Source organism: Cupressus sempervirens, chromosome 7, assembly GCF_028749045.1.
Source record: "Cupressus sempervirens isolate cs-2001-9-10 chromosome 7, ASM2874904v1, whole genome shotgun sequence".
Classification (NCBI taxonomy): domain Eukaryota; kingdom Viridiplantae; phylum Streptophyta; class Pinopsida; order Cupressales; family Cupressaceae; genus Cupressus; species Cupressus sempervirens.
In genome coordinates this window covers 355,481,818-355,553,906 of record NC_143124.1, presented here as the reverse complement: position 1 = coordinate 355,553,906, position 72,089 = coordinate 355,481,818, and the positions used below count along the sequence as shown (strand labels likewise).

The following is a 72,089-nucleotide window of genomic DNA, read 5'->3' as shown; positions in this document are numbered from 1 at the left end:
AAAATAATAATTTAAAATTAGGAAGATCTAATCATACTCTATTACCATAAACGTTAACCTTATCAAACCCTATCACAAATATTGAATCGTAATGGTAAACAAGGTACAAAATCTAAATACTAATCATGACATAGACCTAAACCATTATCCAAAGCCTAACCCTGTTAAAAATCGTAACTTCAACCATAAAACTAACTATATTCCTAAGTCTAACCTTAACCTAGCCATAATTGTACAATAAAAATCTAAACCCTAAACATAAAACTAAGTATAATGTTCTCCCTTACCTTAAAACCAAAATTTTAACTCTAAACCCTAGATTCATGTAACTCTAATCCTAAGCCCAACTCTAATCCTAACATTAACTAAAACCCTAATCCTAAACAATCATAACCAAATCCTTAACACAACCTTAGCCCTAATTATGACATAAATCTAGACTCTCTTAAATTCTATTTATGATTTTCAATAAGCCATGTTTCCCTTCCAAATCAAATGTATTACAATCCAAAAGTATAATGAAACAACAAATATATTTTTTTAAATATTTTATTACTATCTAAAATTAAATATAAATTTGATATTTATATTGTAAAAAAGTGATATTGCAATATATATAATTTTAAATATAATTAATTTAATTTTCAAAAATTAAATATAATTTTGATATAAATATCTACTAAATCAAAATCAAAATTTAAAACCTTTATCATAAATACAAGTTCATTTAAATTTAAAATTCAATATATTTGATATAAATATTAATTAATAAAAAAAAAATTCAATACAATTGAAATTGTAAAATATTGACTAGAGTTCTAAATATGTTGAACTCTCAAATATCTAATTATTCATTTCAATTAATAAAATACCTTCAACATAAATATTACCCACACATAATTATAGTTATAAAAAAAATATCATATTACTATAAATATTTCTCTATTCAAAATGTCGACCATTTTCCATAATTCCAAAAGTGAAATTATTTCCACTCTTCCTTGGAATAAATATTTAGAAATTTATAGTTCTCATATATTTTGACTAGAAATTTCTACAAATTTGATATAACTATTGCAACTATTATTAAAAGTTTATTGCTTGAATTGAGTCCATCAAGCTCTACCCTATTTATCTCATATTACATGTCCTTGGCCCAATAAATGATGAATGACAAAAATTTAGTGCACTAAATTGTAACCTTAATTATAAACGGAAAAATTTTAATCAAAAATGGTAAGTCCTAAATCTTAACCAACATATTTAATGCTCAATCTGGTAAAACCTAATTTTGTAAATGTTAAAACTTTAGAACACTTTTGTAAAGTCTATGCACAATCATAACACTAACCTTTTTTAAAAACACTTCTAATCCTTAGCCTAATCTAGACCATAATCCAAATATATTTTGAATCTTAATCCATACCCTAACCCTAACCTATACTTTATAATTATGTATGTTTATGATGTCCACAATGTTTCTTTAATCTAAATATACTCTCTCATTTTTTTGTTATATTCAAGTAGTTAAAGATGTATTAGATGTAAATTTATATGGTTTTAAAGATATATTTATATTAATATTTTAGATTTATTTTATTAAATAGTAATTTTATGAATTTTTATTTTGTTTACATATATGCAGATTAAATTTGATGGACCCACCCCCACCCCCTCCATCTCCACCTCCATGACCACCGAGTCCTCCTCCACCACCTACCCCTTAAGATCTACAAAAGAGCATGAGGCGCAACCTTTGCGACCTCATGCAAGATATTCAAACTATTAGGTGCAAGGCCCATTCCCCCATGCCTACTTTTCCTTGTAGATAACATCCAAGACATTATATAGTCTATTGAGAATTTAGATGGTGATATAGATAGCTTCAGACTATGGAGGAAAAACATGCGTGCCTTCTATTTTGACGGCCTATCTTATAGAGAGGTCAATCAGTTGAAATTTTAAAAAGATCATTTTTAAAGATATTTTGTAAATCTTAAGACAAGTCTTGAGATAAGTGCGAAGAAGCCTTGTATATCTATTAGATGGTGCATGCATCCTCATATATCACAACACTTCTAGGAGTGCTGGTGGATGGTATTTGACCATCCACCATACGCAAATCATGAGGTGCCCATGTAATTTCTTAGGAAACTATGAGCTGATTTTGAATTGGGTTTGAAACCCAATTATTTTGATATTAGATCATTTCAGGGGGTTGGTGGAGGGATGCCTCAGGATAGGCTTGGGGAAAAGTTTAGTGATGATAGAAGGAATTGTAGATGTCCTCAACCTCTTGTTCATCTTCCTACACCAATTGTCCTAGTGCCTCTCCATCATCAAGCAATGTCATCTTCTCTTACTTCAATGAGTGCCATTTCGGGCAATTTAGTAGACTAGTGGATGCAGGTGACAAATACTCATCCACTCAGACTCGTGTGTATAGGTTGTGGAGGTATATGTAGAGGACCCCAAAGTAATGCTAATGCAGCACATGATGGTCATGATATTGAGGGTACTGATTTTGATGATGACGTGCATGCTCCTCATGGTGGTGGTAGTGATGAGATTGATGTTGAGTCATTTGTTAACCTTCTTTGTGGAGAGGGAGAGAGTCAAGAGAAGAAGGTAAAAATTTAATTAAATTTTATAAAGTGCATTATTATTTACTTTCTACATATATGCATAATTGTATTAACCATATTAATATATGTTGATTTTATTGGATGATATTGTTCCTCCTAGGAGACAATATAGTCTTTTTCTGAGACCTTCAGACGTTGGCATCCCTCATACGATATGCACTTTGAATTACACTGTAATGCCCTGCCAAGGGATCCAAAGAATTAACTTAGAATTTTACTAAGTTTGGTAACATTTTTTTTTTTTTTTTTTATAACATGAAAGTAAATACCACATATAACTTGTACATAATAACAGAAGCAATAGCAATGTCCATCTAAAAGTAAACATAACATACATAACCGATTTCATTCTTTAAGAATCCCTTAACGTTGAGTTACATTTAAACTAACATACATGAATCCATCTAGTACAACATCCACATGAATAATAATGATAAGTCCAATGTTCATACATTACATTTCCAAATGCTCAATCATCCATTGTACATGTCACAGGGTATGAAGGCTTAAAAGAATATACATATGTGAAATAAGGTACATCATCCTATTCCAATCCACGATACATCAAAGTAGAGATAATCACATGATACATCATCATAGAAGACATATACATCCATCATAAAGATCAAACAAAATAAACTAAGTGCACGATTCCTCCCAACCATTAATAGCATCATTAGACCATCGTGGGCCCTAGCCATCCCTCCGTGTGTAACATCCCAAATCATCGAAGATATCATCGGTATTAACATAGTAGGAATGTCACTCCTAACATATACAACATCATATGTAGAAAGTAATCTAACATGCAAATATAAGCATAAGATAACATCATCTAACATATGCTAATCATCAATGAAAGGATACATATCCACCATCACGAAGGACGCATCAGCCACGATGTTTCAATGAATCTCAAATGATAAGAGTAGAAAATACACTACCACCCGACCGCGTGGTACCTAAGTGGTCCACTCCCACCGTGCTGAGGAGATAATCTCAAGTCCCAAACAGGCTATCCATAACACATAGCACAAATCTCTATAGTCCAGGAATCCTAAAAGTATACTAACTCAAAGGTTCCAATCACGAAACTGACATCTACTTCCTAGAGGCACACAATGACATGTAGGAACCTACTATGCAAGTGAGAAAGTGTCATCGCATTTATCACGTACAAGTTACCCTGGTAGTTAGCTAAACTCCACGGGTCCATACTGATCTCATGCGGCCACTAGTATCCTCTCATACTAACGAGGCATACTACGGAATGCAAGGTCACAACCATGCGTTCTCACTACTCTCATCCTAGCCTATACAAACACTCAAGGCATGGGCGAGAACATCAAAACAATTATCTTTTTAGGTTCATTTAATCCCCATTTAGTGTGTAAATGTTATCACTTATTAACCAAACTTACAATGAGTTACCCTGGCAGCCACTTAGGGCCCCGGCCCCCATTACAAGCCACTTCCCGACACTACAAGTAGATTACCTACCCTAAGCTCATGGAATCATAAATTTCAAAATCACAAAAGATAATCCATAATAAAATCATCAAATATGCATAAAAGCATCAAATATCCATAATAAAAATCATCAAACCTCCAAGATAAGAATCATCAAATCTCCATGAGCATCCGAAAAGCATCCATAGAAAATCATGACCACAACAATTCTCTATTGGCAACTGAAGGCATCACTGATAATCATAAGTATCCATTGGTTCTCAATAATCAAAATATATCTCAAAATAAATCACAATATCCATTGGTTCTCAATAAGCAACCAAGAATATCTCAAAATCATACTGATTGAAGACTCCAAAATGGTTGAGTCAAACATGTCACAACATGACATCATCAAGAAATAAATCCACATTTCAGTCCCATCATGGCGACTAGAAAATAATCCAAGGATAACTGATTAATGACTCAAAAATGATTAGCTCAAGTGTCTCATATGCATACATCCCAGCTTCACACATGAAGACTGATGAACAATAACAATCAGTAAATACAAACATTTCATAGAGCATACAATCACATTACAATGGTTGAGCTTATAAAGATCGAGACCAAATAAAATCAACATGCCATCACATCTCATAATCCCCGAGCCTTTGGTAACAACTTAGGATTGGTCAACACTAGTCAACCCAAAAACTCAAAACAAGAAGCATATAGAATACACAATGCAAACACATGTTTTGGTTTTAATATCTTACATAGTTGAATCAAGTGTAGAGGTTTCTAGTTTTCTGTTTGCAAGTATATTTTCAAGTGTCTTAAGTTTCATCATTTGACCTACAAGTCAACTCATTTGTTCCCTGATAGCATTATCCTTCTATTATTTAAAATAATATTTTAAGAATAGCTTAAGGGTATATATTAAATCATTTGACACTTAGTAAAATCATTCACTCAATGTTACAAATTGAATGACTCTTCTTAATGTTACTTCAACTTTTAACATAAATCAAGGATCATTAATCATCTAAATTATAAGAGAGCCAATTACTAATCTTCGAATAAAAAGATTATAACTTTATTAAAATAATCAATTAAATCCACCAATTAACTTAGGTACACAATTCTATGACCTAATATTTAATTATATGTTACTAAGTCTTCACAATTAAAATATCTAAAGTCATTATTCAAGTCATAAGACATATCAACTTCAATATAGATACTCTACAATCTCATTAAAAGAACTATATTAAATAAATCTCTATTACATAACTTAATTATTAATTAAATCTAATTAACTCTCATTAATTGATTTAGTTAATAATTGCATAACCATAGCAACGTTCCACTTAATATCAGTTGACTAATAACTAAAAATGGTTCAAAGTTGACTATGATCCAATTCTCTTAATATTCATATTAATAGTTCAATAATGACTTGTTATTGTTTAATAACAAGTTACATTTGGAAATCTATAATGATCACATTCGTCATTCTTATATGAATACTGATGTTTTCTTAATTAATCTGTATTATCAGTAATCATTTAGATCATTATACTATTATTTATTAATAATTTGCTAGACCCAACAAACATTAATAAATAATAAACTCATCCAAAACTATTATCACTCGATCTATAAAAACTTCGATAACTATTTTTCGATGTATTCCAACTGATATAAAGTTAACTATCTCTCAATCTCATTACCTAATACCTATTTTAACCTTACGTCATATATCTCCTGAAATTTTGTCTAAACCAATTATTGATCTATAACTTATTGCTATACTTCAATTATTAACTATTCTCAATTTGAATTTAACTAAATTAATTAATAGTTATACTAACTATACTTATCATTCATTAATAATTGCTAACCTTAACAATTATTCATTGATAATTTCAATATTCAATTATAATGATTGATATTCGAACCAATCAACTAAATCATTAATATCTCTTCTCTTCTAATTTTTCCTCACTTAAAAAAATCCATTTACTTAAATTGACTAATAATTAATTACACTTCTTCTACTATTAACTAATCTTAATTAAATTTGATTTAATTAGATTAGATAATAAATCATATAAAACTAATGCATATTAATAAGATTCTAATAAGGAAAGATTAAAATAATATCTTTAATTCATTTCATGCTTTGATATATATTATTTTTGTGAAGTTTAAGCATAAAGAACTCTTAGTTATGAGAAATGGAAAAATATTTGTCTTTGAATAAAATAGTCCTAGTACGACGGTCATATCTCCCTAATGAACCGTTGGATCGGGCTAAAATTAAAATATGTTGGAGAGGGCCAAGTTGCGCCCATTTTGACCGGAGCGATCAAATAAATTCGATCATGAGAAAAAGTTATGAATGACTGAGTTCGGGTCTATCCAAGGGGTAGCGATAGGACAATTTTATGATTACAATTTCAATTTTTCAGAATTCCTCCATAGATATTTGATCTCCAAAATTTTCAATAATTAATCTAATGGGTTTGGCTATGAATCTCAACCTTAGCCCCGTTTTCCCTTTTTTTTAAAAAAAATCCATGCATATAAAATTCTCAAATAAATTTAATTGCCCAAATTGAAAATGCATACAATAAAAATATGAAATTCTTCAGAAGACATATGGAAGACACAAAGAAGACAAGAATGCATGATGCGGAAATAGCATAAGTAAAATCACAAGAATCTACCCAAATTCTGATGCTAATTCGCTCTTCCTCAAAAAACCCGCAGAGCAAGCTCCCTTCTTTAGAGTTCTTGGGTCTTCCCATGCTCCAATTGCTCTCCACGCTATATCTAAGCTTCTATGAATGCCTGAATATAAAAAGCTCTCAAGAAACTTTTGGAATGCTTCTTGAAACAGCTGGAAGGTGTCACCAACTAAGCATGGGTCTTTTTCAACCTTTTTGATGAGTCATAGAGTTGTAGACACCTTGTGCTTAATTGATGGACTAACCCCCGTGTTGTTGACACATGTTAATTCCCATACAAGCTTATAACTCCAATTTACTTTTTAAATAATTTCTATTTAAATTTTATAACTTTCATTTTAATTTTTATAACTTTTATTATTATTATTTTATTTATTACTTTATTATTATTTTATTTTATAATTATTATTAATTTTAATTTTTAGTTTTCTTTTATTTAATTCCTTTTTCCCAATAATTCACATTTAATTAATTACAATCAAAATATCAAAGATCATGATATTTTATTAAGTGTCTCAAATAAATAATTTATTAATCAAATCTATTTATTAAGACTTAATTAATGAAAAATTCACCATAGACCTCCAAGATAAAATATGAAAACCCATCATAGAACAAATCATACAAAATAAATCTAAAGGGTTAAAAATCACGAAATATGTCATCCGACACATTCGGTGGGTATTCAAGTTTGATACTTGTCCTAACTCACTAGGACAAATGGTTTTTAGGTTTGGGATTTGGACTTGAGAATTTATCTCCTTTCTCTTATCATTGAGATAATGTGATAGGGTACGCTCATCTTGGCAATTCAAGAAAGTTGATACCCAGTACCTGCAACCTGCATAAAAACCATGCATATACAAGCACAATATATACTAAACTAAACAGGCAATGGTAGGAAGTGGTGCGTCGTGTAGATCCCGACTAGCAGGTGACTACGACTCTCTTCCTTAACCACATCAGACACACCATACAAAAGCAAACACACAAAACAAACATGCACACCATACACATGCAAGTATGGGGTAAGTATCCATAAGAAAACACATATGATAATAAATCATCTTACTAATCATCATTAATAACTGCAAACACTGAAAATAATCATCATACATACATGAAATATAGAGTCTAAGTAATCTCATCACATATCAACTGAATCCATAGCACAATATCTGATAATCTCATAATAATGTTACTAGCCATCAATATGAAACTAGCTCTAAAAGAGTTCAGCAATGATAACAAAATTCGAACCAGGGGCAGGCACTACATACACTATAAATAATATACATTGAAACTCAAAGTTAATAACATGTGCTCATATATTATTTTTATTTAATTTTGCAGGGATTGTCATCTATTACATAGTTTGATCCTTGTATGGGTCTTGATCCATCGACCATTGAGGCATAGCCTCAAATACCTATTGTATAAAATTTTGAAGACAAATAATTTGTACTATTTTTATGTGCACATTGTTATTAACTTATCCTAAACTTTGATTCTTGTATAATAATGTATTTTAGTTTTACGAACATGAGATGGATCGTACTTTTTCATATAGGCGTCACTATAGTCTATTTTCAACTCCTTAATCTTTTGACCATTTCAGACATGTCAATGATCTTCATAGTAGCATATCTCTAGACACATCTGTGACACTGGCTACTACTTAGGTATGATATATATGTTTTTATTTCAAAAAAATGTAGTGTAAATTATGTACTTTTTAATTCTTGTATATATAATTTTGGCTCAAGGTTTATGTGTCCATGATTTTTAGACTATGTCGCCATGAGTGTTGTTGGGACTACAAGACTAAGCCAGATGGAGATACATACATCATCCTTTCATGTTAGTATTGTGATTTATACATATTTCATTATGATCTTTATCAAATTTTTAAAATTTATCTATTCTATTAGAGGACCTCACTACTGCCACATTTGGTAGCTTTAATAGTGCACTTCCTCCTATTATAGAGGGACACCTATCTCACATGGTATTATTTTAAATAAGTACTAAATATTTTAATTTATTTCCAAGCTAGATTTTGAAACTCATTTCAATTAAGCTTGTACATATTGTCTTCTCAGGATGTGACACACGATGCCCCATGGGATGTCCCACATGATGAGACACATCATATTACATAGGATGATCCATATAAGTCCTCTTTGCATAGAGTAAAGAGGACTAAAGATCAGATATATTAGGTCTTTTGGCACCTTTAAATTGTGTTTTTATGACACATATTGTTTATTTTGATACACTTTATATTAGGACAGTTAACTGTATTATTATTATTATTTTTACTTCATAGATCATGTTATGACATGTTAGAACATGTTATATATTTTTACGACTTCTTATTATGCTAGTGTATCTAGTGTAGATTATTATGTTATCATGTTGTAAGCATGAACTATTTTCTTTATTGTAACATATTTTATTCATGTTATGACACATTTTGTGTACATGAACAATAATTTTAATAATTTTAATTAAATATAGGAACATTAATTTAAACATGTTTGAATGTAAAAGTAATGGAAAAATATAGGAGGTTGTTACTTCAATTGACAAAGAAATTAATAACAAGGGCACAACTTTAACTTTCAAATAGAAGTGAACTCCTATATTTTACACAATTGAACTCATATATTATTAAAAGAAGTGAAGTCATATAAATTTAAAATAGGTGAAGTCATATATATATGTAACACAATTTGAAGGATATAAATAGAAGTGAACTCCTATTTTTAAATGTTTACAACAATAAAAAATGGTTCAAAACATTTCTTCAAATGAGGTCCTGCAAAATAAAATTTTAAACGAAAAACACAATTTGAAATGTTAATAAAAGCATAAATTAATAAGAGCTATCTGTATTATGTAAATATGTGTAATGTATGTACTCACTATGTGTAATTGCACAAGATGTTGATGTTGGATCCACCTTAAACATTTAAATTTGCATAAGTTGTACTTGAGACCTGAATAAGATGTATATATAAATTCTCTAATTTTCTATTGAAAATGAATGCATACATTTAAATTATATAAGTACATATATAAAAAGAGAACAATAAAGAAAAAACTTACATGTGGATATTTTGTAGTCATCCCATTGTACCATCTTCATCCTCTCACTTTTACAATGCATCTATGATTGTCTCATGCTCATCCATTGAAATTGTCCATAATACCTTATTGGTAGGTCTCCCTTTGTATCTTTCTAATTTTATACTCATTGCCACAACCAAATGAGAATAGTGTAAAATTTTATTTTCTGATGGGTAGTCTTCAAATGTTCGTAAACCATTTCTTCTTGTTAGGTATGTATGTAGCTAGGTTCCAGCTACAATGATAGTCCCAATTAGATACTCAAAACCATCATCATCTACTTGATGACATATCAATTTTTTCTTAGGTTCAACACATCTAGCTTGCAAATACTTAGTGTATTCATCGTTATCATTATGTGCAAGAACAACATAAACATGTCATACAAGATAAGATAAAGTACATGTAAACAATTTAATCACAAGTGTACATAAATAAATAATATATTAATGACATGTACTTGAATTATATTAGTTTCATGTACATAAATAAATAATATAAATTAAAGCATGATCATAACAATATTAATTTAAATTTTGCATACCAGGTTGTATGAGGTTTGAAATATGACCGTAGTCTTCTAATGCAAATGTAACATTTGGGCCTTCATTTACTATATCATCTTGAAAATGTGTGTTAGTACATGCTAATGATTTATGTTTCCAATCTTCAACCCATTATGTATTCTCACATTCTTCCCATTCACCTGCAAGACAAAACTAACTCCTAAATGAATGTCATTTAGTTGACCCACTAATTGTGTCATAGTCATATCTTGAAAGGATATTCTTCTCTTCAACTAGGAAGAAGAAATGTCTAATCATAGGGTTTTGATTTGATCCTATGTATAAATATTTGTGACACCATTCCACAATCTCATGTGCATTTTTGAATTTGGCTTTTTCCTCAAGTTGTAATTTCTCTCTGCAAAGGTCTCTCTTCATGCATGCACCAGCACCATCATGTTCTCCTTTACCATTTCTACCCTAAAAAAACTCCACACATGGTTATGTGCAAGATCATGGTCGACCAAACTATGGTCTTAAATGGCAATAAAAAATTAGTAAATCAGGGTTATGTTAACTTGATGTGCAATTTTTTACTTGTTATAAACTTTATATCAAAAAATTGAGAGAAAATAATCTTTAGGAAATTTAATCTAGTTTCTAAACTACTAGGCCTTATCTTTAAAAAAATTCATTGGTAAAAAATTTGAATTTCAATGCAATAGTATAAAACTTTCAGGACAAAAATAAGAAGTAGACATATGTCTAACCACCTTAATCAAAATCAAATGATAATTTTTTTAAATAATATTCAAGATAGAAGAAGTAGACTCATGCCTAGATGTGACACATATTTTTGTGTATTTTTATTCTAAATAAATAATTAATCATTAACTGTCTACTTTATTATTTTTAGAATAAAAAAAAAATCTCATGTCTAACCACCTTAACTAATTCAAAACTCTGCAAAATTAAATTCTTATTTCTTTTTCCTTATAGTGGAAGAAGCATAGAATGAGATGCATCTTTTTAATTTAAAAAATGTTGTACCATTTGAAAGTTATAGTTGTTTTTCAAGCAATGTGTCTATCAAAACTTTATATGTAACTCCATTAGAAAATAAGTAATAATTACTTATTTAACTCATAATTTGACAAACCTTACATTTATGAAAAGCTAAGAACATTCTTAAGAAATACTTGTCATTTCATCAAATTTTGGTGAAAAAAAAGTCTTCAGCTACATGTTTGAAGTAAAAAATGCACAAAAATAAGCCAAAAATATATTTTCGGGACATTTTTTAAGTTAACCATCTAGGGTTGGTATCAAAAGATATAGTAGGCATTATAAAGGTAATAAATATTTTTGTTTACTATTAGGATGGGTGTGAAAAAAGTTGGAATATATTTTGAAATGCTTTCAGGCATTTCAGGACTACATATTTTCTAGATCACCACTTTTTGGCACACCATGATCCTGCACATACCCACATGTTGGATATTAGTTTGCCTATGTGTCCCACTCAACTAATAGAACATTCTAGCATTCTTGAATTGTCCTATACAATTATCTGACCTTATCCAATGTTGTGTCATTTGAATTTGTCTCTCTTTTAAATTATCATAAAAGACCTTGAAACAATATTGGACAAACTCAGACGAATGAAGTTTATTATCACTCATATAGAAATGGTACTCTCTCAATATTTTTTGATCCTCCTCTATACTATTAGGTGCATGCCTATAAAATATATGAACAAAAATCGATACTTGCATTGAATTAAAATAGTGTTCTTGTACCTCGTCTTGCGATACAAGTGTGTAGTTCTCTGCAAAGTCAATAATTGAAAGTATAGTACCAATTGGAAACATCTTCTTACATATGCAAAATTTTACATCAATCCATCTAGAATATTGAGAGTGTTTAACATATTTTGGTATGATCACACTCTTAAACTCATCCATAAATGCATGACAACTAACTTTATCTGTAATTAGATCACTCCTTCCAATCTTCCCATCCTTCAATGGATATTGAATAGTTTTGAATCTTTTTACATCAACTAATTATTGTCCAATAGTAGTCAAATAATTTTCATGCAAACATTCATCTAACAAAGAAATATTTCCACACATATCACATGTACTAGAAAGACATGCATTGAAAATAAAATATTGGTCATTAGGTGGCTTACAAAACAAATTTGATATGAAATCCTTTATGGTTTGAGGTGGTATTTGTATGCCACATTCCTGCAACATTTCTTTACTATCCATGGTACCATGTATAAATAGAAATAGATCATAATGGTAACAAAATTGTACATGAGTTTTACAACAACATGTGATTCTTTCATTGTTAATCCATACATACCATGGTTTACACTTTTCAAAATATCTTTGACTAATGGTAATAGTTAACACCTTATCATCTCAAAATTTTCTGAACAATTCTATTTGAGTCATGTCCAAAAGGTGTTTAGGATGTGGATCACATATTTTAGAGCCAACTCTAAATTTAAGAACATCTCTTGAATTAGGTGATACTCTTGTATTATCATTCCAAAAAAATTCAACCAAACTTTTGACTTCACTAGTAAGTTTCATATCAGATCTCGAGAGTCTACCACTAGAATTCCACAAACTATTTGTTGATCATATTCAAAGTTAACCCTTCTCTTTACAACTCTTTCTAAAGTCTTATGATTCGCATTAAGATGTCCACTTATGTTACCAATCAATCTTTTGTTGGTAATTGATTTGATAACTAAAGTTGTTGTTATTGTTTTTCATGCTGCATTATTATCTTTTGAGTGACTTCTCTTTCCGATAACATCAAAGGCACTAGCAACAATGGATACATCTTATTTTAAAGACTCATTTTTATTCTTGATTTTTGCATACATTCCTAACCTTTTCATTACTTTTTGCATTTTAGACATTTTAAATAGTTGCAACATCAATTGACATTGAAACCCAAATTTTTTATTATAAAAAAATGTCTATATAATCTATTAGCATGTCCTTATCTATCTCCATGAAACCAATCCACGAAGATTATCTAGCACATCATTGGAAAAATGAAAATTATGTTCATGCACTTCAGTATCATTCAAACATATTTTTTTAGTACTTGGTGTTTCCATGTCTACATTCATATCATTATTATTTTCAATTGGAATTTCATTTTCAATGTTATTTGGAATTTGAATCTTGTTTTTATTTTTTCTTTGTGTTTATTTTGGGGCTTGCATATTCATTGGAGTTTATTGTTCATGATCATTTGACAATCTATTCTCATGAAGAAAACCTAAATCGTTTAAATCATAACCTTCTTCTACAAAATCACCAATTTCATCATGAGCAAAAACTCGAGGTTTTGGAGACACACCTGTATTGAATGTTTGATTAGAATGTGCACCTGAATCTCCTTGTATTGGGTTCTCTTTTTTAGCTTCTTCATCCATTGTGGTATCCTCAATGTCTTTCTCTTCTATAACTTTTCTCAACTCTCTAATTATTTTTCTTCTCTCTCATTGACATTGTGCTTCATTCTCTTTGTTTGTTGCAATCTCCTCATTTGTCAGAACTTTTAGTTTCTTCTTTCTTCATTGTTTTGATGCCATGTTTGCACTAGTTTTGAATTCAAATCAATATCTTGCAAATTGTAGAAGATGACAAGAAAATAGAATAATTTTGATAGAAATCCATTGTTGCAGCTCAAAATTGTAAATCAATAATTGCAATGATTGGTAAGTTCTTTGTGGGGCATCCTTTAGGGCCCAACGAGTACTTTAAAACTTAGGTACCTAATTATTTAAAAATCAAGTGCTTGATTCTAATGCCATGGGTGAGAATTTCCCTTTGGCATTGGATTTTGCCTTAGGGAAAGGCATGGTATAGGCTTGGTGGGACCAAGCCTATGCCTTTATCAAATTTTGACTAAGGCAATTAATTGACAATTTCAGAGATTGTTGAAATTTTTATATGGTCTTCCCCATTGAATTTTTTGACAAATGAAAACCCATTATAGGTCTTACTATTCTGATTTCAAAAATGTAAATTTTATAATGTTATGAGTTCATTTTTCATTTTTTCATTATTTATTAATCAAAAGTGTCTCTTAAACATAAAATAGTGAGATTCACTAATTTAACTTTAATAACTTTTTTAAATTTTCATTTTTCTTAAATTAATTTACATTTCATCAATCTTCACACAATTATTTTGATGTTTTAAAAAAAAAAATTGATTAAATTATGATGTTCGTACACAAGAGGTTTTAGAAATTAGCTTAATCATTAATTAATAATTAATAATAATAAAATATTCATTAAATAATTTTTAAAAATTATTCTCATCAATATTTGGTGTGTCAAGTAACTTCATTTAAAAGGACACACAAAAATTCATTAGTTGTGTCAAATTATGGTGTTCGTACATGAGTGTGGTATGGTCTTGAAACACACATTTTGAAAAAAGTGGTTTTTAAATATCCATACCAAAAAAAAATCTATAATATGGGTATACAAATAAATTAAATATTCATAAAGGAGATTCTAGGCACTGCAATTTTTGTTGCAGAAGTTTTTTTATATTTAATTTCTAAATGCCTCAAATTTTGGCATCAATTGACAATATATTTCAAAAATAGGAAAAAATCTTCCACTTTTTGGCCAAAAGTGAGACCCAACTTCTTGCACTGGCCTTTGAATTGGTAAAAATGGGCCAAAGGGTAAGCTATGACTACTTTTGACCCATTTAAACTATTGTATGTTTGTTAAGGCGTCCCCCATCCTCTCAAGACACATATTTTGCAATTGAATGGCTCAAAAAGGGTCATACAGTACCCTATAACAAATTTTGACCCATCTTAACATGTATACATGTGTTAAGGGGTCCTTAGACCCTTTTGAACACACATTATGTGATAAAATGAGTCAAAAAGGGTCATAGGGTACCCTATCACCCCTTTTGACATGTTTGAACCATTATATATGTGTTAAAGGGTCCTTAGACTTCTTAAGACAATTATTATATGATTGAATGGATCAAAAAGGGTGATAGAGTACCCTAAGACCCATTTTGACTAGTTTAGATCATTATATGTGTGCTAACGCATCCTTATACCCCTTAAGATACACATTATGCAATTGACTGGGTCATAAGGGACCTTATGACTCCTTTTGACCCTTTTTATCATATTATGTGTGCTAAGGGTCTTTAGACCCCATAAGACACACATTATGTGATTGAATGAGTCAAAAAGAGTCATATGACCCCTTTTGAACCATTCGATCATGTATTATATGTGCTAATGAGTCCTTGAACCCTTCTAGACACACATTATCTGATCCAATGGGTCAAAAGGGGTCATAAGTTACCCTATGACCCCTTTTAAGTTATTTGAAATGTTATATGACTATTAAGGGCTCTAATGACCCCTCAAGACAAACATTATGTGATTGAATGAGTCAAAATGAATCATAGGGTGTTCAATAACTGCTTTTGACCTATTCAAACTATTACATGTATTATAAGGGGATCCTTAAACCCCTTAAGAAACACACAATGAAATCAAATGGGTCAAAAGGGATCATAGGGTACCCTATAACCCTTTTTGACCCATTTGAGTCATTATATATGTATTTATGGGTTCTTAGGCCCTTAAGACACACATTATGCAATTGAATGTGTCAAAAGGGGTCATAGAGTACCCTATAACATCTTTTGATCCATTTGAATCATTGTATGTGTGCTAAGGAGTCCTTAAATCCCTTAAGACACATATTATGTGATGAACTAAGCCAAAAGGGGCCAGAGGGTGGCCTATGAGACCTTTTGACCCATCTGAACTATTATATGTGTCTTAAGGGGTCCTCAAACCACTTAAGATACATATTGTATGATTTAATGGATCAAAAGGGGTAATAGGGTACCCAAAGACACCATTTCACCCATTCAAACCATTATGTATGCACTAAGGGAACCTTGGATCCCTTAAGAAACAAATTATGTGATTTAATGGTTCATAGGGTACCCTATGACCCTTTTTAAACCTTTTGATCATATAATGTGTACTAAGGGGTCCTTAGACCCCTTAAGACACATATAATGAGATAGAATGGGTTAAAATGGGTCATAGAAAATACTATGATCACTTGAAAGACACATTATGTGATCTAATGGGTCAAAATGGGTCATAAGACCTACCTTATGACATCTTTGGACCCATTAAAATGATTATATATGTGTTAAGGGGTCTAAAGATGCATATTAATGTCTCAATTTTGATATAAGTTTTATATAGTTTGAACTCACTCTTTGGGCTTTGTGAAAACATTTCCAAAATACTTGTTTTAAATGTCTTATGAACTTATGATGAATGCAGCTAGAACCTATTAAACCTATGGATAGTGGATATGACTACCTTGCTTAATATTATATATAAATCGCAATATTTCATATAAATGTTTTAAGCTATGTTTTAATATTTGAATAAGGGTAGAAATGTTGTTATATGTGTTTGAATGTTTCTAATTTGTAAGAAATGAGGAAGTGGTCCAAAGAGTGGCAAGCACCGCATTAAAGGAGTAATGAAGATCGGTCATAGCATGAGAAGTGAAGGTCAGTTCTGAGTAATAAGTCGTGTCCATGAAAGGAGTTGTTTTAGAAAGCTAACTTGTTACATTATCTACGAACCATTATTCTGTTACTCAATCAATGTTCTAAAAGTCATGGTTGACATCCTGCCTTTTTCTACTGATGATGTTTGCTCACAAATTTTATGTTATTTGTAATAAGTACCCAATCCTCTATATAATGGATTTGGGGAAGGATCATTAGTTAGTTTTTTGGAGATAGAAGTATATGGATATAGAATGATACAATTTTAGTTTGAGATTAGAGTTATCTTCTTGTTGTTTTTGTTCATGAATTATTCAATCATGTAATCAAAGAAAAAATTCAATGAGAAAGTAATTTTGGAATATTTGTTGTGTTCTTAGTTAGCTGAAGCCAACCAAGGGGGCCCACTTGGGAGGTGGAATAGATTTAGGTAGAGTAGATTTATTTCTTACAATTTACTATATTAGTTCTTACAGCATTGTCACTGTGAAAGTTCTTGCAGCTCTTGTAGAAAACAATCATAGTGGATGTTTGAATTGTTAGCTAGCTTAGAATTCCTCTTTTGAAGATTTCTATAGTTATCTATTGTTAATCCTAGCATGCTTACTATTATGGATCAATAGCATAGATTCCTTTTGTGCATTTTACTTTCCTGCAGCATAGGTGTTGAGACTCTTTAAGGAACCTAGTGCACATATTGTGCTGACCCATTTCAAGTCCTACGTCCCTGGGTTGACAATTCAAATGTATTTTATGATAGAGTAGATAATTTTTAGAATAGATATAGTTTCCTCAAGAGGAATAATGTTGTGATTATCTTCATCTATTGTGGAACCACTACAATTTTTGGCACCGTTGTCAGGGATGGTGTCAAACTAGAAACCTTCATGAGTCTTTTGTTTTTTGGCTATTATGTTAGTTAGAAACCATAAGATTGAGAGCTTGATTTGCAAGTCATCAATTCAATTGCATGCATCGAAGAGGAAGACCTTGAGATGAATACGGAAGATTTCTTCCATGGGAACCTGTTAATCTGAATGATGAAATTGAAGAAGAAGTTGAGTCACCTTTTGAAGATGCAAGCCCTATTTTCCTACAGAATCATCCTCAAGGGGAAAACCTTTGGATATGAGTGGCCTTCAACCTTTTGCTAAAATTTTGGCCAGTTTCCTTGATAGTACTGCCCCAAATCCACCAATTGTTAACAATCTAGTGCCCAATATCCCTTTTCAGCAGCAACCTCATCATCAAATACCTTTAGTAATGGCACAACCTACTTTTCCATTTCCACTCCCAAGCTTTGTAACCAATGCTAATCTCAAAAATATACCCGCAAATGCTCTTGCAAAGTTTTATGGCCTCACAACTGAAGACCCTAATACTTTCTTTTTTGAGTTTGACATACTCTATCATAGCTTTGACTATAACACCGATGGCCATAAGCTCAAATTATTTCCAGCAATGCTAAAAGAGTCAACTTTACGATGGTTCATGGGCTTAGGAGCCAATGCAGCAACTAGTTGGGATCAAATGCAAACTCTTTTTCCAGGACAAATAAAAAGAGTATTGCAAAGCACATGATTCAAGAGGAGATGATATCTTTAGAATATAACAAAAGGAGAAAGAAACATTAGAAGACTATGTTTCATGTTTCTTGTATACACTGGAAGAACCCTTAGCATGTGTTGTCTAAGGATTGACAAAAGCTAGTCTTTTTGAGAGGTGTGCATGATAATTGTCTAGAAGCACTAGATATAATGGATAGTGGTGATGTATATCAATCTTCCTAGGATGACCTCAAGAAAATCTATCAAAACTATTCATGGTCAACTATGAAGAAAGGAAAAGGACCTCATTCCACAGTCACTAAAGGAATGAGTCGGGGTATTTCAAAGCTTGAGATATCTAATCTGCTCTTAGATTTCAAGGACATTATAAATGATGTCACTGCACATCTTGAAACAATGACTACAAAGAAGAAACATGCAGATGCTAAGTTACAACTAGCTGAAAATTGTCCACACTGTCAGAAGAAAAAGAAAGATTGCTAGTGCAAACTAGTTGCTAGTGTGGAAAACCAAAATCTTCCAACTAAGTACATCAAAATAGATGGAGAGGATGAGCAAGTATTCTTCATTGCTCAACATCATCCATGGGCTCAATTTCAAGGTATCCCTTAGGACCTGTTGCAAATTGCAAAATTCAAATTCATATGGTAATCAATGGAAAAAATGTAATACACAAGATCCTCCATCATAGTCAACCTAATTGGAATAATGCTTGGAAAAATAATCCACAATAGCCCCAATGGCCTTAGAATTCCCAACCTTCCTAGTCAAACCAATAGAAGAATCAATGGAAAAACCAGTAAAACCAATGGCAACCACCACAGGGGAATTGGCAGTCTACAAATCAATGGAGAGGACCTCAGCAATGGCCTAACCAAAAAATTGGTACTCCATAATTACCACCCCTAGTCCAACAACTTGCACTAATGCCACCACTTGGGAATCCTAGACCTCAAAAGAAAACCCAATTACCTGCACAACCCCAGCCAAATCTAAATAACCAACAGTCACAACAACCCATGTACTTTTTTGATGCTCAGCAATATCCTACTTATGCTCTAAATGTTGCAAATATATATTTGAGATTTGGTACAACCATACTAGCCTCTAAACCTCTTCTTATAACTAAAATAATAGATACTCCTACAACATTTTAACCCCTAGTTTCTAAAGCGGTTGACCCAACTAATGTCACTAGTTTAGCTCAAACCCAGTCAACGATTGAACCTCCTTTTGTAAAGAAGCTCGTAGAAAGTAAAACTGTCCAAACAGAGGAACAATCTTTTGATATTATTTATTAGTCAAAGAACATGCATGTCCAAATACCCCTATTCAAAGCTATTAAAGATGTTCCCATCTATGGAAAATCCATTATAGAAGCCTTCCTAAAGAAGCCTCGGAGGAAGAAAAAGGACCCAACTACAGTCCATGTTGTAGGACAATTGGCTGACATTATGTTAGGAAAATTGATGACTCCTAAATATTCTGATCCAGGTAGTCCAGTTGTGAATGTGATTATAAATGGTCAGTCTATTAAAAATTATTTAATTGATCTTGGTGCTGCTATAAATGTCATGACCAAGGATACTATGAAGAAGTTGAACATAAAAGGATTAAGGGCTACTCCAACAATTTTGTAACTTGTAGATAGTTCTACTATCACTCCTGATGGGATGATAGAAATCATAATTGTAACCCTAGACTCTTTAGAGTACCCTGTAGACTTCATGATCTAGTCTCCTAAAGTCAATTTATCTAGTTATCCTGTCATTCTAGGATGACCATGGTTAGCTACAACTAATGCAAATGTAAGATGTAGGTCAAAGAATATGACCATATCCAATGGTCAAGCAACAAAGAGATTTGATTTATATCCTCTAGCACAACCACAACCAAATTTAAGCACATCTGTCTGGCCAGATTTAGGGGATGAAGAAGAAGAGCTAAACTCTATAGCATAGCTTATGATGTTACATAAACAATCTTTCCTAAAGTTGTAGGAAGAGGATTTAGTAATTGAGAGTATTCTTAGTAACACTTGTGTGATATAAAAGGATGTATTTGACAGCTCTGTGTTAGAGCTAACCACATATGAGGAATGTAATGTGGATTGTATTCTATGCAAAGAACCAAACATTATTCATCAACTCTTACCATGTGAATTAGATACACACCCAATCTCTGAAGCTACCATGATTGAGTCTACCACTACTATTGAGTTGTTAAAAGGTCATAATCTTCACTTCAATCCCACATTATCTTCCACCCAGATGAAATAGTTAACAAAACTACTTCAAAAATATGAAAAGGCTTTTGCATGGGACTATGGAGATATGAAAGGGTTGAGTCCTACATTATGCACTCATAGAATATACATCAATGAAGGATGTCTACCACTCTATCAACCCTAGAGGATGATTAATCTAGCCCTCGGAGAAATAGTTAAAACTAAATTGCAAAAGTTGCTTGACGTTGGTTTCATCTACCCTATATCTGATAGTAAATGGGTCTCACCTCTAGTCATAGTGCCTAAAAAGGGAGGAAAATGGTAGATTTGTGTAGATTACAGAGAATTAAATAAAGCAACCAAAAAGGATCACTTTCCTTTACCTTTCATTGATCAAGTTCTAGACACTCTAGCTAGTAAGAAGTATTTCTCATTTCTAGATGGGTATAGTGGTTATAATCAGATAAGTATAGCTCCTAAAGATCAAGATAAAACCACATTTACATGTCCATGGGGTACCTTTTCATATTATGTCTTACCATTTGGCCTATGTAATTCCACTGTAACCTTTCAAAGGGCTATCATTAGCATTTTTGTTGATATATCACATGATTGCATGGAAATATATATGGATGATTTCACAAAATTTGGAGTCACCTTTGAGGAAGCCTTGAAGAATCTTGAAAAGATCCTTGTCCGATGCAAAGAACATAATTTATCCCTCAATAGTGAGAAATGTTTCATGCTCATGTAGGAAGGAGTAGTGCTTGGTCATTTTATATCAGCTGTAGGAATACAAGTGGACCCAGCTGAGATAGAGGTAATCCTAACATTTCCCATACCTACAAAATCAAAAGATGTCAGATCTTTTTTAGGTCATGCTAGCTATTATAGGCATTTCATAAAAGATTTCAGTAAAATAGCTAGTCCTTTGTATACACTATTTACTAAAGACGCTAAATTCATTTGGACACCCAAATGTAATGAAGCCTTCCTGCAACTTAGGAAACTTCTTACTATAGCCCCAGTTTTGTAGGGACCTAATTGGTCAATGCCATTTCATATACATACTGATGCATCAGACCATGCCATAGGTGTTGTATTAAGAAAAAAGCCTGTTAATCTTGAAAATTCCATCTACTATATTAGTAAAAGTTGTCATGGACCTATATTGAATTACATAGTGGCTGAAAAAGAACTTTTAGTTGTAGTCTATGCATTGAAAAAAAATATGCATTATGTAACTGAATATCCTATTTTTGTTCATAGTGATCATTTGGCCATAAGGTACTTAATGAACAAACCTGCTATAACCGATAGATTGGTAAGATGGATCTTGTTGTTACAAGAGTTTGATCTTACCATTATTGATAAACCAGGAAAATCCAATGTAGTTGTTGACCATTTGTCTAGACTACACATTCCAAATGAGGATCCAACTCCAATTGAAGATACTTTTTTTGAATGAGTACTTGTTCCACATAGCAACTCATATGCCATGGTATGCAGACATAGATAATTATCTTGCTGCAAATTAGATGCCCCCACACTTCTCTTACAAAGACACAAGGAAACTAGCAAAGAAAAGTTTTCATTATTCCTGGATAGATAATAATCTCTTCTATGTTGGACTAGACTAGGTCATGAGGAGATGTGTCAAGGAGGATGAGATATATGACATATTACATGCTTGTCATGATGAACCATGTGGAGGCCATTTTGCAAGAAAAAGAACAATGCTCATGGTACTTACAACTAGATATTATTGGCCAACATTACATAAAGATGTGGTATCTTATACAACCAACTGTGACAAATGCCAAAGGATGGGCAGACCTACCAAAATTGATGACATGCCACTCACTCCACAAATTGTAGTAAAACCTTTTGACATGTGGGTTACGGACTTCATAGGTCCAATTGACCCTCTATCAAATGGAAAATTCTACATCTTAGTATGTATGGATTATGTCACCAAATGGGTGGAAGTTAGAGCAATGAAAAATGCCAGAGATGAGAAAGTAGCTAAGTTCCTATATGAAGAAATATTCACCCATTATGGAGTGCCCAAAGAAATTGTCAGGGATCAAGGAGCTCAGTTTACATCAAATTTAATCACTAAGGTTATGAAGGAATACATCATAAGGCACCGTAAATCTAATCCTTATCATCCTCAAGAAAATGGGCAAGCAAAGGTCACCAATAGAGAAATTGAAGCTATTCTGACCAAGACAATGCACATACACAAGAAGGATTGGACCAGTAGATTGACTGAAGCTATTTGGGCATATCAAACCACATGGAAAAGAACCACTGGATTCAATCCATTTGAACTTGTCTATGGTAAAGTAGCAATGTTACCTATTGAATTTGAGCATAAAACATTGTGCATTGCTTTGGAGTTGAATAGCACTCTTCTTGTAGCACAACAAGAGAAACTTCTCTACTTTAATTCCCTAGATGAAATCAAGAAACTAGCTTTGCAAAGAACAAAAATCATTCAACAACAGTGGAAGAAGTGGCATGATGCACATATCCATAATAGATAGTCAAAGCAAGAGATTGGGCTCTCTTATATGATTCTCACTTCAAAGAAAATCCAAGGAAGTTGCACACTCGATGGTTAGGACCTTATGAAATCTAACATGTATTTGATAATGGAGCCATACAACTCATGACAATTCATCTTGTTCAGTTCAAGTTACTTGTAAATGGTCATCGGCTACATCTCTACCATAAGCCACAAACTAAAGTAGAGTTCCTATAGCAATTTCAACCAACCAGTGCACTAGCTTTTCTGAACATAGTTCCTATAACAGAAGATGAAAATCTTCTTCTTGTAGCCATGCAATGAAAGAATTTTAGGAACCTTCATAATAAAACCTCATTTAAATATGAGGCCCCATTCTTCCATTCACTTTTCCCATTATTCATATCAACCCATCTCATTTGTCTATCTACCATCGACCCACATTCCACATTCCATGTCACCAGCACTCTATTTTTCTTTCTTTCAATAAAAAAAACTATCAGCACTTCCTGCGATCATCAACCTTCACCACCTCATCAACTTGCATTCAAATGTACAATCACAAATTTTTAGGTACAATAATTTATTATCCTCTTTATTCATTTTTAAAATATAGGTTTTGATATTTATATCTAATACTGCATTATATATATCATATAAGACTTAAGCCAGTTTCCCCTTCCCATGCCAAAATTTTAAAGTGAGGACACTTGTCAAATTTTAGTGGGAGGCTGGAAAAGTGTAGTAATTTCCAAATGTCACCTCCACATTATCCTAGTCATGTCTGAATTAAAGAATGTACTTTGGCGGCAGTCTGATAGTTTTCATTTCATTAATTTTTAAAATATTTTTGTATCTGTCATAACTTTTATTATAATTTTTGGGAAAAGATCTCTTGTACTTGGCATGATTGAAAGGACTAAGGGCTATTATGGGAACATTTGAAGTTAAAGCCTCAATGTATTCCATCATTAATGTATTATTATTCTACATGTTAGAAATAAAGGGGTCTTGATTATGAGAAGTGGTAACAACATACAACATTTTTAATGAGTTTTGAGAAACAAAGTAGAGGAAAATTTGTAGAGGTAAGAAAAAAATTGTCCCAGTAGCAAGAGTGGAAACCAGATATTTTGAAGATGGGAGGATAGCTAAAGTGGTATGAGCCAGTTGCTCATAATATTTTACTTGCAGATATTGAAGCAATTCGGTGGTTTCATGCTTGTGGATGGCTAAGTTATTTCTCATGATTAACAGAATTTAATGAAGAAGTGGCAATGGAGTTGAAGGAGAAGCCTCAATTTGGGGATTGAGAGTGGTTGCTACCAAGGAAAGGATAGCAGAGGTCACCGAGATACCAGCAATTAGGGAACATTATCCAAATGAGCATGATGCTAGATCTTCAAGGGCATAGTTCACTTAGCAAGGTGACCCTCAACTGGACATTACAAAACAAGGATGTAAGAGACTTTCTCTTCCACCTCCATATCCAAAGTTAGCAACCCACATTATCAAATATTTAACCTATAAAGGTAGGTTTTCAAACTTACATGCTTATCATTTCAAATTTCTTAGTTGCATAAGGCATAACATGCAAGTTAATATTCCCAACTTTCTTTACAATATGTTATGTATCAGTGCTGAGGAAACCCAAAAAGGAAAGTCAAATTATGTTTCCCATCATGTCCTTATTAAACTTCTAGTTTAATGATCTCTTAGGGATTCTTCTCCTATTTCATGGGCAGAATTTGTTGAATCCAAAACTTTACAGCCGCAAGTTAACCCTGCACCTCAAAACTTAGAAAATGAGGAAGAAACCACAGAGCCAATTCAAAATCTAGTTGATAAGGAAAAAGAACCCTCTCCTAATAATTTTGCTAGGCCTAATTTAGAGGATGATGTGCCAAGTTCTTCTACCCATAAGGGCAAGTGTAAGGTTAGTGAAGAAAGACCTAACCTAGAAAAGGAAGCCAGAAATCCCTCTGTTAAGGTAACAAAAAGAAAGAGGTATGTTCTTGTAGTAACTAATCCTATAGAATCTACTCCAATCACCCCTAAGCCAAAAAAAACCCATAAAATGGTTGAAACTAAAGAAGTTCCTGTATGTAGAAGCCCTCTCCTACGAGGTCAAGTACCTCTAGCTTCTATTGAAAAACCAAATACCCCAGTTTCAAAATTCCAAATAGAGTCAGTAGTTGAAGATGTCCTGGAAGTCAGTAGTTGAAGATGTCCTAGATAATTCTCCTATGCAAGAAGAGCCCCAAAACATAGAAACACATGAAATTGAGTCTTTCAAGAAGATACCACAAGAGAATCCAATAATATGCAAATCAAATCCTACCATTGTTCCAGAAAAAGCAACCAACAATGAGCAAACTGTCATTCCATCAATCTCTAAATATTCCAATGTCTCCCTTATACCTTATAAATCTTCTTGGTACACCTAGAATTTTCAACAAGTTTCTAGAGAACAAAAGATGAAATCTGAAAATCAAGAATGTTCATCATCAACAATTCAATCAATATTGTTTGGTCTATACAGCTATTGTATTTTTCAGAAAGTCTTGTGGAAGCAAGAGAGAGATTAGATGCAAAAGGTAATATTTTATAGAGATGGAGAAATTGAATTACTAAAGGAGAAACTAGAAAAGAAAAATCAACAGATCAATAAAGCTTTGAAGCTAGCTGATCAAGCTATAGCCTGTAGACCACCCCCAAGGGTGTATGCTATGTGTTTAAAAGAATAGTTCATGTTGTTCCAATTAATGATGAAAATGAGAAATATTGATTATGAATTTAAGAGTGCTCAAGATTTTTATAATGTGTATCAAACAGTGCACTCATGCCAAAAGAACTTATTGTGTGAGCTCTATCTACATAATTTCATAATCCCACAAGAAACAGAGTGGAATCCTCTGTTGTATATAGGAGATGTTCACTTAAGGGCTTCCATGTCATGGATGCACAATGAAACCAATTATGATAGGCAGATGGATACTTATAGGGATGTTGAGAGATCTGAGCCATTACCACTTCAGGCTAAATCCCATAAGCCTTATGACCTTTTGCAAGATTGGTTCAGATTAACTTGTGGGAGACCAAAACTAGAGATTAGAGTGAAAGTGTTTGAAGAAAGAGAAAAAATTTATAAACACTACCAAACACTCGCAAATTTCACACAACAAAGAGTAATTGCAAGAGTTAGAAATCGATGGAGTTAATTGCCAGAAGCTTACAGGAAGGTTGAACCACATAGCCCTATTAATTTTGAAGCAACAGTCAATAGAGTGGCTAATTATATGCAGTTAGGAATGTAGATAAGGAAAGAGTTATGGATGCCACTAAACTTCCAACCTCCTACCCTTTTCTGGCCCTTGTATGAAAGTAATGCTACCAGGTTAGATCCAATAGTTGAGGAAAACCTGGATGAGCATTGGAGACAAACCAAAGGATATTTCTACACCTTCAGAAGTGGGAAATAGGGGAAGACCATAGTGGGAGATTTCAGAGCAATGGAAAAGAAGTAAAATGCTTGAGGAAAAGCATCTACTTGGTGGGGGGTAGATGATGAGGCATATTCATGTCTCAATTTTGATATAAGTTTTATATAGTTTGAACTCACTCTTTGGGCTTTGTGAAAACATTTCCAAAATACTTGTTTTAAATGTCTTATAAACTTATGTTGAATGTAGCCAAAACCTATTAAACCTATGGATAGTGGATATGACTACCTTACTTAATATTATATATAAAGTGTAGTATTTCATATAAATGTTTTAAGCTATGTTTTAATATTTGAATAAGGGTAGAAATGTTTTTTTATGTATTTGAATGCTTCTAATTTGTAGGAAATGAGGAAGTGGTAGAAAGAGTGGCAAGCATTGCATTAAAGAAGGAATAATGAAGACTGGTCATAGCATGAGAAGTGTGGGTCAGTTTTGGGTAATAAGTCATGTCCGCAAAAGGACTTGTTTTAGAAAGATGACTTGTTACATTATCTATGGACCATTATTCTATTACTCAATCAATGTTATAAAAGTCATGGTTGACATCCCACCTTTTCTACTAATGATGTTTGCTCACAAGTTTTAAGTTATGTTTGTAATAAGTACCCAATCCTCTATATAATGAATTTCGGGAAGGATCGTTATTTAGTTTTTTGGAGATAGACATATATAGATATAGAATGATACAATGTTAGTTTCAGAACAAAATTATCTTCTTCTTCTTGTTCATGAATTATTCAATCATGTAATCAGAGAAGAATTTCAATGAGATAGTAATTTTGGAATATTTGTTGTGTTCTTAGTTAGCTGAAGCAAACCAAGGGGGCCCACTTGGGAGGTGGAATAGATTTAGGTAGAGTAGATTTATTTCTTACAATTTACTATATTAGTTCCTACAGCATTGTCACTATGAAAGTTCTTGCAGCACTTATGAAAAATAGTCATAGTGGATGTTTGAATTGTTAGCTAGCTTAGAATTCCTCTTTTGAATTTTTCTACAATTATCTGTTGTTAATCCTAGCATGCTTATTGTTCTGAATCAGTAGCATAGATTCCTTTTGTGCATTTTTCTTTCCTACAACATAGGTGTTGAGACTCTTTAAGGAACCTAGTGCACATACTGTGCTAACCCATTTCAAGTCCTACGTCCCTAGGTTGACAATTCAAATGCATTTTATGATGGAGTAGATAATTTTTAGAATAGATATAGTTTCCTCAAGGGGAATAATTGTGTGATTATATTCATCTATTGTGGAACTGTTATAGGGTCTTTGGACACCTTAATAAATACATTATGCTTTTTAATGGGTTAAAAGGGGTCATAACGTACCCTATGTTTCCTTTTGAATGGGTTAAAAGGGGTCATAGGGTACCCTATTATTCCTTTTGACCCATTTAAAGTATTATATGTGTGCTAATGTGTTCTTAGACACTTTAAGCAACATATTATACTATTAAGTGGGTTAGAAGGGGTCATAGGGTACCCTATGACCTCTTTTGACCTATTAGATTATTTATATGTTTGTTAATGAATTTGAGGACCCATTAAAACACACATGTTATGTGATCAAATGGGTCAAAAGAGATGATAGGGTACCCTAAGATAGCTTTTTCCCATTCAATCACATTATGTGTGATAAGGGGTTATCAAACCCCTTACAACACATATTATGTGTTTAAATGGGTCAAAAGGGGTCCTAGGGTGCTTAAACAATTTTGTGTGCTAAAGGGCCCTTAGACCACTTAAGACATATATTATGTGATCAAATGGGTCAAAAGGGGTTGTATGGTAACCTATGGCCCATTTTGACCCAATCAAACCATTATATGTGTGCTAAGAGGTCCTTAGACCCAATAAGAAAATATTATGGAATAAATTGTGTTAAAAGTGGTCATAGGATTCTCTATGACATCTTTTGACCCATTGGATCAATTATGTGTATGCTAAGGGGCCTAAGGACCCCTTAATACATGCATTTTGGAATCGGATGTGTAAAATGTAGTCATAAGGTACCCTATTGCCCTTTTTAACCCATTTAAACCATTATATGTCTGCTAGTGGGTTCGCAGACCCCTTAAAAATTACATTATGTGGTCAAATGTATTAAAAGGGGTCATAGGGTACTTTATAACCCCTTTTGATCCATTTTATCACATTATGTGTGTTAAGGGGTCCTCAAACCCCTTAAGACACACATTTGTGATCAAATGGGTCAAAAGGGGTCATAGGATAGCATATGACCCATTCAAACCATTATACATAAGTGTAAAGGGGTCCTTAAACCCATTAAAACATACATTATGCGATCAAATGGGTCAAAAGGGATTATAAGGTACTCTATGCCCCTTTTGACCCATTAGATCCATTTGTTGGAAATATAAGAGGAGTAACTAAGATGGGAGGGGTGAATCAGTTACCACTAAAATAAATCATAGATCCCTTAGATGTCAATACATAATATAAACTTCACTAAAAATATTGATGCTCGGCAAATAGACAGCCACTCGATTAATACTACTATTATGTTGTAACTTGGTAACCATTGAAATAACTCGACAAATGCTAAACATGAAAATCTTATGATATTATATGTGATTAACCTTAATTAACTTAATTACATACACATTAAATAAATAGCATGAACACAAGTGACACCAGGATTTAACATGGAAACCCGATTTGGGAAGAACCACCAATTGTAACTAGTTACTATTTTTCACTCTTCTCAAGTGAGCCTTGTTAGGAGCCAACCCTGTTAAAAGTTACAAAACACACTATTAGGTGCAACCCTATTAGAGGATTTAATCACCTTGTTAGGAGTGGCCTTGTTAGAAGTCTTTAGACACTTCAATGTAGAAATGCCACCTTGTGAGAGGATTTACAAATAGCTGTTAAACCATTTCTATTAAGAGATTTAGATTCATTGCTACAATGGTTAGAGAGTAACAATGAGGTGACCTAATTTTTCATGCAGCTAAATTGCTGATTACAGATCTAAATTTTTTCGTGTATACTTGATCCTTCCTGATCGAATGTATCTTTGTAGCTCTACAAAGATATTTTGCTTGTCCTTTGAATTCGCTTCCTCTTAGCATCTTCTAATCTTCTATATTCTTCCACTACCACACATTCAATCCTCAACTTGACCTTTTATTTATTTTTCAAGTCAGATTGAATACAACTTAGAATAACTAATATTCATCTCCTCAATCGACTAGAACCAACACACTAATCCATTAAACTCAATATGCCAAAAAAAGAAAATCCTTTGTTAGTTGACCCAGCTCGATAGACATTATCTTGTATATGAATTTCCTATACCAAGTGGACTCGGTTAATATTGTATCTTCACAAAAATTTCTTTGGTAGACAAGTGATCTTGGTTAACACTGGTTCCATCCAACTTTTCCTTCATTAATCGAGTGGGCTCGATTAACACTCAACTTCTGTGAACTTTCCTTTGACACCCAAGTGAACTTGGTAGTCACTATCTTCTGAACATGGAAAACACTAGAGTGCTTGAAATAAATATGAAACTATCTTCATCACTCGAGTGAGCTCGACATATATTGACTAGCAAAGATACGATATGTTGTGTAACATCAAAGACAATATATAATTAACCAATTATTTTCAACAATCTCCCTCTTTGGCATTGATGGCAACACAACATGTCATAATACAATGAAATTTTAGTCAAAATAAAAGTAAGGAACATATCCTTAGTTTCATTCTGATTCTCAATCATGAGAACTCCCTCTGACTTTACTTTTCTCCCTATGTCAGCAAATTATTCAACATCTTCAACATCTTCTTTTGATAGCAAACTCTCTCTTTTTTATATTAGCTCTGAATAATTCAGACCAAGTTTTTTCTCTTACATCTTATGCCACAAACTTCTCCCTTTTTGACATCTTTATCAAAACTTTTGTGATATGAATGAGAGAACTCTCTCTCCCTTACAGATAAAATATCTTTGATGTTATGACATAAATCTCTCTCTGTCTTTGACATCTTATGCCAAAGACAATATTCAGTGAATATCAATGTACCTTATGTATTGATTCATCTAAAATCTATCCTTTCATTACTGCATCAACTAACTAATCTTCAACATTTTATGGTTGATGCATCACTAAACTTCATTTAGTGAGCTTTAGATAGGGGAATGAACCCTAACTTACCTCTTAGATACAAAAATGCATCCTTAGGTAATCACTTAGTAAATATGTCTACAATTTGTTCTTTTGTATTTACATATTCCAATCTTACCTCTTTATCTTGCACCAATTCTCTTAAAAAATGATATTTTATAGCTAAGTGCTTGGTCTTGTTATGTATCACGGGATTCTTTGATATATTAATTGCACTTGTGTTATCACAGAAGATAACCACTAGATCCTTGATCTCAATCTTCATACCTGTCAATAGTTGTTTAAACCAAACAACATTTGAGCAATTAACTATTGCTACCACATACTTTTCCTTTGTTGTAGACTAATAAATATATTTTTGCTTCTTACTTGTCCAAGACACGAGTATTTTACCGAGAAAGAATGCTCCACCACTAGTGCTCTTCCTATCATCAACACTTCCTACCTAATCAATATTTGTAAAGGCTTTCAAATCCAAATTGCCTCCTTTCTTGTACCATAGACCACAGTCTTTAGTACCTTATAGATACCTCATGATTTTTTTGATTGCCATCATATAGTTTTCTTTGGGATTTGTTGAGAATCTTGCCACCATACCAATAGCTAATGCAATATCAGGCCTTGTGTGCACTACATATTGTAGTTTACCAATCATTGATCAGTATGTGGTCTAATCTACTTCCTTGGAATCATCATTTTTGGAAAGCTTATTTCCAGTAGACATAGGTATTCCAACTGGTCTTGAATCCTCCATTCCAAACTTCTTTAGTATAGCCTTGATATATTTAGATTGATTTTAATAAAGATATCATCTTTCTTTTGTTGAATCTACAATCCAACAAATAATTTTATCTCTCCAAATATGGACATCTCAAATTATTTACTCATTTGCTTTGAAAAAGCTTTGCATAAGTCATCATTTCTAGTAAATAATGTGTCATCCACAAAGATTTCTACCAACACAATCTTCTTGTCTGGTCCTTCTTTGATATGCAGGTTGTTGTTATCATTTGTCCTTTGAATACCAATCTTTATCAAGTAGTTGTGAAGTCTTTCATACCAAGCTCTAGGAGTTTTCTTGAGACCATACAATGATTTATGCAATTTACAAACCATATCCTTTTTGCTCGGATCTACAAAACCTTCAGGTTGTTCTATGTAAACTTTCTCTTCAAGAATTCCATTCAAGAATGCATATTTCACATCTATTTGATCAACTTTAAATCCTCTATGTGCTCCATAAACAATTTAATTTCTAGCACCTTCTAATCTTGCAATAGGAGAAAAAGTTTCACCATAATCAATACCTTCTTCTTGAGAATAGTCTTTACATACTAACCTTACTTTGTTTCTTGAAACTACTCCATCTTCATTTAGCTTATTTCTAAAAACCCATTTTGTGACAATTACATTTTTATCCTTGGGTCTAGGAACAAGAGTCAAGGTCTTATTCCTCTCTATCTATTCTATTTCTTCATTCATTGCTTCAAACCAACTTTCATTATCCAAAGCTTCTTTAACTGATCTAGTTTCAAATTTAGTCAACAAACATGTACCATTCAAATTGTTCCTTGTCATTGTACCATAAGACTTGTCTCCAATGATCTAATTAGGTGCATGGTCCCTTCTGACATATCTTGCTAACACATGTACTTTGGATTTAGAACTTGTTCCACTTTCTTTGCCATGATCTTCAATATCAAGCTTGGGTCCCATTGTCTATGACTCGGGTCCTCCAAACTCATTTTTCTCTGGTTGTAGCTTGGTAGCTTTTGACTATGACTTAGGTGCTTCAGACTATGACTTAGGTTGCATTGGTTGTGACTCGGGTGCTTTTGGAGATTTTGGGGGCTTGGGAGGTGAAGTCTCCTAACTTCCAAAATGATTTGGCAATGTATCAGGTTCATAATAAATGAACATTTTATAATCCTCAAGTTCTTTGTTTCTCTCTTCTTCACTCTTTTCTACAAACTCATTAATTCTTACGTGTGCACTTTCTATGATCTTGAGAGTGGATAAATTCAAACATTTATATTCTTTACTTTTGGTGGAGTATCCTAGGAATATGCCTTCATCACCTTTGGCATCAAATTATCTTTCCTAGTCTTTTTCAAAATATAACATTTTCTACCAAATACTTTAAAGTAACTTACATTAAGTTTGTAGTCATACCATAGTTCATAAGCAGTTTGATTTGAGTCTTTCTTCAGTTGTACTCTATTCAAGGTATGCACTGTAGTATTGATTGCTTCCTTCTAGTATTTGATTGCAAGACTCTTTTCTATCATAAAAGTTCTTGCACAATCTATGATGGATCTATTCCTTCTTTCAGATATATCATTTTGTTGAGGTGTACCAGGGGCTGATACTTGTCTTTTAATTCCTCTTTCAATGCAACATTTATTAAATTCACCACCACTATCTAATCTCAAACATTTCAACTTTTTTAAAGTTTCCTTCTCCACTCTTCCTAGATACCACATAAACTTTTGAAAAGCTTTTGACTTCTCTTTTAGATACATTACATTCATCATTCTAGAATAATCATCAACAAAAAGAATAAAATACTTATCTCCATTGTAACTTTCAATTCCAATAGGTCCACATAGGTCTTTATGAACCAAGTCCAAGACTTCTTCAAAATGATAGATTTTTCTTTTGAAACTTGTCTTTCCCATCTTACCAATTTGACAATTTTTTCATAGACCCATATTAGGTTTCCTCAAACTAGGAATACCTCTCACTCTCTTTTTTTCTTATCTTTATCATATTATCAAAGTTCACATGACATAACCTTTTATACCATAACCATCTTTCTTCTACTTGAGAAATGAAACATGAAATTTCACTGAGATCTAGGTAGAATAGGTTACCTTTTGTTTTCTTTCCAGAGCCAATAGATTTTCTTTCCCATCTAGCATCTTGACCTTTCTGTTCATGAATTCTACCTTGAATCCAACGTTATTCAACTGTGCCACACTTAGTCGATTATTCTTTAGTCCTTCAACCCAATAAGCATTATCACATCTAAGTTCATTGGTTAGTGAGATACAACCTTTTCCCTTTATGCAACATGGTTCATTATTTCCAAATCTCACACTTCCACCATCATAATGTTTCAACTTTTCAAACTTAGTTTTGTCACTAGTCATATGATGTGAACAACCACTATCAATAATCCATGTATCATTCTTGCTAATATGAGAGATAAGTGCCATTTTATTTCCTTCATCATCAGATTCATCTTTTACAGCAATCTAGACCGTTTCATTATTTTCACTACTATCTGAGTCTTTAGCTATGAGACAAGATTTCTTACCTTGTCATTGGAGTCCTTGAGGTTCTTGAAATCCTTCTTGTCTTTGTACTTTTTTTTCTTCTTTTCATCTTTGTCTTCTCTATTTAGACACCTTGCAACAATGTGATCAATCTCTTCACAAGAAAATCAAATCAAAGGTATTTTACCTTTGTACTTTCCTTTGCCTTTAGGGTACCTTCTTACAAGCAATGCTTCAATGGCTTCAAGATCACTATCAGAATTGTCTTCCTCTTCACTTTCAGATTGTTTGCTTTTAGATTTTTTATCTTTCTTCTTGAGTGATAATTTGGTTTCAAATGCGGACTCAAGATTGCTAGAACTAGGAGTATAATTATCATAGTTATCTAGTTCAAATGTAGTCAATCTTCCACGTAAAGCATCCAAAGTTATCTTGTTATTTGGATCATTGTTATTTGGATCACATCTCATCTCTTGAATAGAAAACATTCTGATTGCATAGATAGGAAGAAGGGTTCTGAGTGCCTTTCTTACCACTATCACATCTTCAATTGTTCCTCTAGAGGCTTTGATAGCACTAACATTGGCTTTGATTCTTTCAACATATTTTGCAATGTTTTCATCCTCTCTCATCTTCATTTGATCAAACTGACCTCTTAAGCTTCCTGCCTTGGCTCTTTTCACATTATCATCACCCCCATAGATATCCATCAGTTTGGTCCACATGTCATGAGTAGTAGCACATCCTTTGACTTCATCAAATTCAACATAATTAAGAGCTGATGCAATGTCAATCATCATAATGTTATGATTTTTCTTTTCAACAATTTGATCCATAGTCAATATCATTTTCTAGATACTTCAAACCTAAGTCACTCATAGGTCCCAGATGCAACTTTATAAGTTCCTACCATGCAGCAAAGTTATCTTTTTTTAGCTTGGGAACCTCTCTTCTGTAAGACATCTTGGTCTTTAGCTTAGGTCCTTGAAACCTTCTCTGCAAGCACCAAGAAGCTCTGATACCAATTATTTTAAATATAAGAGGAGTAACTGAGAGGGGAGGGGTCAATTAGTTATCACTAAAATAAATCTCAAATCCTTTAGATGTCAATACATAATATAAACTTCACTAAAAATATTGATGCTCGACAAACACATGGACACTCAGTTAATACTAATATTATGTTGTAACTCAGTAACCACTGAAATAACTTGGAAAATGCTTAACATGTAAATCTTATAATATTATATGTGATTAACCTTAATTAACTTATTTTCATACACATGAAAGAAATAGCATGAACACAAGTGAAACCAAGATTTAATGTGGAAACCAAATTTGGAAAAAACCACCAATTGCAACTAGTTACTATTTTTCACTGTTCTAAAGTGAGCCTTATTAGGAGCCAACCTTGTTAAAGGTTACAAAACACACTGTTAGGTGTGAGCCTATTAGAGGATTTAATCACCCTATTAGGAGTGGCCTTGTTAGAGGTCTTTAGACACTTCAATCTAGAAATACCACCTTGCGAGAGGATTTACAAATGGTTGTTAAATCAACTCGATTAAGAGTTATAGATTCACTACTACAATGGTTAGAGAGTAACAATGAGATTACTTGATTTTTGATGTAACTGAATTGTTGATTACAGGTCTCAATCCTAGCTTGTATACTTGATCCTTCTTGATCAAATGTATCTTTGCAACACTACAAGGATATTCTGCTTATCCTTCAAATTTGCTTCCTCTTGGCATCTTATGATATTCTATATTCTTCCACTATCACACATTCAATCCTCAACTTGACCTTTTATTTATACCTTAAGTATTGTCAAGTTAGCATGAATACAACTTAGAATAATTAATATTCATCTCCTCAGTCAGCTAGAACCAACAAACTATTCCATTAAACTCAATATGCCAAAATAAGAAAATCCTTTGTTAGCTCACCCAGCTCGGTAGACACTAATCCATAAATGATTTTCATATGCTAACCAAGTGGACTCAGTCAACACTGTATCTTCATAAAAATTTCTTCAGTAACCAAGTGAACTTGGTTAACACTGGTTCCATCCAACTTTTCCTTCATTAACCGAGTGAGCTCGATTAACACTCAACTTCTGCAAACTTTCTTTTGATGCCTAAGTGAACTTGGTAGTCACTTTCTTCTGAACTTGGCAAACATTGGAGTGCTTAGCAAAGATAGGAAACTATCTTTATCACCCAAGTGAGCTTGGCATACACTAATTGGCAAAGATATGATAGATTGTGTAACATCAAAGACAATATACAATTAACCAATTGCTTTCAACACCATTATATATGTAATAAAGGTTCTTAGAACACCTTAAGACAAACATTATGTGATTAAATGAGTCAAAAGGGATCATAGGATAATCTATAACCCCTTTTCACCCATTCGAGCCATTATATATATGTGCTAACAGGTTCTTAGACCCCTTATAACACACATTACTTGAAAATTTAGAATATTATTTTACATATAAACATATAATGTTAAGCTAGAATTTTTTTTTAAATTTCCTAAGCCTATAGTTTGCACTATCTGAACCATAGTGTGATCACACAATACCATGATCACACTATTATGAGGTCACACTATGCTTCAGAATGGGAAAAAAAAGAAAGCAGGATCATATTGGTATCTCAACTTTGTGCAATTACCGAAGGGGTAGGATTTAAGAGGTAGGATTAAGGTAAATTATTAAAAATAATCATCTTCAATTTCATGTTTATTTACAAAATCCTTTATTTTAGCCATCTCTCTCTCTCTCTCTCTCTCTCTCTCTCTCTCTCTCTCTCTCTCTCTCTCTCTCTCTCTCTCTCTCTCTCTCTCTCTCGCTCTCTCTGGTCCTTTCCTTACCCAACAAAATTAGGTTTAAAGAATAATATATAATCTTGAATGAAAAATGTACATGGATTGTTTAACTATTTTTCTTGTTTCTTGTGTTAGTGTTTTTTTTTTCATATTATAGTATATTTCAAAAACCATTAGGACATATTTTACAATATTATAGAATAAAAAAAATAAAAAATAATCTGTGATGATGCATACATCAAGTCTTCATTAACATCAAATACTTTATTGGACTAACTACCAATGTTCCCTTTTGAGAGTTGTGACATGGCTTAATTGTCTCCTATGTTCTATAAGTGTGGTGGTTGTATACGTAAATGATAAGTTGATATTTTGGTCCAACACCAACTCTAGCTTTTAACATGTGGTATTAGAGATTGGTTATACTGAGGAGGGATTGTTGGACTAATGTCAATATTTCCCTTCAAGATTGTGACAAGGCTTAACTGTCTCCTGTGTTTTATAAGCATAGTGGTTGTATATGGAATTAATAGGTAGATCTTTTGGTGCAATGATAATTCTAACTTGTAACATACTAATCACATATATATGCATTATATTAACACATCTTGCATGATTCAATTATAATTTTATGATCACATATCTAACTGTTATCTAGTTGTGATATGTATATATTTTCACCATAGCTATATCACATATTCTATAGTTTTACATCTAAGATTTCTATAATTCATCAATTATGTTATATCACTTCAATAATATTGACTATTTTTAGTCCATGTACAAAGATGTATTATCTTAATTCTAAGCTTTGATGGCCTTTCAGATTGAAGACAATATTCAAAAAAAAGTCAACTTCCCATCAATAAAACTCTTGTTTACCTTATAAGTTTAGGATCCCACTTCAATAGGACCAATAAAATAGGCGACAATCAAAATGAAGCACCCATAGATCAATGCCATTTTTGAGAATCCATCAACATGAGTACACCAAATACAAAAACCTTTAAGAAATTTTTTTATAAAATCTCTCTAAGAGAATATCTTCTCGCCAGATGTAAAAACCCACTTCACCTCAATAGAAATTGATCCCACCTCTATAGGAGAAGTAGAAGAGGAGACAATCAAATCAAAAGGTCAACCATAGATCAACCTCATGTCTAGGAATCCATCAACATGAGTAAACCACATAGATTGTGTTTAGTTCTGAGTAGATAAAGTGTGAGAGGGCTTGGACTCTAAATGAACCACAATACACCACATAGATTTTATGATAATTAATAATAGATACAAATGAAAAATAATTTCCTCTAAAAATACTCTATATCTAAATTAAAATGACCAATTCAAATAATTTTTTTAATCTACTATCATATTTATAATTTGTTGTCATGTTTTGACTATGTGTTATGCTTACTATTTTTAGATTTTAAAAACAAATTGAAGGAGATATTTAAAATAGTTTTATATATAGATATTTAATGCATGTGTTACTTCTTTCCTATGGAATTTTATAATAAACACAACACATATTATCAAATAAAACTTATAAATTATCAACATCACTTTTAGAATCATAAAGAAATAGAATCCACCATGAAATTTTTAGCAATAGTGATGATTATCATGATGAAAAGGAGATTGGTAAGAAAATTGAACTTATGTTAGATAAGATGGGGAAATTTCACATATGATATTAGAAATGGCATTAAATTATTTTATTATAGTCTGATAATGTGATGATATAAATGTGGTATTTTCTATTTTCATAAAATATTCAATCTTTGTTTATTTTTTATTTCTTATTATTATAAATTGGTGAGAGGTCCCCATTTCTGGCCTAATCAATTCATAGGTTTAGATCAAATAAATTAACCTTAAAATTTTCATATAATAATTTCAACAATCAAACTAGTGAAAAATGTTCTTTAGCAAATAATACTATTAAAAATAATAATTACTAGCATTACATAAGGAATCAAATGTAGATGTATTAGTAAGTCTCTTTTCCTTACTTCTACACAAAGAGGAGCAATACTTTTTAATAAAGAAGCACAAATGTGAAAGCAAGATCACCAATACTTTTATAAGGAATATAGAAAACTCCTCGGAGAGGGTCGAGAAAAATAATCTCTTAGAAGAAAAGTTGAAATCTTTAGTTGAAATCTTTCAAGAATTAATACTAGAACCCCAAAAAGGAAATAATATTATTAAGATTTGAGTAAAATAATTTAATTTTTACCTTTGATGTTTCTAACATGTGTATTTCTCATTCATGGTGCAAAAGTTGGACACATGCATATCATTAAAAACTATGACTTGAGAATGTGGCTTTATGTTTTCTACTTTGGAATTACCTAAAAAATGGTAGTATCATGGGGTGATTGTCTCAAGCTATATTTTAATAGAAACATATGAAAAATTTTATATACAGGTTATTCATAGTTTTCATTAAAAGGATTTTAGTCTTTCTTTAGTGATTTGACTTTCTAAAAAAGAAAAAGTAGTGACATATATGTAGACAAGTTCAAAAGATTATTTGAAATAGTGCCTAATATTATAGAAGAATGACTAAAATTCTATTTTATCAAAGTGCTAATTGAACCACATGGAAGTGCACCAAATCCATTTGATCTATTAGTCAATTATGAAGATATCAAAAGAGATTCAAACTTAAAAACTTCCATTGCCAAAATAAGTTCTTTCAATATGACTTTACTATAGAGCCTAAGATGGAAAAAATGGAAATGGTTTTTCTTAATAAAACATATTCATGTCAAAAGGTGATTTTGATGAAGTAAAAAAAATGAGATACATAAAAAAAATCTTGTAGAAAATAATGACAACCTAAATACAATTCATGGTGAAAAGCTAAGTGCATTACATAGAATTGATATTTGATGAGCAAGAGAAACGATAAAATAATAACAAATTAGCATGAAACTAATTGAAAAATTAAGTTGGATTTTTGATTGTTGCACTTAAAACCTTGTCATGTGGTCCTAAATAGTATCTCATTTAAGTATGAGAAACTTTGTAGAGGAGACAAATTATGATCCTAAGTGATAGTGGTAACTAGATTTAACTTATTTTTTCAAGGATTCATTTTTAGAAGAGGCTTAAAAATAGATAATTCAACAAATTCAATGTTATAGTGGTTGAAGAATATACTATTCTATAAAATGAGAAAATTAAAAAAAATTAAGGGTTACCCATTATAGTCAATTATGAAGTTGTCAAAAAAAATTCAAATTTGAAATTTTTTATTGCCAAAATATATTCTTTCAATTTGACTTTTCTATAGAACCTAAGATGAAAACAACTCAAAATGGTTTTCCTGAACAAAATATATTCACATTGAGAGGTGATTTTGATGAAATAAAATAAATGAGATGCAGAAAAAAGTATGTTATTCTTGTAGAAAACAATTGCAATATGAATAATTTTTCATGGGGAAAAGCCAAGTGCATTACATAGAATTGATATTTGACAAGGAGAAAAAAGAAAGAAGAGATAACATGAAACTGATTTTTAAAATTAAGCTGAATATTCAATGGATGCACTTAAAACCATGTTAGGTGATCCTAAATAGTATCCCTTTTTAACATGATAAATGTTGTAAAGGAGAAAAATCTCAATCCTAAGTGACAGTGGTAACTAGTTGTAACTTAGTTTTTCAAAGATTCATTTCTAGAAGAGCCTTAAAAATAGAGGATTCAACTAATTCATTGTTAAAGTGGTTGGTAGATTTACTACTTTACGCAATAAGAATATATATATATATATATAGTTGGACACCCAATCTAACTTTGAAACAATAGTATGATAATGAAAGTTACAACAGAAAATACTATTGAAAAGTAAATTAATTTTTATATTAGATACTTGAATGTATATGAATATAAATAGTTGCAACATTTTAAGTATAGGTGGGCACCCCTATGACTCATATAGAAACATTAATAATAACACATACAAAGGATCTTAATGTTGTTAGGGAACTTTAAGAGGATATTTGGGCGATGCTAACGCTGGGGTCCCATGGATGCCAGCTTCCTTTAAAATAGAGTTGCACCTACTGAGGTTTTTTAGGAAATTCTTAAGCTAAGTGGTCCTATGGATTTTGTAATTTGTTTCACTTTAAAGTTTCAGCTCCTAAGTTTAAGGAAAAAGTATCTAAAAATTATTTTATAATAAAGACATTTTTGGTTTTATAGTGTTAGTTTTTTACAAATAGCTAGATTTTTCCCTAAGTTGGTGGGGCTATTTCCAACCCCACCCCATTTTCATTCGCTTCCTAAAAAAGTGAGGCTACTATTATGAAGGAAAAGATTCTAATTAACCTTGTAGCCCCCGAAAAAAATTCTTATGGGACCTCCTATACCTAAAAAATAGACCTGTAGCCCCCCCTCATGGGACCCCTGCCTGGGGCTTGGGCTCTATTTTTTAGGGAATAGAGGTCCCATGAATTTTTTGGGGAGCGCCTAGAGGATTACTTAGAATCTTTTCCTCAAAAACAAGAACCCCTATTTTTTAGCCCTCTTAAATTGAGCAAGTGAAAAAGAGGTGGCACTGAAAATAGCCCCACAAGCATAGAAAAACGTTGTGCCACATAGAAAGTTGTGCTCATTCTTTCCCACAAAAAATAAAGTTTTTACTTCTTAAAATATTTTAAATTTTCAAAATCTTCTCAACTTCCATAAATTTAAGAGCTGAAATTTTAAAGCTACAATACATGGGACCACTCACCTTAAACATTCCTGAAAATTCTCAGCGACCACCCGCTTTATTTTGTAAGAAGCCCCCTCCATATGACCCCAGCCTAAGCAATCTTCTCCGATATATAAATCGCCATTCACTAACTTGTGTGTATTGTAACTCCTGCTTATCTCGGCCCCATTTCAGTAACAAAGATTTCATTTATAGATGCAACGGTACCGTGGATGTGCCCTTCTAATACTTGTGATTCTGAAGCACTGACAGTATAAGGCCTTGTTAAATCGGTCAACGTAACTGTGTTGCTAGAGATCATCAAATTCACCTTTCACATATCCGAACGAACAGTTGCATCGGCTTGCACGCAGAGAAGACCAACATGAATGCATCGTACCACCTCTTCCTGAAGGAAATTACCATCTAGTATTGTTGGTGCAACCATCGGTAAAACATCTCCTTCATTTTCCGCTTCATTCAATAGAAGCCCAAACTCTTGTACTGTGCACATGTGCCGCATTTTTGCAAGTTTTTCCAGCATGTGTTGCTTTTGGTCTACAATTTACTCTGTGTTGAAGTCTTGAGGTTTATAGTAAATTGTATAATTTATGGGAGGTGTTGGGAAATTTTTATTTTCTCTTTGGTTCCTTTCGTCGACATTGGAGCTCCAAGCTCAGCAAACTTGCATGTGACATATCAATCAATTACCCCACAGACTTCATCCAATCTTTATTGCCTTGGAAAGGGAACTTGTTTAGATTTCTCCCAAATTCATGGATTAGTTTAATCCAGTGTGAGTAATTTTCAAAATTCAAGATTTGCAGAGACAAACATTTAAGTGTAACAAACATTGATTTCCTGGGATCATACCCAATTTAGAAGAAAGGGCAGTATTTTCTAGAAAAAGTCAGAGCTCAATTCATGTACATGTGAAACATGTAAAACTCAAGGAAAATAGTTTTGGCATTGCACAGATTCAAAGAGCACAATTATGCCGCCAATGATGTTCTAAGACCGACTAGATCTTGTTTATGGCAGTGTTCTAGCATATAAACATATAAGTTTCAAATGTTATATCCTACATTATTTATTGAACAACTATAATATTCTATTACATATGGCTACAAAATTTCTTTTGCTCAAAACAACCCTTTTGCAGAAGCTCAAGACTCCAACACAAAATAAACAGACTACTAAGTTTACACATGGGGCAATGTTTGAATGTAACTTATCAACACTAGGGCTACATTTTGGAATTTGTTGCCACTTTAGGTTTTTTGGACTAAAGATCTAGAGAGAGACAAAGTCTTGGTTGGCTTTTTACATTTTATGGATTTTTCCATCAATCAACGTGTTGCTCTGATTCTCATCTCCTATCAACATTTTTTTTTTTTTTTGCAAAAATCGTCAGTAATGTCAGGTGTGTTTGACTTCTACTTATTTTTTCATTTAAAATAATAGGATTTGCCTCTGCTGAAACTAACAAAGGCAAGAAAAAAGGGCAAATAACTCATTTCACAATGCAAATGGAAAACCCATGCAGCATCTCCATTTCAACCCTTTAGTAAATTAAAGAAAATAAGCTAAGACCAATTTTATTTCCCTCCTTTAAGACCTGTATATAATGCCCTTATCGCATGCCATAGCTGACAAAAGATAATCCTATCCCTTCCATAGTCAATACACAATTCATTTAAAAATGTTAAAATGTGGTTGTCTTCCTCTCAAAATCTTTAAGCCAAATTAAATATTCAGACAATGACCTTCCAATTCTATGTGAAATCTCAACACCATTCCATAATTATCTTGTTCCATTGTATTCTTTTCCATTCAGATTAAACTAAAGATAAAATGAAAAGTACCTATAGAAAATCCCTTATAATCTTATAAACATCCTATAAGTACTAGTTTAGATAATCTAATAATGAATATGTATCAGGTCAATAAAAAATGGTTGTAGTATAGAATCATCAAAACTGTTGGAAACTACAATTTGAATAATTATTATGTTGTCATTGATGATGAACCTTATTGGTAAGATATTTGCTAACAGTATTAGCTGAGTGATAATAGGGACCAAGCAAGATAAAAGGAAAACTATAGTAATGACTAAGCATAGTGAAGGTCGAGCAAGCTAGTGTAAGCCGAGTGAGAAAGAACAATCAAGACTGAGCTACCCAGTAATGACCAAGCCAAGGAACACAGTGATGACTGAGTACATCATCAAATTAATAGTTTGTTAAAGAATCAAGACTTGAGGACAACATAGTTGAATTTATAGACCAGTCAAAAAATGTTAAAGATAAGGATTAATGAGTTGGAGTATTTAATGCATGAATTGAATTTGTTAGGTGATCTAAAGCATGGATTTAATGAGGAGTTTACAAAAGTTTCAAAGGAAGGAAAAGAAAATGATGGGCAAATTCAATGAATCTGATCAAATCCTAAGATCTATGGTTATATTTAAGCGGAACAAGTGAAGAACAGAGTTTTATGAGAGAATTTTTATGTTGGTTGTTGATTGTTGGACTCAAAAATTTGTGGAGAACAAGTGAAGAATAGAGTTGCAGAGGAAAAGTGAGAAGTTGCTAAAAGTGTGATTGTTTGAAGTGTTGCCAAGCATATTTGAGATGAAGAATGCACGATAAAGTCTAGTAATTGAACTAGGAATGAGTTGAATGGAGATTTGAAAAATCAAAGTGAGTTGTATTTTATCATATCAAACCTAGTTGTTACTTTCTAGCCATTGTGGCAGTAAAATACTTTAATCAAGGTTTACCTAACAGTCATGTTGTAAACCCTTTATTCAAGTTGACATTCTAATAAGATATTATAAAAACCTATAGCAAAGCCACTCCTAATAGGATGATTAAATTGTTTAACAGGGTTATATCTAACACTGTGTTTTGTAACCTTTAACAGGGTTAGCTCTTAACCAAGCTCACTTTAGAAGAATAAAAAAATGGTACCATGTTACTTGGTGCTTTTTCCCAAATTGGATTTCCACGCTATATTCTTGTGTTATCTTGTATGATTGATATTTTCATATTGTATGCTATTTACTATCATATGTTTTTGTTAGTTAACATATACTGAACAAAGAGTTGGATGTTGTGATGAATAAGTTGGATTAATGAATAATTATTATATTGACCGAGTGGATTTATGAGTTTGATTAAGTTATTTGAAGTTTTTAAAAGTTGAATTGATTTAGAAACTAGTTAAGTGATAATGTTGGATTTATAACCATTGCACGATAAGAATGGTAAACAAGGAGGTTGAAACTAACACAAGTTCTAAATAGGACAAACACCTCATAGGCATGAGACAACATAATATTCAGTTGATTAATAAGCATATAACTTAGAACAAAAGGCATGCATAGATCAAGGGAAATAGATATATATTCTTTGTGTGAAGCTAATAAGCATGACCATGATGTAGATGAGTATATAAAGGAGGGGGAATAGAACATAGAGAAGATTGTAGAAGTTTTCTAGAAGTCTAAGAAAATCATAACTAATTTTGACTAATTTTTAAGTAAAACAATGGATACAATAAGCATTTTGTAGAAAGAATGGGATAGAGTAATCTAGAGGTTTTCCATTTTGCAAATTTTGTTAACACAAAATTTGGAGATAATATAGAAGGAGCCAGATCTATTGGAATCTTATAAGTAGTGATATGCTTTATTTAGACCTATAGATTTGAAAGTATATGAGATAGAATCTTATTCTTTATGTATAGAGATTTAGGTAGTAGAGAACCTAATGAAATATTAGGATACAAATTTAGAAGCACTCAAGGTAAACGTTCCATATCTATTAAGGTTTGTATAAGCATATGGTGTATTTTGATGGACAATTTTGACTTGTACATAACATTTTATATTCTCTCCTTTGGTATTGATGTCAAAGGGGGAGTAGTATGAGTGAAAAATGTATAGTATGATGTAAGGGGAATTATTGTACAGATTAATCTTTTTGAGTAATTGTTTGATTTGGTATTGACACATAGTCATTTTTTTACTAAGTATTTCTATCAATGCCAAAGGGGGAGATTTTTGGAAAGTGATCATCATTGTAGGTATAGTCCCATCAATGAGAGTTCTTGATCCAGTCAATTGAGTTGAATAAATTTCCCACTATAGACATTAGGGCTTGGTCATCACTGATAGCACACTAGAGATATTAGGGCATAGGTTGCACTTGGTTCCTGTTTAGTTCCAGATTGGCCTAAAGAAACTAATTACCATCATCATGTTGTAACACCTTCTTTTGCATATTACACCTAACATGCCTCGTTGCATTTCCAACTATTTCTTAAATGATGGAAACATAAGTAGTTAGTATGATCAATGGATTTGGTGATCAGGTTTTGTAATGTGCATACATGAAAAATGCCCAAGTATTGTTCAACTATGGTTAGATTGTGTTTGGCAAAAGAGTAAACTGGCAAAGTTCACAATTATTCAAGAACAATTTTGAAGATCGGGCAAGTTGGCCCAAGGAATGAAATTATTTTTTCAATTTCATTACTTGGCATTGTAGAGATGACATCTTAGATGTTAAACCTTGGACATAATTACTTAATATTTATTTTTGGAAATTGTGCCACACATTTTAAGAAGACTTTTTCCTAATTGATTGGCAAAATAATTGAAAAAGGTATAAATGAAAGTTAGATTTCATATCGAATGATGCAATACGAATCTAGATGTACCCCAAAATGAGGTGATCCAGAATCTAGCAAACAAACACACAACAAAAAATGAACAAGAGGATTGAGATTCAGATCCAAAGAGACAATATTTCATATATTTGAATCAAGAAGTTTACATCCAACATGCCTAGTTGTACGGCCTTCTGGGTTACGACCATTACAATGAAGAATACATCTTCAAACTCAAATGTGAACTTCTAACTCCAAGCTACTCCATGCTAAGACTTATCATCGAATAATAATCATAATCTAAGACTCTACCCAAGACCCCTTTTAAATACTTGCACGGCCACAAGTCGGCCTATTACAAATTACCAACTAAATAAACCCTTACATTAAATGCATAACCAAGCTGCAAGTCAGCTCTCAACAAATATTAAATACCAATCCCAAAATTAAATACGCGCAAGGTCAGCCCAAACTAGAACCAAACAAAAACAACTTGGTCAAAGAAGGACCAAGACAAATACTGGCACTCATGAACACTCGACACCAATAGGAACACTCAGCACACGAAGGAACACTAGCTACAGTAACTCAGCCATCACTAATATCTATAGTAACTCGGCCATCACTACTAGCTACAGTAACTCAGCCCCCACAACTAGCCATAGTAACTTGGCCTCCACTAGTAGCTACAGTAACTCAGCCTCCACTACTAGCTATAGTAACTCGGCCTCCACTAAATAGCTCGGCAGCAACAGAAAATTAGAAACCACTGGCACTCGGCTCCAACATGCAGGATTGCAAGAAAGCCTAGGATGCTCATGCATCATCTAAGAAACAGTATTTGATGAATTGATGTTATGTGATGATTCTATTATTCTATTGTAATGATTATATATGAATCATGATGTTGTATCCAATCAAATAAGAGCTACATTGTAGACTAATAAAACATTGTGATGTCAATACTATAATATTTGGTATTGTATATACTATATTTGTAATTGGAAATTGAGTCCTTATCAAGGAGAGAGATTTATATTGTAATACAACTCCTAATACGGTTGAGACCTCTAACAAGGTCAAGTCCTCTAATAAGGACTAATATATTAAATGTATGTAATGACTCCTAATAGGATCAATACTCCTAATAGAGTATTTGGGTCATAGCCCAAACTTGGTTTGAAATTCTGCGGAATGAGACCTTTCCAGAAATGGGTACAAATTGGGTACCAGTTATGGTTTGGGCACCCGATCCATAATCAAAAAATCGAGTACCCAATTTTTGAATATGGATTAGGTGCTCGAAGCACATTTTAAAAATCGGGTACCCGAATCTGAAAAACTACAAAACTCGCTTTTTTGAGGTTTTTTTTGCCATTTTTACTGAGTGCAAAACAAAAGCCCACTTTTGGATTTCTACTAACCCCGTATTGCTCTTTTTTGATGTACCAGGTATTTTACTTTGTTTTCTACTATTTCATTTCATTGTTTTCAGTTACGCTTTATAATTCCATCAATTTATTATTTTTTTTCACTTTTAATATGTAAAATTGTAAATTTCCATTGTTAATAGTTTTATCTTTAGATGTTTCGATGTATTTAATAAAAATTACAATGTTGAATGATTAGATAGATGTAAATTAGATTTTTTAAACATGTAATTACATTGATATTTTATATTTATTTCAACTAAATAGTAATTTATTATAAATTAGTATGTAAACCATATAACAAAGAAAGTAAATATTCCTAATTCTAACATCAACCTAACCATAATTGTACAATAATTTAATCCAAACCCTAAACATAAAACTAAGTATTTAATGTGTTCCCTTACCATAAAACTATAATTTTAACTCTAAACCCTAGATTCATGTAACTCTAATCATAAGCTCAACTCTTTAATCCTAACATTAACTAAATATCTAATCCTAAACAATCATACATAACCAGTTATCCTTAACACAGCCTTAGCCCTAATTATGACATTCAAATGTAGACGAGCTTTTAAATTCTACTTGTGATTTTCAATAAACTTAATATTTCAAGGTCCAAATCAAATGTAATTTTAAATCCCCTACTCCAAATTATATGGACCATCATATCCATTTATCATTTCATTATTTAGTTAGATAAATTTTACAACAAAATTTTCAATAATTTGATGACCATATATATTTAATAAAACTACACGCTAACTGTAAACATAGTATTAACCTTGATGTAAAATCTCACTTTCACCATAATTCTAAGCTTACCCCTAACACTAATTAAAATTTTAATCAAATTATATAATTAAAATTGAGAAACCTAACCCTAATCATTAATAAACTTAATCCTAAATGTTAAACCCTAATTCTAATTGTAACTTCAAATCTTAAGCCAAACACTTGATCCCTAGCTAGGTAACTATAACAATACTTAGGTCCATAATGGAAAGTAATTTTAATCCTAGGTTTGAAAATATTATTTAATGATTTTTAAATGGGATGAAGAAATATTGAAATCTTAAATGATAAACTATAAAATAGTACTTCAAGAAAAACTTATTTTGTACACTTATGATCTAATTATATTAATTTGTTAATATTTCTCTTGATAATGATATTTTATGATTTATATTCTTTTAATTTCTCCACATAATATGTAGTACTTAACTTTTCACCATGTAATTTATGTAGCTAATACATTTCAATCGATATAGATTTTATTTGTAGATGTGTCTTTGATTCTTTTAGCATGAGGTTTGTTCACATTGGACATGTTTTTTTACTATTTAATACATAATTGACTAAAACTATATTTAGAATGGTTTTTATACTTAGACATTAGTGTAAATAATTTCATGTCTATGTCTAAGTCAAATTTGGATTTATTTTTCTTGAAGCATTATTTGGTCAAGAGTTTTATTTTTTGGGAAATATAACTATATATTGTAATAGCTAGAGTGTCATAAATTTGAGAAAGAATCCAATCTTCCATAAACGAAAAACAAATGGACATCCAATACCATTTTTCTCACATGAGACATGGTAGAGATAGAAGTGTAAATTGGAGAAAGTTGACACTTAGGTGAATATTGTAACTACCTTGAAAAAACCTTTGAGCATACACAAGTTCAAGTGGCATTTAGAGTTGATAGGCCTCATGGACCCTAATAATTGATACCTTTTTATTTTAGTTGACTCTTAGAAGATATTCAACAAGTGAGAGATTCTTACAAATAACTATCTCAATCTTTGATTATTCTTGTTATGATTATTTATTTATATTCTTATGTAATTATTTATGTGCATTTGATTAATGGTATTTTGTGGACCTCTTTAGTTGATATTCGGAATTAATTCAATGATGTGGTAAAATGTAGAAAGTATCTATGAAAATTATAGGTTATGCATGTGCTTTACATGTTGAGTTTTTGATGTGCATGTTCCTTCCATATTAAGTTTTGCATGGACACTATATCTTACCACCATGGACACCTCTATTCAATTCTTGAAACATCACCTAGTTGAGAAGGGAAAAAAAATTCATCTCCTTTTGTTTTCTACATATCACTTGATAGTTCTTTAACATCTAAACCTCTTGAGAAACCCTTTTGAATAGTTTAATTCATAGAGAACATGTCATTTCCTTTGGTTTACTAAGATCCAATAGGACTACAAAAAATGTGGCAATGATAGTGTTCACATGCATTGTATGTATTACTAGGTCATTTCCAAAAATCAACCTTTTTAATACTATTCTCCAAGAAAAGCATTTTTTTGTCTTATATGAGTAATCCTAATCAACATATCCATATGATGGCACCTTAAGTGTAGAGTGTCACTACTGGAATGGAAAGGAAAATTAATATTTCTACCTAGCCCATGATATATATAACCCTCACTATGTTACAATAATGATTAAATTCATTTCTAAAGTCCCATTATTAATTCCCAAGGTACTGATCAACCTGGTGAGCCACTTGAGATTATTAAACTTTAGCCTTACAAAAATGATAATTCCCTTCTTATGGGGTAAAATTTATATTTTTTTTATAAAGCCATGTTTTCCATAACAATAAACAAAATGAAATTGTCATTTCCATCTTTAAATTACCAATGAATATTGCCCTTCCACTTTTGGATATGGCCACTAAGGGAAATAAAATTTCATAATACTTCCCTCTTCCATTTAGTGGTATCATCATATTAACTCCACTTTTGAGTAATGATATTGATCACCATCTAGATTTCTAAGATGGTATGCCATGCTTTCTTAGTCCATGTTGTTTCTTATGACTCTTTTTGCAACCCATTTTCTAGGACATTTCAACTCCCATTACCTTTTGGTATATATGTAAAATGCAAATATCTTTACATTTTATTATTATCTATGTGATTGGTCTTAACCATTTTCTAAAACAATAATTATGTGTGATATTATAGTACATAGAACTAGCAATGATAAGGGAATCTCATTCAAGATGCGCACACTTAGCATTAAAGAAAATCCTGCATTTTAACCCCAAAAGAGTAGCCCCAATCATAATGCTAATCCTAAATCTTATATTTTGTGCCTCAATCATAATGGTAATTACTCTACCCTAATTGTAAATGGATAACCCTAAATCCTAACCCAACCCACAATCTTATTTATATGTTCAATCCTAATTATTTTAATATTGAACCTTAATCGTACAAATTTGCTAAGACATAATCATAAACATGTTTATATAAGATATTTTTATAATTCACATTTAAGTTGATTTATTAATATAGTTTTTTGGAGTATTATTTTATGATTAGGCTTAAATTTGGTATAATGTTCAATTAGCCTTAACATTAAAGTTTAATTTAGTGTTTAACTTTATTTATTTAATTGATATGGTTTTAAAGATTTGTGCATTTATATAATTGATATTTTACGGTATGTGCAGGATCATGGTCAACCAAACTATGCTCTTAAGTGGCAATAAAATATTAGAAAATTAGGGTTATGTCAACTTGACGTGCAATTTTCTACTTGTTATTAACTTTATATCAAAAAGTTGAGAGAAAAGAATCTCTAGCAAATTGAATCTAGTTTCTGAACTACTAGGACTTATCTCAAAAAAATAAAAATTTATTGGTCAAATTTTTGAATTTTAATGCAATATTACAAAAATTTTAGAAGAAAAATAAGAAGTAGACATATGTCTAACCACCTTAATCAAAATCAAATGATAATATTTTTTAATAATATTCTAGATATAAGTAATAGACTCATACCTAGATGTGATGCATATTTTTGTGTATTTTTATTCTGAATAAAAAATTATTAATTAATTTTTGACTTTAGTATTTTTGGAATTAAAAAACTCTCCTGTCTGACCACCTTAACTAATTCAAAACTCTACAAAATTCAATTTTTCATTTTTTTTCCTTATAGTAGAAGAAACATAGAATGTGATGCATCTTTTGGATTTAAAAAATGTTGTACCATTTGAAAGTTATAGTTGTTTTTCAAGTAGTGTGTCAGTCAGCACTTTATACATAACTCCATTAGAAAATAAGTAATAATTACTTACTAAACTCATAATTTGAAAAACCTTACATTTACAGAAAAAAGAAAACATTCTTAAGAAACCCTTTTCATTTCATCAAATTTTTGTGAAATAAAAGTCGTTAGCTACATGTTTGAAGTAAAAATCACATAAAAATAGGCCATAAAGGACATTGTTATGATGTTTTTAAAGTTAACTATATAGGTTTGGTATCAAAAGATATAGTAGACCTTATAAAGATATTAATTGTTTTCATTTAGTATCAAGGTGGATGGGAAAAAAGCTGGAATAGATTTTGAAATGGTTTGAGATATTTTCGAACTATACATTTTTTAGATCACCACTTTTTCACACACCATGATCCTGCTCATACCCTTTAGATTTATTTTATTAAATAGTAATTTTATGATTTTTTATGTTGTTTAAACATATATGCAAATTATATTTGATGGACCCACCCCCACCCCCTCCTCCCCCCCCCCAACCCTCGCCTTCGCCCCCTCCATCTCCACCTCCACCTCCACCTCCACCCCCACCTCTATGACCACCTAGTCCTCCTCCAGCACCTACTGCAGAGGATCTGAGGGAGAGCATGAGGTGCAACCTTTGCGACCTCATGCATGATATTGAGACCATTAAGCATGAGGCCCACCCCCCCCCCCCCCCCCCCACCTATTTCGCCTTGCAGATAGTATGCAAGGCATTGTTCACTCTATTGAGCATTTAGATTGTGATATCGATAACTTTAGATTATGGAGGCAAACCATGTGTGCCTTTTATTCTGATGGCCTATCCTATACAGAGGTCCATAAGCTCTAAATAAATTAATGACATTTTACAAGATATTTTATAAACCCTAAGATGGGTCTTGAGATTAGCGAGAGGAAGCCTCACATTTCTATTAGATGGTACACACATCCACATATATCGGCACACTTTTGGGAGCGGTGGTGGATGGTATTTGACCATCCACCACACGCAAATCAAGAGGTGCCCATGTACTTCCTTAGGAAGCTATGGGCTGAATTTGAATTGGGTTTGAAACTCAATTATTAAATGATATTAGATCATTCCAAGGGGTTGGTCGAGGGATGCCTCGAGATAGGCTTGGGGCAAAGTTGAGTGATAATACAAGGAATCACATATAGCCTTAGCCTCTTGTACCTCTTCCAACACCAGTTGTCCGAGCGCCACACCATCGTCGAGAAGTGTCATCTGCTCTTACCTCATTGAGTGCCCTTTTCAACAATTTAGTAGAGTAGTGGATGCAGGCAAGAGATATTCGTCCACATGGACACATTTGTACTAGTTGTGGAGATATATGCAGAAGCCCCTAGAGCGATGTTGATGCGGCACATGATGACCATAATGTTGAGGGTGTTGATTTTGATGATGACGCATACACCACCCATGGTGATGGTAGAGATGATATTGATGTGTCATCATTTGTTGACCTTTTGTAGGGAGAGCCCAAAGACAGTCAGGAGCAATAGGTAAAATTTTAATTAAAATTTAAATAAAGTACATAATTATTTATTTTCTACATACATGTGTAATTGTATTAACCATATTAGTGTATGTTGATTTTGAAATAACAAAGGATGGATGATACGGTTCCTCCTAGGAGGTAGTATAGTCTTCTTTTGAGATCCACAGACGTTGGCATCCCTCATACAATATGTACTTTGAATTACGCTGTAAATAATGTACATTCAAACTCAAATTTAATAACATGTGCTCATATGTTCTTTTTATCTAATTTTGTAGGGATTGTCATCTACCACAGAGTTTGATGTTTGTACAAGTCTTGATCCATTGACCACTGAGGCACAACCTCAAATACCTACGGTATGAACTTTTGACTCAAGACAAATAATTTGTACTATTTTTATGTACACATTGTTATTAACTTATAATCTTCAACTTTGATTCATGTATAATTTTATGTGTTTTGGTTTTATGAATAGAGGCCTCAGCATAGTTTATTTTCAACTCCATCTTTTGACCATTTGAGACATGCTGACGATCATCATGGTACCATATCTTAAAACACATCTGTGACATTGGCTACTACTTAGGTATGATATATATACATTTTTTTATAGTTTATAAAAAATGTAGTGTAAATTATGTACTTTTTAGTTTACATACTTTGTAATTCATGTATATATAATTTTGACTCAACGTTTATGTATCCATAATTTTAGGACTATGTTGCCATGAGTGTTGTTGAGAGTATGGGACTAAGCCAAATGGAGGTACCTACATCATCATTTGAGGTCAATATTATGATTTATGTACATACATAGTTCATTATTCTCTTTATCAAATTTTTAAAATGTATGTATTGCAAATTACAGGACCTCACCACTGCCACATTTGGTAGCTTTCAGAGTGCACCTCCTCTCGTTACAGAGGGACACCCATCTCATGTGGTATTATTTTTATTATGTAGTGAATATTTAATTTATTTGCAAGCTAGAATTTGAAACTCATTTCAATTAAGCATGTACATGATGAGACATCTCATATTACACAAGATGATCCATCTACCTCACGAGGTGTCCGACATGATGAGACAACTCATGTTATACAGGATGATCCATCTACCTCACAAGGTGTCCCACATGATTAGACACCTCATGTTACATAGGATGATCCATCTGAGTTCTCTTCACGTGGAGTAAAGAGGAATGTAGATCAGATAGATTAGGTCTTTTTGGCACATTTAAATTGTGTTTTTATGACACATATTGTTTATTTTGATACACTTTGTATTAGGATAGTTAACTATATTATTAGTATTTTTTGACTTCATAGATCATGTTATGACATGTTAGACCATGTACTATTTTTTTATGACTTCTTATCATGCTAGTGTATGTAGTATAGATTATTATATTATCATGTTGTAAGTATGAACCATTTTCTTTATTTCAGCATATTTTATTCATGTTATGACACATTTTGTAAGTATATTGTACATGAACAATAATTTTAATTATTTTAATTATTTATATAGAAACATTAATTTAAACATGTTTGAATGTAAAAGTAATGGAAAAAAAAATAGGTCATTACTTGAATTGGCAATTAATTTATAATATCAAGTGCACACCTTTAACTTTCAAATAGAAGTAAACTCATATTTTTAAATATTCACAACATGTTTCACAATATATGTAAGACAATGTCAATGACATAAATAGAAGTGAACTCAAAATATAAAATTGGTTCAACACATTTCTTCAAATGAGGTCCTGCAAAATAAAATTGTAAAACAAAAACATGTGTTAACAAAAGCATAAATTAATATGACCTATCTGAACTATGTGAATATGTGTAATTTTTATGTACTCACTATGTCTAATTGCACAAGATGTTGATGTTCGATACACCTTAACATTTAAATTGTAATTGAGACTTGCATAAGAGGTATATATAAGTTCTCTAATTTTCTATTGACAATGCATACATACATTTAATTAAATTATATAAGTACATATATAAAAATAGCACAATAAAGAAAAAACTTACATGTGTTTAATTTAAATGTAGTCATCCCACTGTACCATCTGCATCCTCTCTCTTTTGCAATGCATCTATGATTGTCTCATGCTTGTCTATTGAAATTGTCCATAATACCTTATTCGTAGGTCTCCCTTTGTATCTTTCTAATTTGATATCTGTTGCCACAACCAAATGAGAATAGTGTAAAATCTTCTTTTCGGATTGGTAGTCTTCAAATATTGGTAAACCATTTCTTCTTATTAGGTATGTAAGTAACCAAGTGCCAGCTACAATGACAGACCCAATTGGATACTCAAAACCATTATCATCTACTTGATAACATATCAATTTTTTCTTAGGTTCCACACATCTAGCTAGCCAATACTCAGTATGTTCATCATAATCATTAGGTGCAATAACAGCATAAACATGTCCTATAAGATAAGATAAAGGACATAAATATTTTAATCACATGTGTACATATATAAATAATATATTAAAGACATGTACTTGAATTATATTAATGACATGTACATAAATAAATAATATAAATTGAAGCATGATCACAATAAAATTTAATTTAATTGTGCATAATAGGTTGTATGAGGTCTAAAATACGACCATAGTCTTCTGATGCAAAAGTAACATTCTTGCCTTCATTTACTATATCATCTCAAAAATGTGTGTCAGTAGGTGCTAATGATTTTTGTTGCCAATCTTCAACCCATTCTATATTCTTGCATTCTTCCCATTCACCTGCAAGATAAAACTGACAAAAACAAGCAAGCTCCCTAGTCCATATAGTCCAACTGTTAGAATCTGAACTCCTAAATGAATGTCATTTAGCTGACCCACTAATTGTATCACAGTTATATCTTGAAAGGATATTCTTCTCTTCAACTAGGTAGAAGACATACTTGATTGTAGAGTTCTGACTTGATCTTATGTATAAATATTTGTTACACCATTTGACAATCTCATGTGCATTTTTGAATTTGGCTTTTCCTCAAATTTTAATTGCTCTCTAATAAGGGCTCTCTTCATGCATGCACCAACACCATCATGTTCTCCTTTACCATGTCCAGCCTCAAAAAAACTCCACACATGTTGGATATTAGTTTTCCTATGTGTCCTACTCAACCAATAGAAAATTCTAGCATTCTTGAATTGTCTTGTACAATTATCTAACCATATCCAATGTTGTGTCATTTGAATTTGTCTCTCTTTTAAATTATCATAAAAGACCTTCAAACAATATTGGACAAGCTCAAATGAATGGAGTTTATTATCACTCATATAGAAATGGTACTCTCTCAATATTTTTTGATCATCCTCTATGGGTAAAAGTACAAAGTTGTGTCACCTTTCAAGCTAACTTATCAGAATGACTGAATTTTATTATTTCTATCCAAAAATCATTTTTTCTCAAACATATGATCTAGATAAATTCATTCTAGCTAAGTTAAATATGGTCTCACACTTTTCCAATTTGAAATGTCTATTAAATGCATGTTTTAAACTAGTTTGCATCCAATTACTGAAGAAATAAAATTATTTCAGAAAACTGACGTTTCAATAACTCTTACTATTTTTTATGATTTTTTTTAGTAACATACAAACATCATTTTATAGAGCTAAAAGTCAAGAATATTCTCATATAGAATTTATAGTTTTTTTATTAGATATAATATATTGTAATTAAAAAATTCTACAAGCACGTATTTTAACAGTTGAAATTATGTCAATTTTGAGAAAGAAAAAATATTAAATCATATCAAAAAAAATTTAAAATTATATGATGTTCTAGAGGAGAGAGTCCTCTTTCAAAATGTATAATTTTTCTTCTGGCTATAATAGATTTGTTTTGAAAAGTGTGGTGGGAGATGAAACCTATTGGTTTCATGTGAGTTGAAATTTGAATCATTATATTCAATTTTTATTTTTGATTGTTCTAGCTATATATGTTATTTATAACATAGTCTGAGTTCAAATGAAAATAAGTTTATTTCCATATAGTTTTGTGGTGGGAACTAAAACCCTAATTTTTAGCATTTTTCAGCAACAAAAAAATTATCTATAAAAAATAGAAAAATATCTAAATTCTTATTGCAAATAATTTTTAAAAATTATTATCTTAAACTTCATCCATGTCTACACATTTCATTAGTTTACTTCATTGTCAAATTCTAAATAATAATACTAGTTTTATGTCATTGAAGGTAAATAGTTATACTTTTATTAGCCTTTTCCTTTACAAAAGGGTGACACAGGCTTGTGCTTTTACCCCTGTACTATCAGTTGCATGCCTATAAACTATATGAACATAAATTGTTACTTGTATTGAATTGTAATATTGTGGTTGTACCTCATCTTGTGGTGCAAGTGTGTAGTTCTCTACAAAGTCAACAACTAAAAGTATAGATTGGAAATGTATTCTTACATATGTGAAACTGTCCATCAAGCCATCTAGCATATTGAGAGTGTTTAACATATTTTGGTATGATCACACTCTTAAACTCATCCATAAATGCATGACAACTAACTTTATCTATAACTAGATCACACCTTCTTCCAAACTTCCCATCCTTCAATGGATATTCAATAGTTTTGAATCTTTTTACATCAACTAATTGTTGTGCAAAAGTAGTCAAAGCATTTTCATGTAAACATTCATTAACAAAGAAAGATTGCCACACATATCACATGTACCAGAAAGACATGCATTGAAAAGAACGTATTGATCATTAGGTGGCTTAAAAAACAAACCTGATATGAAATCCTTTATAGTTTGAGGTGGTATTTTTATACCACATTCTTGCAACATTTCTTTACTATGCATGGTACCACATATAGATCAAAATATATTATAATGGTAACAAAATTGAACATGAGTTTTACAACAACATGTGATTCTTTCCTTGTTAATCCTTACATACCATGGTTTACACTTTTCAAAAGATCTTTGACTAATGGTAATAGTTAACACCTTACCATCTACAAATTTTATGAACAATTCAATTTAAGTCATGTCCAAAAGGTGTTTAGGATGTGGATCACATATTTTAGAGTCAACTCTCAATTTAAGAACATCTATTAGATTAAGTGATACTCTTGTTTTATTGTGCCAAAAATTTTCAACCAAACTTTTGACTTCACTAGTAATTTTCATATCACATCTCGAGATTCTACCACTAGAAGTCCACAAAATATTTGTTGGATCACATTCAAAGTTAACCCTTCTCTTTACAGGTCTTTTTAAAGTCTTACGATTCACATTAATATATCCACTCATGTTACTAATCAATCTTTTGTCAGTTGTCGTTTTGTTAACTAAAGTTGTTGTTATTGCCCATTGTGTTGCATTCTTATCTTTAGAGTGACTTCTCTTTCTGATAACATCAAAGGCACTAGCAACAATAGATACAACTTGTTTTAAAGACTCATTTTTATTCTTGGGTTTTGCATACATTCCTAACCTTTTCATTATTTTTTGCATTTTAGACATTTTAATTAGTTGCAATATCAACTGACATTGAAACCCAAATTTCTTATTATTAAAAAAATGTCTCTATAATCTATTAGCATGTGTCCTAATTTGTCTCCATGAAACCAATCCCTCAAGATTATCTAGCACATCATTAGGAAATGGAAATTATGTTCAGGCACTTTAGTATCATTCTAACATGTTTGTTCAGTAATTGGTGTTTCCATGTCTACATTCATACAATTGTTATTTTCAATTGGCATTTCATTTTCACTATTATTTTGAATTTAAATATCATTTTCATTTTTTCTTGGTATTTCTTTCGGGGCATGAATTTCCATTGGAGTTTTTTGTTCATGATCATTTGGCAATCTATTCTCATGAAGAAAATCTAAATTGTTTAAATTGTAACCTACTTCTAAAAAATCACCAATTTCATCATGAGAAAACACTCGAGGGTTTGGAGACACACCTATATTGAATGTTTGATTAGAATGTGCACCTGAATCTCCTTGTATTGGATTCTCTTCTTCAGCCTCTTCATCCATTGTGGTATCCTCAATGTCTTTCTCCTTTGAAACATTACTCAACTCTCTAATTCTTTGTCTTCTCTCTCGTTGACGGTGTGCTTCATTCTCTTAATTTATTGCAATCTCTTCATTTGTCAAAACTTTTATTTTCTTCTTTCTTCTTTGTTTTGATCTCATGCTTGCACTAGTTTTGAATTCAAATCAATAGCTTGCAAATTGTAGAAGAAGACAAGAAAACAGAATAACTATGACAAAAATTCATTATTGCAGTTCAAAACTATCATTCAATCATTACAATCATTGAAAATTGGTATGTGGGGAACCTATTGGGGCCCAACAAGTAGATTAGAATTGGGTACCCAATTGTTTAAAAATTGGGTTTAAAAATTGGTTACCCAATTTTTAAACAATCAGGTGCCCGATTTGGTTAATGGCTAAATCCAAATTGGGCACCCGATTTTTGAATTGCAAATTGAGTGCCCAATTCTAGTGACATGGGCATCAATTTGCATGGGATTTTTCCTTGGGGAAAGGCATGGCATAGGCTTGGTCCCACCAAGCCTATGCCTTTATGAACCAATTTTTTACTAAGGCATTTAATCAAAAAATTTAGGGATTATCATAATTTTTATATGGTTGTCCCCATTGAATTTTTTACTATTTTGATTTCAAAAATATAAATTTTATAGTGTTATGAGTTCATTTGCTATTTGTTCATTATTTATTAATCAAAAGTATCTCTTAAACGTTAAATAGTGACATTCACTAAACTTTAATAACTTTTTAAATTTTCATATTTTGTAAATTAATTTACATGTCATCAATCCTCACACAATTCTTTTAAATTTTTAAAAAAATTCAAAAAAAAAAAAATTTGATTAAATTATGGCATCCATACACAAGAGGTTTTAGAAATTAGCTTAATTATCAATTAAAAAATAATTTTTAAAAATATATATTCATTAAAAAACTCAAGAAAATTGTTCTCATCAATCTATGGTGTGTCAGGTAACTTCATTTAAAAGGATTCACAAAAATTCATTTAGTTGCACATCAAATTTTTGTGTTCGTACACGAGCGTGGTATGGTCCTGAAATAGGCATTTTGAAAAAGAGGTTTTTAAAGATCCATACCAAAAAAATAATCTATCATATGGGTATACAAATAAATTACATATTCAAAAAGAAGATCCCAAGCACTACAATTTTTATTCTGAAGTTTTTTATACTTAATCTCTAAATGGCTCAAATTTTGGTATCAATTGACAATATATTTCAAAAACAAGGAAAACACTTCCACTTTTTGGCCAAAAGTGAAACCCAACTTCTTGCACTTACCCATTTTCAGATTACTACATAGTTGTGGGTAGCATCTCCACTAGGGTTTTCCCTTGGCCATGGTTTCCTCAAAAGTAAATCATGGTGTTAAGATTTCAATAGTTCTTTATGTTTTACTTTCATCTATTTCTATATGTTGATGTTTGTGGTTAAGGTTTAAATTAATTGATTGGTGTAAAAGTGCTATGTAATACTAATTTAGTCCTTGTCTTAGTATTGCTTGATCCTAACACAAACAATATCAGGTCTTCTTCCTAGAAACTTACCAACAAGAGAGGTAGCCATTTCAATCAATTTTGGTCCAGCGAATGATCTAAAATATACACATTTCTTCCTTCACTTTAAAAATAGATATATCCCACTTTCACAATTGATATCTACTTTCCAAATAAGTCCTTCTACTGAGTCAAGGACCCACTAACTGACCCAGCTCAAGTTGAGCAAGGGCCACTAGAGGAACTTTGACTAGGACCTAAGGAATCTACAAGGACAAACATTTAAAACCATAAAAGGTTTAGTATTGATATTCGAAGAACCCATAAACTCACCTTGGATCTTGCCCAGATCTCCCTTCTGTAAAGGATCTTTCGGCTCTTTTGAGGAGGCTCCATTTTCTAGCCTAAGAGTTATAGAGCACATTTTTGAAATGTGTGTATATTGTTAAAAGAAGAGCTACATGACCAAAATGGTAGAAATGATTACAAAAAAAATATTTTTAGAGCTCCCAAATGAATTGACATTTCGATTAGAGTGACCACTGATGTAGTGTGTGATCAACTATAATGGGGCTACATTTTGTTTTGTGGCCCACATTCCTAACAACATTAATTTCCTAATGAGTTAAAATATGAGCTTGGTCACTTTCTTTTATGCAATTTAGTAATATGAATTTTGAGTTTTTTTTAAATATATAATTAGTTATAAAATGAACCACTATTGGGGTTCCTAGTGTCTAGTATTAGGTGACACCTTTTTAACCTATATGCACTTAACAGGTTCTATATCATGGATCATTACAGGTGAGAAGGTAAAATCTTAACTTTGAGCAATTAAGTCACATGCAAGAAGAAGAACAAAAAATTGGAGAATTTCAACATAGTTTGGTACCATTATTGAACGTGCAAAGTTAGTTATATAGCCACTAGTGAGAATGTTCCCCTAAAAGCTATCAACATCAAAATTCAAATTCATTTGATTTTTATTTCTTATTATTATAAATTGGTGAGAGGTCCCCATTTATGGCCTCATCAATTCATAGGTTTAGGTCAAATGAATTAACCTTAAAAAAATTATAGAATAATTTCAACAATCAAACTAGTGAAAAATGTCCTTCAACAGATAATACTATTAAAAATAATAATTACTAGCCTTACATATGGAACCAAATGTAGATGTATTAGTAAGTCTTATTTCCTTACTTCTACACAAAGAGGAGCAATAGTTTTTATTAAAGAAGCACAAACTTGAAAGCAATATTACCAATACTTTTATAAGAAATATAGAAAACTTCTTGAAGAGGCTCAAGAAAAAATATCTCTTAGAAGAAAAGTTGAAATCTTTCAATAATTAATACTAGAACCCCAAAAAGGCAATAATATTATTAAAATTTGGGTTAAATGATTTAGATTTTAAATTTGTTGTTTCTAACATGTGTATTTCTCATTCATTATAGAAGAATGATTAAGATTCTATTTTATCAAAGGGCTAATTGAAACACATAGAAGTGGACCAAATCCATTTGATCTATTAATCAATTATGAAGATATCATAAGAGATTCAAACCTAAAAACTTCCATTGCCAAAATAAGTCTTTCAATATGACTTTACTATAGAGCCTAAGATGGAAAAAATGGAAATGGTTTGTCTTAATAAAATGTATTCACATCAAATAGTAATTTTGATGAAGTAAAAAAAACTAAATATATAAAAAGTTATGTTTTTCTTGTAGAAAACAATGCCAACCCAAATACAATTCATGGTGAAAAGCTAAGTGCATTATATAGAATTGATATTTGATGAGTAGGAGAAATAAAAAAGAATAAAAAATTAACATGAAACTAATTGAAAAATTAAGTTGGACATTTAATTGATGCACTTAAAACCTTGTTATGTGGTCCTAAATAGTATGTCTTTTTAATATGTGAAACCTTGTAGAGGAGAAAAAATATGATCCTAAGTGACAGTGGCAACTAGATTTAACTTATTTTTTCAAAGATTCATTTCTAGAAGAGGCTTGAAAATAGAGAATTCAACAAATTCAATGTTATAGTGGTTGAAGAATATACTATTTTATAAAATAAGAAATTTAAGAAACTTAAGGGTTACCCATTATAGTCATTTATGAAGTTATAAGAAATTCAAATTTAAATTATTTTATTGCCAAAATATGTTCTTTCAATTTGACTTTTCTATAGAACCTAAGATGAAAACAACTCAAAATGGTTTTTCTGAACAAAATATATTCACATCGAAAGGTGATTTTGATGAAGTAACAACAAATGAGATGCATAACAAATTATGTTATTCTTGTAGAAAACAATGACAATATGAATAATTCTTCACGGGGAAAAGCTAAGTGCATTATATAGAATTGATATTTGAGGACGAAAAAGAAAGAAGAAATAACATAAAACTGATTTTAAAAATTAAGTTGAATATTTAATGGATGCACTTAAAACCATCTTAGGTGATCTTAAATATTATCCATTTTTAACATGATAAACCTTGTAGAGGAGAAAAGTTTCAATCCTAAGTGACAATGGTAACTAGATGTAACTTTTTTTTTCAAGGATTCATTTCTAGAAGAGGCTTAAAAATAGAAGATTCAACTAATTCAATGTTAAAGTGGTTGATAGATTTCATATATATATATATATATATATATATATATATATATATATATAAAGTTGGACACTCTTATGATAAAGTCACACCCAATCTAACTTTCAAATGGTGGCACTATGATAATGAAAGTTACAATAGAAAATACTATTGAAAAGTAATTATAAATAATAGTTATAACAATTACGTATAGGTGGGCACCCCTATGACTCCCATTACAAACACTAGTAATAACACATACAAGGGATATATTTGGGCGACGCTAAGCAATCCTCTCTAATCTATAAATCGCCATTCATTAACTTGTGTGTATTACATAACTCCTGCTTATCTCAGTCCCATGTCAATGACAAAGATTTCATTTACAGATGAAATAGTACTATGGATGGGCAATGGCTACAGTGCAACATATTTGCACCAAGCCACTGCCCGTCTAGACGCATTGGATTGCCCTCACTCTGATGTCCTTCATTGACAAAGTTAGCCAAATAATTCATGTCGTAGTCAGTGAAGTAACTCTTTTGTGCAAAATATTTAAGATAATTTTTCACTTAATTCGAAATTAAAACTCATACTTTATTTTTTCTGACTAAATCTTTTCATATATTTTATTAAATCTTTTCATACATTTTAAAGTTTAGTTTAGTGTGTAAAATTTGTAAGATTTTTTTTAAAAAAATAGATAATATATGCATCCAACTATTTTTTTATTGATGACAACAAATTAAAACAAGAATCTTTACTATACATGATGGAAACTATAATCATTTTTTTAACTACAATATGTTTTATATTATATGGTTTAATTGGATGCACATAGAGAATTGTAAGTTTTTATTTTTATATGTTATTTTAAATATTTTAAGTAAAAATTATGGATGATTTTAAAAATTTTGAATTAAGATAAAAGTATATATTATTTAGTTTTAAATAATTTATTGAATAATAAGTTCTTAGATCTTATTTAACTTTATTATTATATCATATAAAAATAATTAATATTTAAAATATTTTTTAATCAATTAGATATATTAGACATTATGCAATATAAATTTTCATATTAGTCAAAATTAGCAACGGCACAATTACTTGATCTGTGATGGGCTCTTTGTGAGCCATTCAACTTCACCACCAGTAGACCAAGGACCCATTGACATAACCTTGTATATATATATATATATATATATATATATATATATATATATATATATATATATATATATATATATATATATATATATATATATATATATCAATAATATAATTATTTCAATATATAAAAACTTGAATAAAATTCAAACCATTAATTGTAAGTATTAACATAGAAATTTTGTTGAAATCATAACTAAAACTAGCAATTGCACCTTTCAATAGGTACGCCTAAGAGATATAATAAAATAGGTGTATTTTTTAATACAAAATCTTAGTTCAAATTGTAAACACAACCCTAATCTTAGTCATATTGAAAATCCTAACTTTAATCACAAAACTAATCATACTTCTTAATGTAACCTCAATCCTTACCTTAACACTAACTCTAATAAAAATTGTAACCCTAATTATAATACTAACTATGATTAACCCTTTAATTGTAACTTTTAAACTTTAATCTAATCATAGTCCCAACTATGAAAGAAAAAAAAAATCAAAATATTATGAATAATATAAAAGATAAATTTATGAACACTAAGTTAAGACTAATTATATATTTATATATTGCAATTTAGAACTAAAACAATACCTAAATGTAAAAGTAAAATTAAAATATTTTTTATAAGACTTAAATGTAAAAGTAAAATTAAAGTATTTGTTTTGTATTAATTGTTATTATAACATTTTGTAAACCATTATCCTTACCTTAACACTCACTTCAACTAAATCAAAATTATAACTCTAATTATAATTAACCCTTTAATTATAACTCTTCAACATTGAACCTTAATGTAATCTTAATTGTAACCATAAAATAAAATAAAGAGAAAATTATTTAAAATGTTATGAATAATATAGAAAATAGATATTTATGAATAAATTAAAGTTAATTATATATTACAATTTAGAATTAAAACAAGACTTAAATGTAAAAGTGGTTTTTTTAATTTTTTTTTTTATATTTATCATTAGAACATTTTGTAAAATGGATGACAAATCAAATTAAAGGTTAAAAATAATTGAACATAGAAATAACATTTTTTTTTCCTGTAGAACTTTATAATTAAAACAAAAATCCAACGATTTATGAAAACTAAATAAACAAAGGTGACTTTAAAGGAGAGAACTAATTTTCAGAAGAGAGTTTTTTCGCTCTACTAGGGTTTTTTGCTTCATGTGAACTTTCAATTGTCTTGTGTATGGCTCTTCATCTGAGCTTTCCTTCTGTAGGCACCACTTGTCACACCACATTTACTACGGGAGCTTTTAGGTTAGGATATAATGGCTCCAGCTAGTGGTGAACCAGTTGTTTCTGGTGTTCACGTTGCTACTTTGGACTACCATGGCGCCATCTTAGAACAAACACCTACGCAAGTTTTTCTCCAAGGTTTTTCACGAGGAAATCCTAAGATTATCCTTCCTTTGCAAGAATTTGATGTTGCATGTGATTGGTTAGAGAAACATACCTTGATAGGTTATTTTGTGGGTAGGACTCCTCCTAAAGCTATGCTCAGAGAATGGGTTAACAAGTGCTAGACTCCTCATGGAGTCTGCATTGATGCTATGCAAAACCTTACCAAAGGTTTTGTTTAATTTTGCTTCGTTAACTCGTCACAAGAAAATGCGATCTTTAACAATAGACCTTGGTCTATGCGTTCCTCTCTACTTGTTATCCAAAAATGGTCCCAAGACTTCACAATCTCGGATGATAAAAAGCTCAAGGTTCCTGTGTGAGTTGAGTTCCCAAGTCTACCCTTGCCATGCTGGCCTTTCATAGAGTCCATTGCCAAAGCCCTTGGCAAAGTTTTCACCAAGGAGCTTAAGAAATTTTTTAATGCTTGCCCATAGTGATGTGTTTGCATCGAAGTTGATCTTTCCAAGGATCTCAAGGATTCTGTGGAAATCTAGATTGGAGCTCAAGCCTTCTCCTAGAAGGTGCTTTACTTGAACCTACTTGACACATGTTATAGGTACCAATCTGCAGAACACAAGATTAGGGATTGCACTTTGGCTACACCTAGGGTCAAGCCCATGTCTAAAGAAGCATCTGCCAAATAGGCCGAAGGAAAAAAGAAGAATGGGTTACTTTTGGGCGCAAGGGCAAGTTTACCTTGAATCCCTTGCCCCCGAGCAATCCTATGCGGCGGTTGCTACGGTTCCTCCTATCCCCACAGGAGCGTCAACACCAACTAGCATGGGGACGCAAGCAGCTTCCACAGCACCCATTTCGAGGGTTTCACAAGTTTCAAACCCTGTTGGTACGCAGGGGATTAAGGCAGCCGCCAGGGCTTCTGCCTTGGTTGGGGTTCGTACCCCTCTTGCAGTTTCTTCCATTGTGCCATTAGCGACTAGGTGTTCTCACAGTCCTCTTGGATGTGTGGAGATACTAGAGGTGAAATGGTAGGCTGTAAGTTCAGAGGATTTCCCGTCTAACTTCCACTAGGTTTCTACCTTCTTGCAGAATAGCTACTCCTCTCTTGAGGACGAGAATGATATGGAAGAGTTCTCATGAACTTCCTCTCATGGAATGTTCAAGGTCTTATAGACCTCCCCCAAAAGTTCTATGTTCAGGATACCCATCATAGACTTGATCCAGGTGCAAGCTAACAAAGTTTCCCTAAAAGTTGCTCACCTATAGGAGTTGCCAAACCACTGGGGCAATGCTCCCTGCACTATTGCTAGAGTTCCTTCTGATGCCTCTACTGACACCTCGATGCCTCGTGGCTGCCGTTCTCAGCACCAGTTCTCAAGCCGCCGCTCACACATGCCGCACTCTCAAGCTTCTCGCCACTGCTCTCCCAGTGGTGGTGATGGCGGATGGAGGTGCCGCTCTGCTTCCCCAACTCGTGGTGGTTCTAGGTGGTCCCCGGCTCCTCCTCCTAGTACTCCTCGGGCGCACTCTAGGAAATGGCCTCACCTGGACTTGGCGATTTCTCCTCCGTGGCCAGAGGTTAAAGATGCGAAGGCTACCACTGATCCCTTGGCTATTGTTGCTACTGCTGACAGCTAGACTGTTCCCAGCCCACCCACCAATCCCACTAATGCATGGGGATTTTCTAATAAAGATGATCCTCCTCCCTCGGCTTGCATTGCTTTGGCAGCCTAAGGTTGCTAAATATATATATTATTTTCTATAAATAGTTGTTTTCGGCTGAAGCTGTGTTTTTAAGTCCAGCTTCAACTGTGTGAACTCTTTCACAGGGTGATATTGTATCCCCCGACCCTTTTTTTATGAATTGTAATCTTAATATATTTTTATTAATAGAAAAGGACTATTCATCAAAAAAAAATTAAATTAAATTAAATTATAACTTAAACCAAAAATTTGAAGGTAATCTAAACTTTAGATACATGATTGCTCCAACAAAATATTATTAAAATAATATATTAATTATTTTTTATAAAAAAATAAATACTATTTATTATTTATAATTTTTAGATTAGGTTTAATTTTTTACATTCTATGACAATTGAAATTTCAGCAAACTAAAATATTAATTTACATTCTCCATGGGCATCCAATTAAACCATTTAATATAAAATATTTTGTAGTTTAAAAAATGATTAACGTGATAAGTAGGAGATAATTTCCACAGCTAGTCAAATTGTGATATGAATATGAGGATTTAAGTGTGTGATTTTAAGTCAAACTCGATGACCCATGTTTCATGAGTAGTGATTCAACATGAATCCATCTCTCATGAGAATAAATGGAACACTTAGCACTCATTGGATCTAGGTGATGCTCACAGGGGTGAAGCATCGGGACTTCCCGGGAGGTCACCCATCTCAGTACTACTCCAGCCTGAGCGTGCTTAACTACGGAGTTTTCTCCATAGTTAAACCCAAAGCTTGCAACCCCATTTGCAAAACCTTCACCAAGTGTTGTGCCTTATGAACCATTCATTAGAAAGTCCCTTAAGCTCATCAATTGATAAGTAGGAGATAATTTCCACAGCTAGTCAAATTCTGATATTAATATCAAGATTTAACTGTGTGATTTTGAGTCAAACTCGATGACCCATGTTACATGAGTAGTGATTTCACGAAAAGAGTTATTTCCGTGCCTAACAATTTTGCGCAACATGAATTATTTGGCTGACTGTTCTGTCAGCAAAGGACATCAGAGTGAGGGCAGCCCACGGGGTGTAGACGGACAGCGGCTCGGTAGCCGGTGCCCTGTGGATGCGCCCTTCTAATACTTGTGATTCTGAAGCACTGACAGTATAAGGCCTTGTTAAATTGGGCAACGTAACCGTGTTGCCAGAGATCATCAAATTCACCTTCCACATATCCGGACGAACCGTTGCATCAGCTTGTATGCACAAAAGTCCAACATGAATGCATCGTACCACCTGCTCCTGTACGTAATTACCATCTACTATTGTTGGATCAACCATCGGTAAAACATCTCCTCCTCCGTAAAGTCTCCATGCCTACACCACACATCATTGATTCCTTTAATTTACTGTGTTTCTATAAAGCCATTATTGAAGGTAAATAAAAATTTATTTTACCCATTCAAGCAGATTCTCCATTTCATCAGAAGAATCATCATCTAACACATTCACCATCTCAACGATTTTCCTTCCACTCACAATCTCAAGGAGCAGTACGCCAAAGCCATAAACATCGACTTTTACAGACAAGTGTCCACCAATTACATACTCTGGAGCCATGTAACCGCTACACCACATAAACACAACATTGTTCAAAATAAAAACGAAACCCCCCATAAATTAACATTATCAATCTGAAACTGAAATTGCAAAGATGTCATAATCGGAGTCCTTACTAAGTGCCTGCGACTATTTTTGTTTGGACTCGTGTCTTGTCTTCAGGAAAAAGCCTGGCTAAACCGAAGTCCACTATTTTAGGTTTGTGTTTGTCATCGAGCATAATGTTGGCCGCTTTAATATCTCTGTGAATGATCTTCTGTTGCGAATCCTCATGAAGGTACAGAAGGCCTCGGGCAATTCCAAGTATAATGTTATAACGTTTTTGCCAATCTAACTGTCTACGCTTTTCTGTATCTGTAATCACAATCATTCTCACATTTACAATGTCTTTCATACAGCTCTGTAATATTAATATTTAATAATGATATCAATGCGACTTACCAAAGATGAAGGTATCCAAACTCTTGTTTGGAAAATATTCATAAACAAGCAACCTCTCATCCCCTTCAACACAACATCCCAACAGCTTCACAAGGTTTCTGTTGTCAAGATTGGCCATCAGCTTCACTTACATTCATGAATTCTGTATTACCTTGTGTAGACCTTTCAGACAACTTTTTAACTGCTATTTCTTTTCCGTCTTTCGTCGTCCCCTGAAAGATAAAACAATAATTATAGCTGCACATTCACCTTAAGAAATTCCCCCCCAAATAGCCTAATTGATCTATAATTTCAGTGTTAATTCAGGTCAAGGATACCTTGTATACCGGTCCAAAGCCACCTTGTCCAAGTTTGTTACTTTCATCAAAATTTTGTGTTGCTTCTACAATTTCGTCTAAGCTGATAATCAAATGTTTCTGGTTGGAGAAATATGCGATAAAATTGGAAAAGCTTTAAGGAATTTAATGTTAAAGCAAGAGCAAAGAGAAGTAAATGCAAGGTTGTAAATTACAAGCCCACCTTTCTTTTGGGCAAGCAGAAACTTTGGCCCAACAAAAATGGCACGTCTAATTATTTTCCTTGTTGCAATTAGACAAATACTTAACACGAGAATCAGGCACCCCACAGATCCAAAAATTATATGTAGTTGTCTCGAGGACTTCTCTGCAATGTAGATTAATCATTTCAGTATAAACATTATTCAAATATGGAATAATAATCTAACAAATATACTAGAATTAGTTTCTTACATACTCTCTGATTGGATCTGGCCTTTTTGGGGAGTTGGGGAAACTGTTGGAATGGGCGGTGAAGATTCTGGAAAAGGGGGTGTGGAAGAAGTTGCAATCGCTGCCGGTGATGATTCTGTAGTGTCGAAAAATGAATATATTGCATATCTGACTATGCAGCTTTTAGACACGGCCTGAGCACCTCCATCCAAAGAGCAACAATCCTTGAGAACAATTGTTGCCTTAGACAGGCATTTTTTGCAATCGCCGAGTGATAAACTTCGCAAACATTGAACGAGGCCGTACACAGTCTCATATGTCGAATAAAAGGCTGATCCTATAGCGAGCCCCTTATTTGTAGGGTCCAAAGCTAAATTAGAGAGATTATAGAGAAGAGTAGAGGTTGTAGCCTTGAATTCATCACTGCTGTCTGAGATTACAACGGCCGAATTCGAATATGATGGGATGGAATTATCGAGTTGTGAAAAGAAATCAAAGTTGTCATAGCGCAGAAAGCAGTCATCGTTAAATAAGAGGCCATCTATGGCGTTGCTGCAATAAACCCCAAGAAGAGTAGTCGATTGTTCTGCACATTGTGAGCATTTCTCTACTGATACATTACCAACACACTGTAGAAGGCCATAGGCCTTGTTGGGAGTTTGACCAAACGAAGAGGTGTTAAACCCTGAACTGTAGGGTGCATTTCTGACCAGATCAGTCCCAACTTTATTCAGATTAGTAGAATATGGACTGCCGTCGGTGTAAGTTGATTGATTATTGCAATTATACCAAGTATCAGATATCACAGATGAGAATCTCATTGCAAATATGAAAAGAAGAATAGAAAAGTAATTAGGCCTACACATCATTTTTGCCCTTGTAGCTCTGGTCAGTATTTTGCTCTGTAACTACAACTAAACCGAGCTTTGGTTAATGTGTTGGTATCACGTCGTCTTCCTTGATTGACGGTATAAAGAGAGAAAAACACAAAGAAGTCGTGGGTGATTGGGGAATAGCAACAAAATCTTATCTGCAATCTGGTCATTTTTCTTCTTTAGTTGTTTGGTCACCATTCATTAGTACTGCTTCATTGAGAACTTACTGTAAAGGAGAACCTCATCTTCTTCTTTGGTTCCTTCTCGAGATCTAATACCTACAGTGATCTCTGATATTCTGTTTATAAATATTCTTACAGATTCATCTTCCATCATTTTAGCATTTTGAAATGCGCAAATTCAACTTTGTAGCCTCAATTTCTTA

The 72,089-nt window shown here is 32.1% G+C and overlaps 1 pseudogene; it reads right to left on the bottom strand.

The window, feature by feature from the left end:
* Positions 1-42,101: 42,101 nt before the first annotated feature.
* Positions 42,102-71,698, bottom strand: LOC149546935 (cysteine-rich receptor-like protein kinase 15; annotated as a pseudogene).
* Between the last annotated feature and the right edge of the window lie 391 nt (positions 71,699-72,089).